At 44.5% G+C, this 69,415-nt stretch overlaps 5 protein-coding genes and 1 pseudogene across 26 annotated transcripts in view; 4 read left to right on the top strand and 2 right to left on the bottom strand.

The window, feature by feature from the left end:
• MLF2 (myeloid leukemia factor 2) overlaps positions 1-1,306 on the top strand; it is a 4,629-nt gene extending 3,323 nt beyond the window's left edge. For both annotated transcript variants that reach the window (XM_081061162.1, XM_081061163.1), the window contains exons 8-9: positions 286-498; positions 750-1,306. In XM_081061162.1, coding sequence (XP_080917288.1) covers positions 286-473 — 188 coding nt within the window. In that variant the 3' untranslated portion in view covers positions 474-498; positions 750-1,306. The remainder of the gene's footprint in view (positions 1-285; positions 499-749) is intronic.
• Positions 1,307-10,590: 9,284 nt separating this feature from the next.
• On the bottom strand, positions 10,591-19,899 carry COPS7A (COP9 signalosome subunit 7A; the record flags this gene model as incomplete). Of its 9 annotated transcripts, none has more annotated exons than XM_081061140.1 (8): positions 19,730-19,899; positions 19,070-19,274; positions 17,326-17,401; positions 17,002-17,090; positions 15,817-16,019; positions 15,054-15,159; positions 14,739-14,890; positions 10,591-14,580 (listed from the first exon to the last, which is right to left on the bottom strand). In XM_081061140.1, exons 2-8 carry the CDS (start codon positions 19,229-19,231, stop codon positions 14,541-14,543), a joined length of 828 nt encoding a protein of 275 aa, XP_080917266.1. In that variant the 5' UTR covers positions 19,232-19,274; positions 19,730-19,899. The 9 variants fall into 9 exon arrangements, with proteins under 9 accessions (XP_080917266.1, XP_080917263.1, XP_080917267.1 ...); XM_081061137.1 differs by having other exon boundaries at positions 15,817-16,040; positions 19,730-19,897; XM_081061141.1 differs by having other exon boundaries at positions 19,757-19,893.
• A 795-nt stretch (positions 19,900-20,694) lies between these two features.
• LOC308501831 (small ribosomal subunit protein eS21-like) lies at positions 20,695-36,108 on the bottom strand (annotated as a pseudogene). The gene is made up of 3 exons: positions 35,985-36,108; positions 35,745-35,832; positions 20,695-20,957 (listed from the first exon to the last, which is right to left on the bottom strand). The product of its transcript is annotated as a small ribosomal subunit protein eS21-like (transcript).
• PIANP (PILR alpha associated neural protein) lies at positions 35,871-42,683 on the top strand. Of its 2 annotated transcripts, none has more exons than XM_081061145.1 (6): positions 35,871-36,112; positions 38,376-38,435; positions 38,695-39,209; positions 39,948-40,029; positions 40,850-41,071; positions 41,418-42,683. In XM_081061145.1, the coding sequence occupies exons 2-6, from the start codon at positions 38,419-38,421 to the stop codon at positions 41,437-41,439; spliced, it is 858 nt and encodes a 285-aa protein (XP_080917271.1). In that variant the 5' UTR covers positions 35,871-36,112; positions 38,376-38,418; the 3' UTR covers positions 41,440-42,683. The 2 variants fall into 2 exon arrangements, with proteins under 2 accessions (XP_080917271.1, XP_080917272.1); XM_081061146.1 differs by lacking the exon at positions 35,871-36,112 and adding an exon at positions 36,476-36,589.
• A 4,594-nt stretch (positions 42,684-47,277) lies between these two features.
• ZNF384 (zinc finger protein 384) lies at positions 47,278-66,171 on the top strand. Of its 9 annotated transcripts, none has more exons than XM_081061111.1 (12): positions 47,278-47,404; positions 48,530-48,589; positions 54,092-54,162; positions 54,750-54,987; positions 55,223-55,270; positions 55,472-55,805; positions 56,655-56,747; positions 60,622-60,846; positions 61,540-61,722; positions 63,250-63,328; positions 64,445-64,603; positions 65,270-66,171. In XM_081061111.1, the coding sequence occupies exons 3-12, from the start codon at positions 54,097-54,099 to the stop codon at positions 65,687-65,689; spliced, it is 1,845 nt and encodes a 614-aa protein (XP_080917237.1). In that variant the 5' UTR covers positions 47,278-47,404; positions 48,530-48,589; positions 54,092-54,096; the 3' UTR covers positions 65,690-66,171. The 9 variants fall into 9 exon arrangements, with proteins under 9 accessions (XP_080917237.1, XP_080917244.1, XP_080917241.1 ...); XM_081061112.1 differs by lacking the exon at positions 47,278-47,404 and adding an exon at positions 47,407-47,662; XM_081061118.1 differs by lacking the exons at positions 56,655-56,747; positions 61,540-61,722 and having other exon boundaries at positions 65,270-66,170.
• Positions 66,172-69,036: 2,865 nt separating this feature from the next.
• The window catches only part of ING4 (inhibitor of growth family member 4), a 6,744-nt gene continuing 6,365 nt past the window's right edge, over positions 69,037-69,415 (top strand). Inside the window, exon 1 of one of the 3 annotated variants that reach the window (XM_081061158.1) lies at positions 69,037-69,108. In XM_081061158.1, coding sequence (XP_080917284.1) covers positions 69,072-69,108 — 37 coding nt within the window. In that variant the 5' untranslated portion in view covers positions 69,037-69,071. The remainder of the gene's footprint in view (positions 69,109-69,415) is intronic. The other 2 variants (XM_081061159.1, XM_081061157.1) reach the window with 2 other exon arrangements.

Raw genomic sequence — 69,415 nt, 5'->3', positions numbered from 1 at the left:
TTAACTACTTATTGTGTGCTTGGGATTACGCTGTTTAAGTAATTATCCCATTCCTGATTTCTTTATCCAGTAGTCATGCCTTAGGCCTGCTAGGGGCTTCCAGGAACGATGTTGAGCTCCAAATTGCTAAATAAAGAAGTTGCCCTCCCCCACACATCCCCATGCACCTACTTGCAGCCTTTTTTGCTGTTTTTCAGTCTTAGAAGCTTGTGGCTCACTCTTGCATCTGCCTCCAGAAGCCAGGTTGTCCATAGATGTCATGTCTGGTCTCTGTGTCCTCTTCAGGTGAGGCCGCAGCATTTGATGATGAGTGGCGGAGGGAGACATCTCGATTCCGGCAGCAGCGTCCTCTGGAATTTCGACGGCATGAGGCTTCAGGGGGTGGGGGACGAAGGGCTGAGGGGCCTCCTCGCCTGGCCATACAGGGACCTGAGGATTCCCCCTCCCGACAGTCCCGCCGCTATGACTGGTGAGGGCCCTGGGCCCTCAGCCTCTCTTGTAAGTATCAGAGGGGGAGGAATTGTAAGGTGTCAAACACTGGAGGGTGGTTGGGGAGTGGGCCTGTGCACATTCCTGTGCCATGAGGCAGAAGCAGTCTAGGTGCCCAGCAAATACTGCCTTTCGTAGTAGAAGTTTTAGTTGGTATGGGAAAAGAGAAGAATGCTCTCACTGGAATAGGGGTTAAGCCCCAACTCCTGGCTTTATATTTTCTTCCTTTTGACTTGTGCTCATCTCTCTTCCCCTTGTAGGTACAGGCTGAGCGGCTGAGAAATCATCCCCTGAAATAACTTTTTCCTCTCCAACTCCCACTCCCACTTTAATATTAAATTAACAGGCAAGCTGGCCCCCACCTCTCCCTGGGGGTCTCAGGGAGAACCTTTCACTGCCCCCTTTACCTACTTTTTCCTTCTTTAATCCCCGTGCCATGATGACTCCACTTCTCCTGTATCCGCTAACTTGATTTTTCATTTTGCTGCTCCATCTTTGAACCTCTTCACCTTCCCCATTCTTCCCCTGACGTGCATTGAAGGCTTTTGTGGGGAGCTCTGGGTTTAGGGGCCTCCTCCATCCCTTAGTTACCCTGGATGTTTGCCCACCTCCTCCTCAAATCCCCCGCTGCAGGGGCCATAGCCCTCATCCAGGGCTGTGTATGGGGGGAGAGGACTGGTTCCCAACCTTTTCTCCCTTCCCACCCCTTACACATCACAAAAATCTTCCCTATGCCCTTCTCTGCCTTTATTTTTGATTTGTGCAACTTGTAACTAGGTGTTTATGGAATAAAGGAGAATGGAAAAAAAAGACCAAATAGGGTTCTGGCTTTACTTTTGATCTTTTCTCTGTTCAATTTCAACCCTCCTGTCTCCTTCTAGTCACCTTACCTTCCCTCTGTCTCCACACGTAGCCTTCATGACTTGAGTTCAAGCCCAGTGCCTCAATGGTAATAACACTGGCAGCAGTGGAGCTCAGGTGGGCTAGGCTAGGAGGATGAAACATAAGGAGTTATCTTACTGGCTCTCTCCCTTGCTTTTGCTGTAACTTCATTTGTTGGGGAATATAGGGCATATCTCATAGGTATTTGAGGAATTTGCTGCCCTTTGTCCCTTGGGCATGGTCTCTTCCCTGGACTCTGGGTGGGAACACTTGTGGTACAGAGCAGGAAGGAGCCCAAATAACCCTATGCAGGCCTTCAGGGGGGAGGAACTCTGGGGTCAGCAACATTCTATCACATGTTCTTCAGACCCTTTATCCCCAATAATTGAGAATTTGAGCCCAGGGAAGGAGACCAGAGAAGAAAACTAACCTGGAACCTGAGCAGTACTAGAAGGGCATGAAGTGCTCAAATTTCTCAAGACATTCACGCTTGCTTGATCTGGCTCAGCCAAATGGGTCACTCTGCTCCTCTTGTGAACTTATTAACGATGGTAAACGCTTGTGAGAGTCTGATGATGGTTTCCTCTATAAAAATCTTTAGTTCTTTTCAGTTGGTAAATCAAAGGCAAAAAAATAAAATCAAATAAAAATCAAGGCTCTGGGTCCTCTCAGTGAAGGGAGGTTTTCCCCCATGTCATTGATGGACAAATAGATTCAAGAGGGTTTGTCTAGCTCAATGAGCTGAGGGATGAAGTTGAGTTCAACAATCAGGCAGACTTCCTAGTCCAAGGCAAGTTTTAAATCTCATTAAATAGGGCTGGTGAAGATACGTGACGAGGGTCAAGTGAACCAACCCAGTGGCTAAAGGATCCAGAAATCCCAGAAGTCAAATGAGTATAGATAATCCATCTCCACCTGGGTGCTGCATTGTGGATGATGGGACTCAAAAGTGTCCACAACCCTCAGTTTCAAGTGTAATCTGTGCTCTGCGTAGATAGACATACTTACTTCCTCTGGGAATGGGAGTTGCCTTCATCAGTCTCCTGAGGCAGCAGGGAAAAGAGCACTGGAGTTATCGATGGAGCCCACAAGTTGGGTCCTGGTCTGCCACCAGCCTAGCCATGTGGTCTGGGTCAGGTCATTCATTTCCCCAGACCTCAGCTATGTAGGTCCCTTCTAGCTACAAAATCTAAGGCTACAATTTGTGCCCAGCATCAACCTGGATTTCAGTTCCAGTGCCCACACTCATGGGTGTAGTTCTGAATGGAGGCTGGAGCAAGACAAGGGTTACCCTTATTTCCATCTAGGTGAGTTGCTAGTGTTTCACAAGCCCTTTTGGGTTCTGGCTTTCAGACACATGAACTAATTTTCACCCCTGCCCCCTGTTGTTGGGTGAGGACTACCCTTCAACCCACCACTTATTGCTGGGGTTTGTGACAGTGATATGTTGTGGGAAATTGTTGTTAGCAGCAGCCACTAAGTGAGCACCAAGAACCAGCTCCCTGGCACTTCCTGACCTGTCTGCCATTATGGTTTGAGGGCCAGGAAGCAGAGACAGGAAAGGAACTCTCAGGAGGGACTCTGACATTTTATTTCTGGTCAGTTCTCCAACGGCTCAGACTCATTCACAAGGGCCACCCGCTCAGCTCTTGGTTCAACAGATGTTCAGAGGACATGGTCAGACTCACTTAGGTTATTTCCTCCACCCCAGAAAATTATAGGTTGGAAGAGGCTGATACTTGGTGAGAGACTGAATTATGTAGAGGAGTGAAATTATGAATACAGACTGACATGAACGAGACCTGGGTCCACCATTTAGCTCTGACTGCAGAAGATTCTTAATCTCTTAATCTCCTGTTTGTAAAATAGGACTTTCTAGTCACTGGTGGCAGTAGGGACATGGATTCATACCTTAGAATTGTGAAAATTAAGTGAGCTAGTACAGAGAAAGCATTTGACACAGTGCATGGGATAAAAAGGACTAATTTCTCCCCAGTTTTTCCTGTCTTACTCTGTCAGTGTTTTCTGCGGTCCTTATCCCTGGGTCCATCCTCAGGACTCCTAAATACTTCCAGACTTCCAGACACAACCTAGAAATCATCTTACTGGTCTTGAATCAACTAGCTCCACTTGCTGGTGTTTTCCCTCCCCCCACCCAGTGGTAACAAAGGGCTTTGGGTCCCATTAACACTCTTTACGCAATGCCCAAGTCAGAAACAGGTTCCTGGGAGAACCAAGATCTGATCCACAGAACACAGTAGCCTGGTCTCCCAGCCCTCATATTCCAGTCCTTTTAACTCCACATACCTATCTCCCCGTAAGCTCTCAGTCCTGGAATGGGGCTGACGGAACCGCAAGGCTCAAGGATTGCTTCTCTCAGGCCATTCCAGTTGGGCTAGGGGTAAGAAAACAGCCTTAACCTCTCTTCCCCTTTTACATCACTGGGGTCTTCAGATGGAAACGGTGAGAGCCAGGTGAGGCTGCACTAGAGGAGGGAGATGAAGATAGGGACAGTTAGGCATAGGAGGTGCTGGGAGGTGAGAGAAATAACCAAGGAGACTAGGGGCACTGAGAAGCCTTTGTATAGCTGGTTCCCCTAAGGAGCCTCCCAACTAGCTTCCATCCCTGGGGAGAAACGTGGTAAGGGCACGGAGCTATTGTGACTTGCGGGGAGAGCACCTGAGGGGCTGGGGTGCAGAAGACAGGCAGAGCTGCTAGAGAAGGTGAGCCTGAAGCCCCACGCGGAGTGTGACAGCTCGGAGCCTTCCCAGCTTGTGTCTGGCCTTGAATGATACCTCGGGGGATCAGAGAGGCAGGTAGTTCTTCCCGCTCTGGTCTCAGACAGCGCCCCCCCTGCCCCTCCCCACCCGCCTTCCATCTCCGACTTGACTGTCCCAGGGATGAGATGATCTGGGCTGGCATTCAGAGTTCCTTGGCCTTATCTGCTCTTTATGATTCTTTTCTTCTTATTATTTTTTGGATAGGAATCGGGTGCTGCCCCTGGTTTCTCCCACCATCCATTCCATCCTCTTTATCTTCTCTGTCACCTGTCACCTGGAGAGCTTGCAAGTTCTGGACAATTATTCCCAAGATGTCAATGTCCTCTAGCCAGAGGGCGAGCCACGTGTCTGAGGGGTCTGAGGCTATGACATTTGGACACATGAAGCTGGAGGATGGGTCAGAAGGGGGCATGGGAAAGGTCTGTAGAGGTGGGACTGCATCTCTAAAAGAGGGAGCAAAAATACCTTTGGAAAGGTCAAGGTGACACTGAGGTGGGAAATGGTTTGATGAAAGTAAACAAAACTATGTTCTTAGAAAACTACTGGTGAACTTCAAGACATCCTGGACTAGGTGGGGAGGAGTTCCCAATTCACAGCGAATGTGGCAGGGAAGGACAGAAGCTGATTCCCAATACAATAGCCCTTGACTTAAGCAAACCAAAGATATGATGTAATTTTAGAGTTGAAGGAAACCTTAGCGATCACCTCTGGACATTCCCAAATATGGCAGCAGATCAGAATCAGCATCCCAGACCTACTAAAGCAGAATCTCAAGGTTGAAGAGGATTCCAAGGTATCTTAGCAACAATCACAGATACCATCCAAACCGGCTCCTATGTTACTGCAGAAGAAACAGGTGAATGGTGAACATCATACAGCTACCTAGGAGCACTGCAAGAGCCACGACTCAAAATCCAGTTGACATAAATGATATTAATATGGAATGATTCCATACTAATGATGGGGGTCCTTTACATAGAAAGTTCCTTGGTGAGTTAAAATTTTTAAAACAATTTATATTAAAATTTACCCAAGTAATAGTGTTTAAAATGATGGACTGCCAGTAGCCCAGTATGTCTGTTTTTTTTAATCTTGTGTTTTTAAATATACAGTAAAACTGCTCTGTGTACAGTTTCTATGAGTTCTAACACATAGAGATTTGTGTTAAGCTCCACCACAATCAGGATCAAAACAGGTCCATCACCCTCAAGCCCTCTCCTGCTGCTCTTTGTAGTCACACCCTTCCTCTAATCCTAACCTTTGGCAACCACTGGTTTGTTCTCCTATGCTATCGTTTGGCTGTTTCCGGAATGTCACATAATGAAATCATATAGTGTGTAACCTTTTGAGAGTGACTCTTTCACTCAGCTTAATGCCTTTCAGATTCACTTATGTTGTTGTGTGTGTTAATAGTTCACTCCTTTTTATTGCCGCGTAGTATTCTACTATGTGTTTATAATATGTTTATCCATTCACTTGTTAAAAGACCATCCCACTTTTTGGCAATTATGAACAGAGCTGCTACAAATTTTCGTATGCATGTTTTTACATGAACATGTCTTAGTTTCTTTAGGAATGAAATGAAGTGGGATTGTTAGGTGATTTGGTAAGTGTATATTTAAGTTTATAAGAAAATGCCAAACTGTTTTCCACAGTGGCTGCACCATTTTGCATTCCCACCAACAATGTAAGAGAGTTCCAGTTGCTTTGCATCATTGCCAGCAGTTGATATTGTCAGTTTTTATTTTATTTCGCCTATTCTATTAGGTGTATAGGTATTCTTCTATTTATTCTAATAGATCGCTCATTGTGATTTTAATTTGTATTTCTGTAATGTCTAATGATGTTGAGCACCTTTTCATGTGCTTATTTGCCATCATTACAGCCTCTTTGATGAAGTGTCTGTTTAAGTCTTTCGGCCATTTCTCAAAATTGGGTTGTTTTTTCTTACTGTTGTTTTGAGAGCTCTTTGTATGTTCTGGTTAGATGTCCTTTGTTAGATAGGAATTTGCAAATATTTCTTCCCATTCTGTAGCTTGTCTTTTCCTCATCTTGATGTTGTCTTTTTCAAATCTGAATTTCAAATCTTAATTTTGATGATGTTAAACTTAACACTTTTTTCTTTTGTGAATCATATTTTTGGTGTTATATCTAAGAATGTTTGCCTAACTCTGGGTAACTAAGATTTTCTCCTGTTCTTAAAGTTTTATACTTGTACATCTTATATTTACATCTCTTCTTGAGTGAGCTTTGATAGCTTGCTGCTTTCAAGGAGTTGGTGAATCTAAATCATTCAATTTATGTGTGTAGAATTGTTTGTTGTATTCCCTTACTAACCTTTTCTTGTCTGTGGAGTATGTATGTCGTGATCTCTCCTGGGTTATTCCTGATATTGGTAATTTGTGTCTTCTCTCTCTCTGTCTCTCGTCAGTATGGCTAGAGGTTTATCAATTTTATTGATCATTTCAAAGAATCAACTTTTGGTTTCATTTGACTTCTTCTATTTTTCGTTTTTAATTTCATTAATTTCTGCTCTTATGTTTATCTTCTGCTTTGATTATTTTTGCTCTTCTTTATGTACCTTCTCAAGGTAGAAGTGTAGATTGTTGACTTTAGACCTTTCTTGTTTTCTATTATGCTTATGTGATGCTATAATTTTTCCTCTAATCACTGCTTTTTGCATCCCACATATTTTGTATTTTCCTTTTTGTTAAGTGCACAATATTTTCTAATTTCTCTTTGAGCCATGGGTTATTTAGAAATGCGTTGTGTAGTTTCCAAGTGTTTAGAGAGTGCCCTGTTAGCCTTCTGTTATTAGTTTCTAGTTATAATTCCATTATGGTCAGAAAACATACTTTGTATGACCTCAATTCTTTTAAATTTGTTGAGGTTGGTTTTATGACCCAGAACATAGCATATCTTGATAAATGTTTCATGTGCACTTGAAAATAAAAAGTATATTCTTCTGTGTTGGCAAGTGTTCTATAAATTTCAATAAGATCCTATTGGTTGATGGGCATCATTCAGTTTTGTATACTTCTATACATTTGCTGATTTTCTGTTTATTTGTTCTGTTGATTACTGGGTGAGGAATTTTGAAATTTTCAACTCTAATTGTGGATCTATCCACTTTTTCCTTTGATAGCTATAAGTTTTTGCTCCATGTATTTATTTTTTTTTTAAAGATTTTATTGGGGAAGGGGAACAGGACTTTATTGGGGAACAGTGTGTACTTCCAGGACTTTTTTCCAAGTCAAGTTGTTGTCTTTTCAATCTCAGTTGTGGAGGGTGCCGTTCAGCTTCAAGTTGTTGTCGTTTCAGTCTTAGTTGTGGAGGGCGCAGCTCAGCTCCTGGTCCAGTTTCTGTTGCTAGTTGCAGGGGGCGCAGCCCACCATCCCTTGCGGGAGTTGAACCGGCAACCTTGTGGTTGAGAGGACGCGCTTCAACTGAGCCATCCACGTTGCTCCATGTATTTTGAAGCTCTGTAGTTAGATGCAGAGACACTTGGAAATTTTGATATGAAGTTAATTTGTTAATATGTGCATATCCACTTCCGCTTTCTTTTAATGATAGTGTTTGTATGGTATATCTTTTCCCATTCTTTTACTTTTAACCCACCTACATCATACTTTAAAAATGTGTTTTTTGAAGGCAGCATATAGTTGGATCTTTTAAAATCTATTTTAATAATTAATATTTTAATTGTTGCATTTAGTCTATTTACATTGAATCTAATTATTAATGTTTGGATTTATTTCTATAACTTTTTATTTCTGTTTGGTCCTCTGTTTATAATTCCACTATTTCTACTTTCCAGTCTTCTTTTGGGTGATGTGGATATTATTTAGTATTCCACTTTATTGATTTTTTTTCACTAAATTTTTTCCTTTTTCTTTGAAAATCACCTTATGTTTTCAATCCTGCTCTAAGGCAGGATTGGCAAGTGTTTTTTTTTTTCTGTAAAGTGCCAAACAGTAAATATGTTGATTTTGTAGGCCCACAAATCTGTTGCAACACTTTGAATGCCATAGCATTAAAGCAGTCATAGACAATATGTAAATGAATGAAGTGTAACTATGTTTCAATACAATTTTATGTACAAAACCAGGTAGTGGGCTGGATTTGGCCTGTGGAATATGGTTTATTAGCCTTTTCTCTAGCTTAGAAAATGTACTTTTCATAGTCCATTTGGAATTTGTATTTTACCACTTCAAGTTAAATGTAGAAACTTTACTACTGTGTAGGTCCCTTTCCTTTCTTACCTTTATGTTGTAGTTGTCATATGTATTACATTTACAGATACTGAAAACCCCATCAGGCAATCTTATAATTTTCATTTTCAACTGCTATAAACATTTTAAAGAACTTAAGAGAAGAATAATCTATGTTTACCATTTCTGTTGCTCTTTCTTTCTTGATGTCCCAAGTTATCATTTCTCTTCTGTCTGAAGAACTTCCTTTAGCATTTCTTTTACAGAAGATCTGCTGGTAAAAATTCTCATACATTTCCTTCACCTAAGAATGTCTTTTATTTCACATTCATTCCTGAATGATATTTTCATTGTGTATAGAATTTTGAGTTGACAGTTTTCTTGCAGCACTTTAAGTGTTGTTCCAGTTCCTTCTGGCTTCCATAGTTTCTCATGAGAAATCTGCAGTAGTGAGTCATTGTTACCTTATATGAAATGCATTATTTTTTTCTGGATGCTTTTAGAATATTTGCCTTTAATTTTCAGCAATTTGATTATGGTGTGTCTAGTCACAGATTTCTTTTGATTATATCCTGTTTGCGGTTCACTAAGCTTGTTTAATTTGTATGCTTGTCTTTTGCCAAATTTGGGACTTTTTGAGTAGCCATTATTTCTTCTAATAATTTATCTGTTCCATAGTTTTTCTCCTCACTTTCTGGGACTCTGGTGACAAGAATGTTAGACCTTTTTGTATTATCTCACAGGTCCCTGAGACTCTAGTGTGGTTTTTAAAAATATATATATATATATTTGTCTGTTGTTTAGAGTGCATAATTTATATTGATCTGTCTTCAAACTCACTTCTCTGTCATCTCCTTTCTGCTATTAAACCTATCCAATGAATATTTTATTTTGGTTATTACTATTTGTCAGTTCTAAAATTTCCATTTGGTTCTTCTTTATATTTTCTATTTCTTTGCTGAAGCTTTCAATGTTTCCATTTGTTTCAAGAGCATTTCCCCTTTCTTCTTCCAGTATGGTTACAGTGCTTTGAAGTCGTTGCTTTAAATTCCAATACCTCTGTCATCTTGGGGTTGTCTTTTCCCTGGAGAGTATTTTGTATGCTGAGTAATTTTATATTTTATATTGTATCTTGATATTTTGAATATCGTCTTGAGACTCTGGATCTTGTTAAAATCTTAAAGAGAATGTTTTTTGTTTTAACAGGCAATCGAGTACATTAGGTTCAGGCAGAAACCTGCCTTCTTTGTACCGTGGTTCCAATGTCAGTTTTTCAGTTTGTGGTGCTATTTGAATCAGTCCTGCACATGTGCCACCCGGTAGCCAGTCAGACCTGAACAGTGGTCCACCCCGGAGCTCAGTTCACAAAGCTTTGGTAAGCTGTTTAGGGTCAGGACCTATGCTTGTGCAACTCACAGGTGAGCCCAGGAGATGACACACAACTCGAGGGGACTGTTCTCGTGATTTCCTTTGCCTCTGCAATCTCCCTGACACTTTCTGGTTCTCTGGGTCTTCCCTTCCCAATCCTCTGGCCAAAAATTTGGGGTTTTAGTTTCTCTACTCTGTTGGGCATTTTCCACTACGTGTCTGGGCCAAGCATCAAGAGAAAATAAAAAGCAGAGGGAATTTTCCTCACACTCATAGGACAACTCCTGTGGTCAGAGATAAGAGTACTCCTCCCTCATAATTTTAAGTGCCTGCCCAGCCACTATTGCTGTCATTGTGCTGCTGTAGCTACCTGGGGCTGGAGGTGGAAGAGAAGGAAAAAAGAAAACAACAGGGACTTCCCCCACTCTGACCCTTAGGAGTCCCTTCCTGCTCCTCAGACCTGCAATAGAGGGCTCCAAGAGCAGCTCTGAAAGAGCTCCTGATGTACATTGCTAGGTTTGGGGCTGAGTCCACTCTGGGCAATACTGGAAGAGGACAAATGGTGAACTCACCAATGGTTTAGTGGAACTCTGAATTCTGTTTTTTCCCTCTCTGCTACCATTTATTTCTCTGAGATCTCAGATAGCTGTTCCATGCATTCTGTCCAGGAACATGGGAGAGACACGGTGTGTTGTGCCTTCTCCACTTATAATTTGTGTGACACTGGGCAACTTACATACCAAATTTAATATACCTCTTTTGTCATCTTTATAAGAGAATAATAGTTGTATCAATCTCAGAAGGTATATAAATTAAATGAATTTATATACATAAAGCAGTGAGAATAGTGCTTGAACATAGAAAGTACTAATACTAGCTTTTATTATTAGCAATTATCGTAGAAAGATTAGAAAACAGATAGGCAAAGACAAAAATCACCCCAAACCCCATAGCATATATGAGTACATTATGGTTTACATTATTTCAGCTTTTTTTCTTCTTCAATTTTTTAAAAATTGGGGAACAGTGTGTTTCTCCAGGGCCCATCAGCTCCAAGTCATTCTTTCAATCTAGTTATGAAGGGTGCAGCTCAGTTCCACGTCCAGTCGCTGTTTTCAATCTTGGTTGCAGGGGGCAGTCCACCATCCCATGTGGGAATTGAACCGGCAACCTTGTTGTTGAGAGCTCGCGCTCTAACCAACTGAGCCATCTGGCCGCCCTATTTCAGCTTTTTAATTCAAGATATATTTACCAATTGTTTGGTCAAATGAGTAAGTTAAAGTTTAGGATTATATCCCCTAAATTATGCCCTTCACATTAGGGGAGAGATCACAGAATGAAACCTTTCTGTCTCCAGGCCTTCCTCCCCACTATTTCTCCCACCCTAAGTGCTCATCCTCCCTTCCTTTTATTAGGCCAACTGCTACTTGCACTTCTAGTTTCAGTTTAAAGGTCACATCCTTGGCTTTCCTGACACCAGGCAAGATATAGATGCCCGTTAAATGCTTTCATGTCACCCCATAGTTTTTCGCACTTATCACTTTTAATTTTATAACCATATACTTAAGAACCTCAAAGGACAGGACAAGTCCTCTCTCTTGTCCTATACTTAAAGTTTTGCATGTTCTCATCCTTCTCTCCCAGATGATGACCCTGGGCCTCCTTACCTGTTCTCCAAGGCCCTGCAGTAGAAGCCTTTTCAGCACTAATCTGGGGAAGTCTGCTTATGTAAGTGGGACTTCACAGCTCAGAACTGAGTTGATAAAGGCAATGAAGGCACACTTTCATTCTATATCCTGGAGATTCTAATTCAATAGAACTGGGGTAAGAGTGGGGTCCAGGAATATGCATTTTCAAAAGCTCCCCTGATGATTCTGATGCTGGTGGCTCAAAGAAACACTGCCTGTAATAGGAAATTTCTGACATGGCTTCCAATGATCCCTGCCTTCTGAGTCACTAGACTGGACCTGGTGATTGGTAAAGGTGATGGGATGTCTCTTCTGTGGTGAGGTTACAAAAGGTTATTTCACCTTGCCAATGTGGCATCTTGCTCTGAAAGAGAGGGCTACGTGGATACCCTCTGACCAACACTCAGCCAGGAAATGAGGTCTTCAGTTCTATCACCTATGGGGTAGTGAACTCTGCTGACAATCACTGAGTATGCTTGGAAGCAGGTCCTTCCCACGGGGACCTTGAGATAATATGGCTCTAGTTAACACTTTGATCATAGCCTGTAAGAGACCCTGAAGCAGAAAAGTTAGCTCAGTTGTGCCCAGAGCCCTAAACCACAGAAACTGAGTTAATGTGTATTGTTTTAAGCCACGACATGTTAGAGTAATCTGTACACAGCAGATTACTAATACACTGCCTAGACTTGCCTCTCTAAACCCCCTTTGGGCCATCCATGTTGGAAGACACACCTAAGTGGAATCTCTGATCTCTCTTTAACAGGATTTCATGAAATACTGACTGTAGACATTGTCTCTGCTCTTCTTGTGCATAAAGATGTGCACCAATCCAACTGCCATTTTTAGCATCAGAGACTTGGCTTAACCTTTTAAATGTTATCTGTTTCACGTGCAAGCACTCTGAATGCTCATGCAGGTAAGTTATCTTCCTCTTCCTCTTACCATAGTGGTCCAGACCTAAGACCATCTAAATTCCTGTATAGTATGGATCAGCGTGTGAGTGCAAATAATGCTAAGGTTCTTGGCTGGGAAGATTTTCCTGGTGCCCTGGGCTTGGTTATACATGGAATTTCTAAAACCTGAACCAAATTTCATGGTAAAAAACTGAGCCCACAAATAATTTGCTCCCCTTCCCCCATTGCCTTGGTAGCCAGGAGCCCATCTTTATAATTCAAAGACAAATTACATTTCCATGTCCTTGGGGTTGTGAACAGTCCCCCCCGCCCCACTTGGGGTGTTGAGCTAGATAGTCCCAGCCCAGCCCACACTACACTTGACAACCATCCACTAAAGCCTGGAAACTAGAGAGATCAGGGAAGTTATGGAACCATCAGCTGGAATTAGCTTACAGGAAAATGGGATACTAAGTTCAAGAGAAAAACTGGGGCATGGGCAGAGGGATGGGGTACAGGTTCAAAGCCAGGACTTCTACACATTGGAAGGTGTGGGAGGAAGAAAGGATTTATTGCAGAGGTAGAGACTGAGAATCAAGGTGCAACAGGCTCACCAAGCTTATCTAGGGAAAAGCTAAAATGAGAAGCCAAGCGTGTCAACTCCTGAAACAGGGCTCAGTGGACTGGTCCCATTAAGTTTCCATTGCCTCTCAAGACAATACACTCAACCAGCCCACTTTTAATTGAAAACTCAGGATCTTTCTAGTTCTATGACTGAATACCTTTAGGACCAGTGAAGAGTGTGTCCTAAATCTCCACCTACAGAATAGCACAAACTCTGGAGAGCAACTCAGTCAACACTGGGACCCTTAGGAAGCAACTGCTTCCCATGCAAGTGGGGTGCTCAACAGTCCCTTACACTAGAGCTTCCCAATTCTAGGGAGTGCACAGCAACCCATGAGGCCAAGGAGACCAATCATCTCAGGACACTGCGAGGGAAGCTCTGCCTTGGACAAAAGACAGTATCCTGACTGCTGCTTCTTACTGTAGACCTGAGAGTTCTGTGTAATTGTGAAGTAAAACCTCAAGTTTACTGGCAACTCTTCCCCCTTATAATTCTATAAGGTGAAAGGAAATAGGCTGAATTCAAGCTCCTTGAGAGCAGGGAGTGACCATCATTTTGCATCTCCAGTGCCTACTACATGTTGGTGTCAGTAAGTATCCACTACTTCTAAATGAAATGTTGAGATACTGAGCATTTTGTCCAAAGTCATGTAGCCCAGGACTCAGCACACAGTATCTGATTCTCTTCTTTCTCCAGAATTTTGCTTTAGAGTGGATCAGGAATGAACCTTCTTCCCATCCACAAATATCAAAGACAGAAGATACCCAGTTCAGGGCATGTTTATAGATAGACTTCTCATAGATTTATTTCTGTGTTATGTTATATATAGATTTATGTATATATATATTTTTTTATACAATCTATATCCCTTTCCCTTCCCCACCAAATTCACAAAAGGAAGTATAAATCCTTCCAGGACTGCCATCAGGCTTTCCAAGATAGCCAGCGCCAAGAAAAAAGCATCTCTCAACATCTCAAGAAACAGCTACCCTTCTTAGGCTCTGGGGTCATTGAAGCAGCAGCATTCCCAGGACCCAAGGGGAGGTGCGAGGAAAGGAAACAACTGTCGTGTGACAGAATTCTAGGATGAAAGTGTCCAGTGACTCCTACAAAGGCAGACTGGCTCCTAGAATTCTCAGAGTGGGAATAAAAGTGGTTCTGCAGATGCTGCCCAAATAGGCTGGGCGTAGGGAACAGAACTGGGGATTAGGCATGCAGGGGTGAGGTGGTAGGACAAGGAACATATGTGGGTTATACTGGAGGCATCGCAGCCCCACCTACTCAATGACATGTAATAAACAAGGACACATGCTGGCTCTTAAAAATATACGGGAGAGAACATGGCAGCGAGGATAGTAGGACAATGGGACACATAAGAAAGTCACATAAAACAAAAAGTACCAACAAAAACATGACTTGTACTTGCCTCCTCCCTAGAGAAGGGGTGATCTATGCTTGGGGTTGGGGGAGAGAAGAAGGGAGGTGAAAGGTCATGAACCTAGGATTATCAGCTGGCCAGGGGCACAGGAAGGCTCTTTGAGGACTCCTAAGGGGCAGGCAGGCAGCTGGGATCCCGTATCCCCAGTGAAGAAACGACAGTCCCTTCAGTTCGACTTGGACCAAATCTTGGCACTCCCTCGGAGCCTGGCAAGGGAAGACAGACAGAGAGGCTGCAGGAATCCCCTAACGCCTAAAGACCCCCCATCCTCTACCCCCATAACTAAAGGGAGTAAGGGCAGCCAGGTCTCTGAAGGAAAAGCAGGGCACCTTGGAAGCAAGCAGTTCCTGCCACATTGGCTTACCCTTTGCCTTTTGAGGCTTTCTTGCTTGGCTGACGCTGGTTGGTGCCAGCAGCTGGTTCCCTCAGTTCAGTCAAGTGTTGCTCAGGGTCCTGAGATGTGGCTGCAGCTGCTGCTGCTGTTGTAACTTTAATGGTTTTTTTAAGGTTGGCGACCTGCCAGGACGAAAGGAGTGGAGGATAACAAGGAAGGTTCCAGAACCTGACAGTCCCTGCCCACCTTGCCTGTCTCCTCCAGCCCCTGTCCAAACCCCTTTGCACTGGACAACTGACCCAGGCTGGAGGAGCCTGGGTCTGTCTTGATGCCCTGCCAGCTCACCTCACTCTCAATCTGCTGCTTCAGGCCCAGCTGCTGCTCCTTGTGCTGGTTGGCACGGCTCACCTGCTCCTCGATGCCTGACAGCACTACCTCACAGCCCACACACCTGCAGGAATCGGGAGTGAGAAGCAGCAGGAGAACCGTGATCACAGACTCACTAAAAACAGACTCAGAAAGGACCCTAGATCCTGGTATCCAAACCCTTTTCTGAGTTAGGAACCCTCACCAGAGCACCTGGAAACCACCTGCAACAATATTCCCAGGAGCCAGAAGGACACTCAGGGACAAGAGAGCTATAAGGAAGTACCTGGAGTGATGTACAAGATGGGAGTAGGAACTGAAAACAAAATGGGACAGGAGAAGCTAAAGAGAAAAAAAAGGTGTATGAATTAACTAAGGTTAGGGAAGGACACAAGGAGAAAAGCCAAAGTGGAAGAGGTCCAGGGCCTATGGACAATCAATGCAGATCAGTGGGTTGAATCCAGCCTAAGAGGTGACCAACATCCCAGTGAGGATCCTCTAAGAGTACCACTCCCCTTTCTCTGCCCCAATTACTATACCAAGGACACCATCTCCTGCCTCTTGCCTCCCAACCCCTCATCCACTCCTTTCCTCTCTGAGAAGCCTTTGGAGGAACAAGCTCATTTCCCTTCATCCACCTGGATTCCACTTCTGCAGCCCAGTCCAGCCCTCACCCCTCCAAAGCATCTCTCCCTTTCTTGGGGTGAAAAGAGAAGGGACGATGCCAGGACACAGGTCTCACCACTCCTGCAGGGTTCGGGCAATGGCACTGAGGTCCTGGCGCTGGATGTCCCGCCCGATGCTGTAGTCAACCTCCAGCCGCTGATTGCGCTGGTCCAGGGACCCTCGCAGCACATCGGCGTACACAGCCTCAATGACAAGGTCTTCCAGCTGCCTCACGTTACGCAGGGCAAGGGCCTCCAGCAACACTGCATATGGGATACACTGGGGCCCAGGGAGGTGGGGCTGGGATTTGTGAGGTTCTGCTGCAGAGAGAGGCTTCCAACATTCTCCTTCCTTCCTTTCCCCAGCCTAGGCTCACCTGCCTCCCCTCCCCTCCTACTCCAAATATGTCTTCTAAAAGGTTGGTTCTAAAGCAAAATAAATAAAAGTATTCCCACCTGAAAAATAATAGCATGAGAAGGACAATCTTAAAATGGAAGATTTATGATCTCCTCCCACCCTTACCTCCCACACCACAGAGGAAGAAAGTGACCTCTGCTTGGGTGTCAATCCTCTGGCCACAGCTCAGGGTAGCACTCAGACCTTGGTCAAGATCAGCTTGACATAATGGGAGGGTGTGGTGTGGGAGAGGTCTGGAGTTACTGTTCACCATTTACACACTGCATACTTCCAAAGAGGCTTCTCACAATAGACAGCCTGATTTAAGTAAAATCATGAAAACAATGGGAGAGTCTAGTAACAATTGGGAAAGTGCAGATGGGCAGGAGGGGGATATTTAACGAAAAACCAAACCTAACAGGAAATACAGAGACACTTCCAGGTTACATTATTTCTTATTCTAGGAAATAAAAGCCTAGCATTTCACCAGAAGACAGAACCTTGTTCCCAGCTCTGAGCGCAGAGGCTGTTTGAATGGGAATTTCTATAATGGGGAGGAGGGTGATTGTTGAACAACAGTGAATGGCATCCTAGTTGGTATTTGGACCCAAAACGCTAAAGATGTTTAGAATTTGATTAAAAAATTAAAAGAACAGAAAATTAAGAGAATATTTAGCCTAAAAGGCTGCAGGTAATGGAGTTCAAATACAGACCTTGAAGGGACATGGGGGCAGGGGGGAAGGCAGAAAGAAGCAACAGTGTGGTCAATGGCTATCCGAGTACAAATTCTCTTCAGACGGGCCCTTGAGAAGGGCTTATACAAAAGGATGGTCTTTGGCGCAGGACTGGGGAAACTACCACTCACCTTGACTTTGGCAGCCAGGGTGACCACGGACAGGTGTCGAAGCTTATTCTTCTGAGCCTCTGTGAGCGGGGGAAGATTCCGGGCTTCAGCTAGGAAAAAAGGACAAAGTATATCCCTTCTTGTGGGAAGGCCTAGCCTCCTTCCACTGATTTTTTTTCTCTTTTTTTCTTTTTTTTTTAGTTGTCCATGCCAATTCAGGCTTGACCCAAGACTCTGTGTACCTAAGGGATCTAAGTAGGGTACCCCAGGAACTTCTTCTAAGTCCCTCCAGAAATTGCCCTTCTCCCACCTCCACTACTCTGGAGCTCCAGCCCCTCTGGTTACCTAGGTAGTCAGCATATGTCCCATAAGCAAACACCGTGAGCAGGCGGAACGTTGAAGCAAAGTCACTCTCAGCCAGCTGCAAGAATATGAGGGAAGAGATGACAGGAAGAAGGGCCTCTCTGTTCACCCTCCTCCCAGCCTTTCCCTGTTTCAAACCCCACTTTCTGGCCCCATCATTCATCTCCATTAACTCTCCGAGCTCACTGAAAGGAACTGTCTGCATCTTTCATCACTCTCCCCATAGGAAGGCCTCATTTCCACCTTTAGGCCTTTGCTTACACTACTCCCCCAAACCTACAATGCCCTCTTCCTCCATATGCCTCCAATTCCTACCCTAAATTCAGAGTTTAAAACATTCATAGTGTTCAGTATCTAACACACACACACACCCGACATTGCAAATGGCGATGTTTGGTCCTCAGAGTGTGTGTAACATTTGTGAATTTGATTATCTTTAGGCAGTTTGTTATACTCCCCTATTCACCAGACTCCTGCCTCAGCCTCACTCATCTCTGACAGCTACACGGCCTAGGCAGTCATTGGAATTTGTGGCCTCTGCTTCAGACCTGCCTCACCCAGGGGGCTTTCCTCATCCAGGGCAGCCCACCCAGATCTCCTTTTCTATCACTGATCACTCATTCTGGCACTTACTCAATCAAACCCCACCTAAGGTTGTTACCTAAGAATATATTTCTTTCCAACAGGATTACAGACCTAGTCTCTGGTATCCCACTTAGGTCTAGCAGAGTTAAGCATGTAGTTGGCTCTATCAATAAATACTTGCTAAATAAATGATATGTTCATGTATATCCATTCGTCTGATTTCTGCAATCGGGAAGTAAGTTTCAGAAGGATAAGCTCTATTGTCTCTTACTTTTCCGGCATTCACAGACAACTAGCTGAGTGCTACATATGCATAAAATATATGCTTTTTCTTCACCTTGACTGAGTATCTTTAGTTCCACTGCAGAGGAAAGCAGGGAAAGAAGGCAGCCAGTTTTCTCCGTACCACAGTGATCCCAGAAGGCTAAATCCGCTGCCTCAATCACTGGCCCTCAACAATTTAGCTCCTAGTTTGCGCACATACCACTGTCATAGCATCTCAGGACTTGGGCTGGTGTATATCTTGGCAACTCACCCACCCTGGATTTTAAACTCTTAACACTGCCACATCTGTGTGACCAGTTCTCTCTGCTGTGTTCCTAGCATCTTGCCACATGTCTTTATGAAAAAGGACAGCTTCTACCTGATCTAATTTAAGTGAATTAGCATATAGTGCAAAGAGGGGAGTACAGGGCATGCCAATTTCATGTTACATTCCTTCCATTTATACCCGACTTCACACTTTCTCATAATTTTACCTGATTTTTACAGTAACGGTGAGGGGCATTATCAGCTCCATTTTTAAAAGAGAAAACTGAGCCCCTAACATAAAAGTGTCCTGATCAAGGTGACATGATTATTAAGGGCTATTACATTGGTGGAGACAGGCTGGAATCAGGTCTCCTATTCTGAATCACAGGCTCTTTTGCTTGAAAATATCCGGTTTCACAGCTCACTTATCCTCAAAGGGAAACTAAGAGGCTCACTTGTGTACTGAGTACTCTTGCAAGATGCCAGTTAATCATCATCCTATTCTTGTTCAACTGAATGTTATGGGGTTACAAAACGAGGCCTGCCCCCCATTCTCCAATTCAGACTTTAGCCCCAAGCTTCCCTGTGGGCTATCCAGGTCAGGACCCACCTCTCTAACATTAGGCATATCCAGCAGTTCCCCAAACACGTAGACACCAGGGGCCTCCAGCACCTGGTGGATGAGTGTGGCCAGTGCTGCCCCCTTGGCCGACTTGGCCAGGAGCAGAAATTGCTCCTGGTTCTGCCCTGTCACCTTCACCTCGGCACTCATGGCTGCACTGAGCTGGGGGTACTTGGGCTCAGGATGTCTGGACCTGAAAGGAAAGAGGATGTGAAAATGAAGGTCCCTAAACAGCGGGGGAGTGGGAAGGACAGGGCTAGGGGCTGGTTGCAGAGGCACCGAGTCACTTCTGTAATGAGGAATCAGAGATGGAGCAGCCTAAGGCTCGGACCTCGGAATCCTAACACGGGGCCACCTTGAAGGAAGCCTGGCTGATACAAGGTTGCCACGCCCACCCTCCTCCCTTACGTGGGCCTAACCCCAAGCCCCACCACATGCACCCAACTGTACCCCAAAGCACAAGATGCAGTGGGGGAATGGGTGTCACATGGTGTCCATCCCAGTGACGACGCTACCTCATATCTCCACTTGTGTTCCGCAGGTGCCCCCAACCACGTGACCTCACCCGCACGATCTTTCCACGTGGCTCCGCCCCCTCCCTTAAAGAGGCCGCCCCGGGACCGTGGGCTCCCGCCGACTGCTGCGTACCCTGGAATAGACTCTGCGGGCCGCTACCTGGAGGCTTCGTCTTCCAGAGCACGGGGCGGGACCGTCGCTCCGTCACCTCCGGCAGCTGTTCCGAGCCTTTCCTGCCACCTCCATGCAGGGTCGCTCTGGCCACTAAACTCTATGGATGACTTCCGGCCGCACTTCCTCTCTAACTAGGCGGGTTCTGGGCGGGATATTCCTCGCTCCCGCCTTCCGACTGCTGAAGTAGCTGTGAGCGACACACGCATTCTACTCTCTGATTGACTGTTGAGGAAAGACTGACGGGCGCTTTTTTTCGTGCTTTGTTTCAATAAAACTTTATTGCTGGTCAGCGCTAGACGCTAACTGTAGAGAGAACCTCTGATCTCAGGCAGGTGCCAGGTGGTTCTGTGTCAGTTCCAAGCTGCCAGAAATCTGGAGACCTGGCTGCACGGGGGTGCCTGAGGCGAGAGGAAGGCTGTGATGGAAAGAGAGGAGGAAAAACAGGGGGGAGGGGCGGGAAGCGGGATTTGAGGAGGAGAGAAGGAGACCATGTCAATAATAGAAGTTTAGCAGCAGAGATCATCTGGGTAGTTCAACCAGTCATTTTTTTGAGGAGCAAGAGAAAAGAAGTGGAAAAGGTAAATAACAGCTTACATGTATTGAGTCAAGCATCTTTTAAAACTTTATCCCATTGAATCCTCATAACTACAGCGTCCCTAGCGTGACTCCTGTTCACCGTCTATCTTGATTACAACATGTACTTATAGAGTGATGCTTTCCTGAACATTGACTCTTTCAATTCCTGAGGAGGAAAAAAACCTAGGTGTAAGAAAGGCATGTATTATTATCGTTTTTCAGATGAGGAAATGGGTTCAAGTCTTTTCAAACCTGAAATCATCTTTCCACTTCACCATGACACTTTTTTTGGGGGGAGGGTCACTATTTATTTAGGACAAATACTCCACATCTGTGATTCTCTCCAGTCAGAAGTTCTTTGAGGGGATGCTGACAGCCTTGGCCAGTCGGAGAATGGAGTCATCTGACTCGCCCATCCTGTGAATGGCCCCACAGATAGCATAGGTTTTAAACACCTTTGAACCTGCCTGTCACCTTGTCAACCTCAGCCACATTCATCCGGATGGATGCGTGGTCCTTGGCGCCGATGATGTGGTTGCTGGCAGGGCATTTCTGCAGCACATACAGGTCCACGAACTCGCCTGCGTTGTTCTGCACGTCGGGGGTGCACCTGGTGCCACCACGACGAGTGTGAGCACAGAAAGCTCACCATGATACTTTAGGGGGGAAAATTAACTAACATTTCTATAGTGTTTTATATTTCATACCGGGTTTGCAGAAGTTCAGATGAGAATAAAAGTTAATGACATCTTGGAGGCTTTTGTGTTAAGCACTGAGCTAAGAACTTTACTTAATTCATTTGATGCTTATAACAACCTATTATTGTTTCCATTTTCCAGATTGAAAAACTGAGAGCCAAGGAAGTTAAGTAATTTATATGTAAATGAAAGAGGAGAACGTGGAAAAAGAGGACCTAAATAAGAGAAAATCATAAGACTGCTAGACTACTGCAGCTAAAGGGACTCTAAACTTAAAATTTATGGTCCACATGGCATGGTTTATGGAAGAAAATGGGAAGCAGAAATAGGAAAGGAGAGAAAGAGAAGAAAAAGAAGAAGGAGAAAGAGCTGGAAGAAGAGAAAGAAGAAATGAATGGAAGAGATGACACATAAAAGTGAGAAGAAATCAAAGACATAATAAAATATCCAAAGTTTGAAGGAACCAAAGAATTATGAGTTCAATCTTATCAATTTAAAGAGGGAAAGAAAAAAAATGAGGAAAGAACGAGAAAAGAGCCAACTATGGTCTATTATGTTCTATTAGGTCTTTATTTTTAAAACTTTTAAAAAAGACTTTATTTTTTAGAGTAGTTTTAGGTTTACAATAAAATTGAGAGGAAGGAACAGAGGTTTCCCATATAACCCCTGCTCCTACACATGCATAACTTCCCCCATTATCAACATCATTCACCAGAATGGTACTTTTTTTCCCCCAAGGATGAACTTATATTGACACATTATAATCATCCAAAATCCATGGTTAACCGAAGGATTCACTCTTGGTGGTGTACAATAAGTGGGTTTGTATGACATACATCCATCATTTAATATCACACAGAGTATTTTCACTGTCCTAAAATTTCTCTGTTCTCTGCCTATTCATCTCTCCCCACCCCCTACTCCTGATACCTACTAATTTTTTTTTTCTTTTCTTACTAATCTTTTTATTGTCTCCATAGTTTCACCTTTTCCAGGATGTCATAGTGTGGAAATCATACAATATGTAGCTTTCTCAGATTGGCTTCTTTCACTTTAAGTTTCCTCCATGTCTTTTCATGACTTGATAGCTAATTTCTTGTTAGCACCAAATAGTGTTCCACTGTCTGGATGTACCACAGTTTATTTATCCATTCACCTACTGAAGGACATATTGGTTGCTTCCAAGTTTTGACAATTATGAATAAAGCTGCTATAAACATGCATGTCCAGTTGTGTGTGTGTGTGTACATAGGTTTTTACTCCTTTGGGTAAATACCAAGTAACGTGATTGCTGGGTCATGAGTAAGTATGTTTAATTTTGTAAGAAACCACCAAACTGTCTTCCAAAGTAGCTGTACCATTTTGCATTCCCACCAACAATGTATAATTCCTATTGCTCCACATCCTGGCCACCTTTTAGTGTTGTTAGTATTCCAGCATTTGGTCATGCTAATAGGTGTGTAGTGATATCTTGTTTTAATTTGTATTTCCCTGATGACATAAGATGTAGAGCATTTTTTCATATACCTACTTGCTGTCTGTATGTCTTCTTTGGTGAAATCGTTGTTTGGGTCAAATTGTTTTTTTTATTGAGTTTTAAGAGTTCTTTGCATATTTTTATTAACAGTATCAGATTTGCCTTTTGCAAATATTTTCTTCCAGTCTGTGGCTTGTCTTCTAATTCTCTTGATATTGCCTATCTCAGAGCAGAAGTTTTAAATTTTAGTTAAGTCCAGCTTATCAATGATTTCTTTCATCAATCATGTCTTTGGTGTTGTATCTAAAAAAGGCATCACTATACTCAAGGTCATCTAGGTTTGTACTTATGTTATCTTCTTGGAGTTTTATAGTTTTGCATTTTACATGTCCCAGTCTATGTAGGTCTGTGATCCACTTTAATTTTTGTGAAAGTTGTGTGTGTATTCAAAGTCTGTGACTAGATTCATTGTTTTTGCATGAGAATGTCCAGTTATTCCAGCACCATTTGTTGAAGAGACTATCTTTGATCCATTGTATTGCCTTTGCTTCTTTGTTAATGATTAGTTGACTATATTTATGGGGGTCTATTTCTGGGCTCTCTATTCTGTTTCATTGATCTATTTGTCTATTTTTTTTTTTTTTTAGCAATACTACACTAGCTTTATCACTATAGCTTTATAGTAAGTCTTAAAGTCAGGTAGTGTCAGTCTTCCAACTTTGTTCTTCTCTTTTAATATTGTATTGGCTATTCTGGGTCTTTGTCTCTTCATATAAACTTTAGAATCAATTTGTTGATATCCATAAAATAACTTCCTGGGTTTGTGATTGGGATTCCATTGAATCTGTAGGTCAAGTTAGGAAGAACCTGACAATATTGAGTCTTCTTATCCATGAACATGGATTATTTCTCCATTTTTAAAGTTTCTTCTTTAATTTTGTTCATCAGAGTTTTGTAGTTTTCCTCATATAGACTTTATATATTTTTTTATTAGATTTCTACTTAAGTATTTCAGTTTTGGGGTGCTAAGGTAGATGGTATTGTGTTTTTAATTTCAAATTCCACTTGTTCATTGTTAGCATATAAGAAAGTAATTTTTGTATATTAATCTTGCATCCTTCAATCTTGTTATAATTGCTTATTATTTAGTTCCAAAAGGATTTTTTTTTGGTTGATTCTTTTGGATTTTCTATATAAATTATTACATCATATGCAAAGACAGTTTTATGTCTTCCTTCTTAGTCTATATACCTTTTATTTCCTTTTCTTGCTTTATTGCATTGGCAAAAATTTCCAGTATAATGTCAAAAACGAATGGTGAGATGGGAAAGCCTTGCCTTGTACCTGATCTTAGTGAGAAAGTTTTGAGTTTCTCACCATTAATTATGATATTAGGGGTATAGGGTTTTTGTTATTGTTGTTGTTCAACTTTTTATAAGTTTTAATGACAACCCTTTGAGGTGCATATTAATATCTCAGTTAACCTGTAAAAATACCAGGGATCACAGAAGTTAATTTGTTGTGGCGGCCAGATGGTTCAGTTGGTTAGAGCATGAGCTCTTAACAACAAGGTTGCTGGTTCAATTCCCACATGGGCCAGTGAACTGCGCCCTCCACAACTAGATTGAAAACAATGACTTTACTTGGAGCTGATGGGTCCTGAAAAAATACACTGTTCGCCAATATTCCCCAATAAAATTAATAATAATAATAATAATAATAATAACAATAATAATTTGAAGGTCACCAGTATAAGTGGTGGAACTGAGATCCAAATGCAAGTTTGTCAGATTCCGACACCATGTTAAGAGAAGAAACAAAAAAAAAGAGAGGAGGAAGAAAGAGATAATTTGAGATTTAGTCTTGATTCAGCCATGAACTAGCTGTGACCTTAAAGCAAATTGTGTCATCTGTGGTATCTCCTCTTCCATGTTTGCAAAGTGAGAGATAAATAAAGTCCCCAAGTCCAATTCTGATTCTGATGTTTTATGGTTCTGTGAGAAAAAGAGGAGTAAAAGGAGAAAATGAGAAAACAGGTGGAAAAGGAGAATTTGGAGAAAGAGAGGAGAGGGATAGACAAAAGAAGTGAGATTAGAAAGAGCAGAGAGAGAAGAGGAGGAAGAACAGATGTAAGAAAGAAGTAGAAATGGGAAAAGTGGGAAGAAAAGTAAAGATCTCCAAGAGGAGGATCTAAGCTAATAAAACTTAAATATAACCTAGGATGTAATGTTCATTCATTTGTTACTAAGTGACAGTTGTGTACAAGGCATGTGCCAGGTGCTATGTTTTTTTTTGTTGTTTGTTTGTTTTTAATTCTTTTATTGGGGAATATCAGGGAACAGTGTGTTTCTCCAGGGCCCATCAACTCCTTGTTGTCATTGTCCTTCAATCTAGTTGTGGAGAAGGCAGCTCAGCTCCAAGTCCAGTTGCCATTTTCAATCTTAGTTACAGGGAGCACAACCCACAATCCTATGCGGGAATTGAACCAGCAACCCTGTTGTTCAGAACTTGTGCTCTAACCAACTGAGCCATTGGCTGCTCCAGGTGCTGTGTTTTTAATGCTAAGGATAGAATACAAGATGCACTTAAATAAAGCCAGAGAGGCTGACTGACATTCAAGGGGTCAGACACATAATAAATAAAATATTCATCATGGATTCAAAAGGTATATATTGAGCACCTCTTATTGCCAGTCATTGTTCTATCTACTAGAGATATAGACACAGTTCCTGCTCTTTTGGTATTTACATTCTTTTGGTGAGACTCAGGCAATAAATACATACATATACATATATGTGAATAAATATTATATAGAAAAACAAGAGGGAGATGGAGACATTTTCTGTTTTATATATGGTAATAAGGAAAAGCCTTTCTAAAAAGGTAACAATGGAGCAGAGACCTTAAAAAAAAAAAGAGCAAGTCATGTGGATTTCTGAGGACAGTGTTCTAGGCAGAGCAAACTACAAGTACAAAGATGAGAACATATTTAATGTGTATGAAGAACAGCAAGGGGACCTGTATGGCTAGAGCAGAGTGAGCAATGAGAGAAGTAGTGGGAGAGACCAGAGAGAGAACAAGCCAGATCATATCAGACCCTGTGGGCCATTGTAAGGATACTGGTTCTTCCTCTGAGTGAGATGGGCAGCCAAGGGAGGATTTGAGAGAGGAGTAACGGGATATAACCACCCATATGTTTAAAATATGATGGCTGCACGGACAGAAGTAACAAGTCCAATTAGGAAACTACTGCAATTATCCAGGCAAGAGATGGTGGTGGTAGCAATGGAAGTGAGAAGTGGTTGGGTTCTGAATTTGATTTAAAGCTAGAGTGAACAGAATTTGCAAATGGATTAGATGTGAGGTGTGAGAGAAGAAAGGGCTAAGAATAAGATCGTACAGGCAACCTGCACCAAATTTCAAAATGCAGATCATTTTAACCTTATGAAAAGTTTTAACAAACTTTTCCTGAAAAAATAGGAAAGTAAAGGACACTCCTCAACTCATTCTATGGGACCAGAATTACTTTGATAACCCAACCAGAAAAGGCAATACTAGAAAGGAAAATTACGGGTCAATCTCATTTATTAAAAAAGACGTAAAAATCTTCAATAAAACACTAGCAAACTGAATCCAGCAAAGTGCAAAAAAGATCAAAATTCAAGACTAACTTGAATTTATATCAGGAATTTCAAGGTAGCTTAATATTAGAAAATACATTCATTTTATTCATCATATTAAGAGACTAAAGGAATAAATCACAGAATCATCTCAATAAATACAAAAAAGCACGTGATGAAATCAACAAACATTTGTGATCAAAAAATCTTTTAGAAAGCTAGAAGGGAACTTGTTAATCTGATAAAGAAATGCCTGGTATCACCAATTCTATTCAGTCTTGTAATGGGGATCCCAGCCAGAGTCAGAAAAAGGGAAAAGAAAAGTTGAAGGATTACATAAAAACAGAAACAAAGCTGTTACCATCTATAGAAAGTATCAAAACGTGATAGCATATGTAGAAAATTCAAAAGAATCTACAGATAAATTATTAGAATAAGAGCTTAACAAAATTTCTTGACAAAAATGTACAAAATCAATTATATATCTCTATATAAACAACAATGAGATGATGAATAATTTTAAGTTACCACTTGCAATAGAATGAAAAATATCAAATACCAAGGTATAAATGTAAGAAAATATGTGCAAGACCTATACGCAGCAAATTATAATTTGTTGTGAGACATTGAAGAGGGCCTAACATACGTGGAGAAATATTATCATGTTCATAGATTAAAAGTCTCAATATCAGGAGGAAGTCAATTCTCCCCACAGTGATTTATCGATTCAGTACAATCCTGATCAAAATCCCAACAGCCTTCTTTGTGATTGAATGGAACTGACAAACTGATTCTAAAATTTACATGGAAATGCAAAAGGACAAGAATGGACTCTTGAAGATGAATAAGATGGAAAGACTTGCTTTACCAAATACTAGAATATAATTACAAAATCATAAAAATTGAGATAGTATTGGCACAAGATAGATAAATTGATTACTGGAACATAATACAGAGCCAAAGAATAGACTCACATATATATATAGACACTTGATTTATGAGAGTTTGCACTTTTGAGCAACACATTTCAATGTTGCTGTGACCAATGAGTATCTATACGAAAAGAAATAAAACCAAAGCCCTACCTTAAACCATATACAAACATCATTACCTACTATACAATAGACTAAATGTAAAAGACAAATTAAAAGCCTTTTAGAAGATAATATAGAAAAATATATACATGAGTTTGGGGTAAGGAAATATTTCTTAAGACTCAAATACACTAACCATAACAGAAAAGATTGATAAATTTGACTACATTAAAATCAAGAACATCTGTTCGTCAAAAGATAAGCCACAGAATAGAAGGAAGCATTTGTAACATATATAACTGACCAAAGATATGTCCAAAATGTATAAAGAACTTCTACAAATGAATAAGAAAACCCTAACAACAAAAATTATTAATATAAACTAAAGATCTGAACTAGCACTTTACAAGAGGAAATCCACAAGGTCAACAAACATATGACAAGATGCTGGACGTCTTTCATGATCAGAGACATGCAAATTGAATCCATAATAAAATACCATGGTATGCACCAGAATAGTTAAAATTATAGTCTGAAAAATGTTAAGTGCTGACAAGAATATGGAACAAGAGAAATTCTCATATATAATTAATGAGAGTACAAGTAGTTAAACCACTTTGGAAAAGAGTTTAGCATTATCTAACAAAATGTAAGATACCCCATGATACAGCAATTCCACTCCTACATATATAACAAATATCTATAGTATTATTACATATATATCTTCAAAAGCAGACAGAAGAAACTATATTGTTAAGTAATGCACACATATATGGGGAAACTGTTAAGAAAAGCAAGGAAGTGATTGCCATAAAAGTCAGAATACTACTTACCTTTGGTGAGGAAGAAATGATGTATGACTGATTCAAGAAACACAGTCCTTTTTGAATACTAGCCAGGTTCTTTTAGTTAACCTGGATGGTGGTTACATGAGTATTCCCTCTATAAGTATTCCCTTTGTAAGTGTTCAATATACTTTATATTCAGCTCTCGTTTTATTTATCTTTGTGTGTTATATTTCACAAAATTAGAAATGGGCTTTTAAAAAGCATTTAATTCAACACCTACACATGACAAAATCCTTAGCAAACTAGGAATAGAAGTGGTCATATGTAACTTGATAAAAGTTATTTTTTAATAAGCTATAGCAAACATCACTCTTACTGGAAAAGCTTTGGAAGTGTTTTTAAAACCAGAACAAAAGAAAGATACCAGCTATCACTACTCGTATTTAACATTGCACTAATGGTCCTGGCCAGCACAAGACAAGGAAGTTAAAGCCATGGTATGGGAAAAGAAAAAGCAAATTGTCATCATTTGCAGATGACATGATTGTCTTTGCAGAAAATTCAAAAAATCTATAGCAATATTATTATACAGAAGAGAGAGTTTATCAAGGTGGTTGGGTCTAAAATCAGTATTACAAATCAACTGCATTTCCATATAGCAGCAAAAACAATTTGAAATGTAATCTTAAAAAATATCATTTACCATAAGAGAAAAGCAATAAACTACCTAGGGAGAGGTAAGAAAAGATGTGCATTATCTGCATGCAGAAAATTATTCAAATTCATTGAAGGACATTAAAGACGTAAATAAATGGAGAGATAGCCCAAATCCATGGTAGGAAGTTTCAATACCAAAAAGATGTCAGTTTGTCTTGAATTGGACTTTGGAGTCAATGCAACTCCATTTAAAATCCTATGGAACTTGACAGGCTGCTTCTAAAATAAAGCAATGGCCAAGAAATGTACAATATTCCTGAAGAAGAGTTTATTGCCAAGGCGGTGTTTGCTCTGGGAGATATCTACATTTATTTTAAAGCTATAGGATTTAAGAAAGTATATTATTGCTGCAGGTTTTTAAAAGCTGACCAGTGGAACAGAATAGTGTCCAGACCAGATTCATGTATATGTGCAACTTTGATATATAACAGAATTAGCACAGTAGAAAGGAGGGACTGTTTAATAAATGAGGCTGAGATAACTGATTTTTTATATTAAAAACGAAAAAATAGATCTTTATAATACACCATATAGAAAAATCAATTTTAGGTAGACTTAAGACTTCAGAATAAAGAACAAAGGTTTAAAATCTTTTGGAGAATATGTAAGAAAATATTTTTCTGATCAGAAAGGTAGAGAGTGATTTTTTACACAAGATACAAAAAGCATAATCATAAAATAAAGGGTTGACAAATATGCTGTAGTGCAGGGCGGCCTGCAGGGTCTCAGCTCCCGTTCCCCACACAAGAACACAGGATATGGCTAAGACAAAAAGGAACACCCACGGAGCCATAGGTTGGGGAGTCATACCACTATAGTCTCACTGGAGGCTGGATTCACACCACGTGCGATGTGCTGTCCGCTTTTCTGCCAACAGACCGACTCCCCATTTGCTAGCTGCAATCTGCCTCTCTGTAATCCACAATCCACACTCTGCTGCTTGCTAGCTCAGCCACCAGCTTCTTGCTAGCCCCCATTTGCTTCTAGCGTAGCCACAGCAATTATATTAGTGGCCAATGGCTCACTGGTTACAGCTCATGGCCAACTAGCCACAGCTGATGGCCATCCAATCACAGTTGATGGCCATCTACTACCCGAGCCAGCACCTTTCCACGTGAGGCTGAGAGCCTGGAAACTGCACTCCTGGCTCTGTCCCCACATATGCCTATACTGAAATTAAGAACTTCTTATAATCAAAATACGGACAGTCCCCGCCTTATGATGGTTCAACTTATGATTTTTTCCATTTTAGGATGGTGCAAAAGTGATACGCATTCAGTATAAACAGTACTTTGAGTGTTAAATGTTGATTTTTTTCCAGGCCAACCATATGCAGCTCGTTATTCTCATGATGCTGGGCAGCGGCAGTGACTTGCAGCTCCCAGGCAGCCACACAATCATGAGGGTAAACAACTGATATTGTACAGTGTACTGTGTTGCCAGCATGTTTTTGGATCTTGTGTTTTGTGTTTTTGCATCCCATCATGTGCACAAAACATCCATCTGTGTCTCCCGCTTCTGGTGAGAAGAGGAAAGCAATTACTCTTTTTTTTTTTTTTAATTAAATTTATTGGGGTGACAATTGTTAGTAAATTTACATAGATTTCAGGTGTACAATTCTGTATTACATCGTCTATAAATCCCATTGTGTGTTCACAACCCAGAGTCAGTTCTCCTTCCATCACCATATATTTGATCCCCTTTACCCTCATCACCCACCCGCAATTACTCTTGAGATGAAACTCAAGCTCATTGCCCAACTGTAGGCTAATATAAGTGTTCTGAGCATGTTTAAAGTAGGCTAAGCTACTTTAAACCTTTAGTAGGCTAAGCGGTGATGTTCGTCAGGTGAGGTGTATTAAATGCATTTTCGACTTACGATATTTTCAAATTAGGATAGGTTCATCAGGACGTAACCCCATCGAAAGTTGAGAAGCATCTGTACATCATGAAGAAAGTGAAAGGACAGATCACAAGTATCTTCACAAAGGAGAAAATATTTGCAATGTGTAAAACAAAAGATGAGTGTCCAGAATACATAAAGAACTCCTACAAATCAATAAGAAAAACACAAACAACCCAAATGATCAGGCATTTCCAAGAACAGGAAATTAAAAAGGCTATTAAGCATATGTAAAGATGCTCAACTGCATTAGTAATTAGAGAAATGCCAAATAAAACCACAAGGAGATACTACCATACACTTTCTGGGTTGGCAAAAATTAAGAAGTCTAAAACTACAAGTGCTGGAGACAATGTAGATCAATGGGAACTCAAATATTGCTGGTAGGAGTGTAAATTGAGAAAAACAATTTGGCATTCTTTCTCAGAGATAATTATTCTTAGACCTCCCAACCTAGCAATCTCACTGCGAGATACAAGCCCCAGGGAAACACTTGCACATATACTGGAAACAAATACAATAATGTCCATAGCAACAGTGTTTATAATAGCAAAAAAACAAAAAAAGGAAACAAATCACAAATCCATCAACAGAATAAATTATGTGCACACAATGGTGCATTGTATGTATTCCATTGAAAGTGTATGAACTCCAGATATATGCAACAATATGGATAAATCTTGGCAATGTCAAATTGAGTGAGAAAACAAACATGTACAAGGAGATATAATTTTTATAGAGCTGAAAAATAAGCAAGACTAAACAACATATTGTTTAAGCTTATACCCATTTGTGAGAAAACTATATTTAAAAAACAACAGAATAATAAAATAAAATTGGAAGATAGCGATTATAAGGAGGGGGCAGTGCAATGGGAGGATGGGGGACAAGTTATTGCAAGTTATAAATGCAAGTTATTGGTAGATTTCTAGTCCTTGAGTTGGGTGGTGGGTTCACAAATATTCATTTTATTTTTCCACTTTATAACTAACATATATATTAGCATCTTGTGCGTCAAATTTTTATATGTAGAAAATTATATTTATATATAATATAAATACATATTATATTTGTATATGTATATTTAAAGATAATAAAGTCAAATAAAATGCTAGCCAGCTATAAAGACATTAAAAAAAAAAAGGGTGACTCCAGGTTTTTTGTCCTGATCAACTAGAAGAATGGAAATGCCATTTCTTAAAAGAGGAAGTGTTAAAGGAGGGGCAGGTTTACAAGCCTGAGAGAAGGGAAGGGGCTGGGCTGGAGATAAAAGTTAGGGGACATCAGTAAAAATTATATTTAAAGCCCAGAAACTGAATGAGATCCCCTGGGGTGTGACTATAGATAGAGAAGATAGCCAAGATGCGGCAATAAGAAAGATGAAGAGGACCTGATAAAGGAGAAGGAGAAACCAGTGCGGGACGACAAAAATCAGGACAGTATAGCATCATAAAAGTCAGGTCAGAAAGCGTTTCCAGAATGGGACCTGATCACCTGTATCAAAGACCATTGACCAGCAAGTAAAATGACACTGACCATTGACCTTTGGACTTGGAAACATGGAGGTCACAGGTAGCCTTGACAAGAGGAATTTCAGCAGGGTAGTTTGGCAGAAGTCTGAAGGGGTGGGTTCAAGAAAGATTGGGAGCACATCCATAAGTCAGAATACTATGAGGATGTATGAAAGGATGACAAAGCCCTCTCTTCATTGATATGGGAAAATAGCAAAGATACACTGCTAAGTCACAAAGGAAAGATGTAGAACAGTGTATATGGTATGCCAACTTTTATGTAAAATACATGGGGGAATAACAATGTATACTACTCTTTGCTTGTGTATGCATAAAGAAATTCTGGAAGAATACATAGAAATTAGTCACAATGAGGGCAAGGATGGGAACTAGAAAGATGGTGGACAGGGCAAGAGTAAAAACTTTCATTATATAACTTTTTATATATTGAAAGCTTTTTGTACATATGAATGTATTACCCATTCAAAATAATGAATTACAAATATTAAATAGTTTAAGTTATTAAAAGAGAAAGAGAAGGAATAAGAGAAGTGGAAGAGATGGTGAATGGAGACAATCTCCTGAGATGCTTTGCTTTAGAAGGGAAACAGAAGGGCAGACACTGGATGGGGACATGGAGCTAAGGAGGGTTTGTTTTAAGCTGTGAGAAATTACATCATGTTACATGCTGCTAGGAATAATCAGGTAGAGAGGAGGAGAGACACGCAGGAGATGGAGGGACAGTCATTGGAGTAAAGTATTTGAAAAGGGATTCCCCCCAAGCCCCAAGGAGAGGTGGGGCTGGAATACGGTGGTGCAAGTGGGAAAGTTCTTTTCTGTCTGCTTCTATTTTCTCAGAAAAGCAGAAAGTAAGATCAACTGAGAGTGAGAAGCGTGCAGAAGTATGCTGAACATTGACGGACAGGAAACAGAAATTTATCCTGACAAATACTGGGACCCCCCCCCCCCCCACCACACACGTACACACCAGAAAATGAGCCCAGAGATAATGATAAAGAGACCAACAGAGCCAGACACAGGGAGAGAATTTACAGGCTGTGGAGTGTGGGAAGGTCCTCAAATTATCTGAAGACACATTTATCTATCACTCTGTATTTCATTGTCTCCCTAACTAGATCCCACGTTCCAGGAAGAAAGTGATGGCTTTGTTCTTGCTCTCCACTGTATCCCCGCCCATAGCACACTACCCAACATGTAGTAAGTGTTCGAAAAAGAGTCTTTGAAAGAATGAATGAATCAAGAATACTAGAAATACACGATGATGATTTGAAGTCCTCAGAGGAAAAGGCACTTACACTGGAAGTGAATCACTTGATAAATCTGACCCACACGCTTCATATAATGAGTCCTCTTACAGCACATCCTCAGGACGCACGGGGGTTCACTGGGGCCCAGGATATGGTATGATTTGTGCAGCCTGCCTCACATGGCCCGGTTCATATCCAATGTGCACTGTCTTTCCCCTGCCACTGGGAGACACTAAGAGGACAGCTCACGCACAGCTGTTCTGACCTCAGAATGAAGAACTCTCAGGGAAAGGAAAGCAGGAGGGCAGCCACTGCAGATGCTGGTTAGAACAGCAGGCTTCCTTCCGGGAGGCAGGAGTGCCAGGCTAATGATAGTAATAGCACAGGGGATGAAGGGCGATTGTCTGGAGGGGCGTGGGTGTAAGCAGAGACTCAGCCGAAAGCACTGTGCACAGATCACAGGGCAGAGATCAGGGAAAGCAGGCAGATAGAAAGGAAAGGCAAGTGGGGGGCAGAGGAGAGAATGAATTTCAAGTGGGCAGAGATCTCAGGTGAAGTTCAGTAAGCAATAAGTATTAAGCATCTGTTATGTGCCAAGCACTGACATAGGTTACAGGGGGAACAGGACAAATGAGATCTTTGTTTTCTAGAGTCTGTGGGGATGGGGGGCAGACAATAAGCAGTAAATAAGTATAAGATCATTTCAGAGTGATGAGTTAGAAAGACAATGAAATATATTGACGAAATAAGAGTGGGCGGCTGAATGGCAAGAAGGAGTCAACCGGGTGAAGGGCGGCACAGAGGATTCCAGGAAGAAGGAATCCAAAGTGCAGGGGAGCTAAGAGAATGACTCTGGATGTTCTGAGACATCAAGAAATCCAATCTGGCAGGAACAGGGTTTGAACATTGAGGAGGGGTACAAGTTGGAGGGCCCCTCCTAACAAGTCAGATTTATTCCAATTCTAAAAGCCACTCAAATATTTTAAGCAGGGAAGAGCATAATATGATTACGATTTAAAAAAAAAAAAAAATATATATATATATATATATATATATATATATATATATATATATATATTACTAGATATTGTGAAGACTAGTTTGTAAAGGGCAAGGGCAGAAGTGAGGGACCAGCTAGGAAGCTATTGCACTATTTCAGATGAGAGATGACTGCTTGGACCAGGGTGCTAGTAACAAAGACGGAGAGAAGTACATGGATTCAGGATGTATTTTAGATGCAGAGCTCACAGAACTTCCTGGTGAATTAGACACAGGGTGAGAATTAATGAGAAAAGGGAAAGGGAAGGAAGGATGTTTCCTAGGTTTTTAGCCTGAACAAGTAGGATGGGGAACACTGGGAGAAAAATGGATTGGCCAGGAGAGAATTCAAGACATGTATTTTAGCTGCATTAGCTCCACATGGCTATTAGACATCCAAGTGGAGATGTCAAGTAGGTTGTTGGATAAATGAGTCTGGAGCTATGGATATAAATTTAGGACTTGCTGACATTTACATAGTATTTAAGTCCTGGGACTGGATGACATCACTGGACAGAGAATGTGGAAATAGAAGAGGGCCAAGGACTAAGCCCTACGAAGCTCTAACATTTAGAGGTTGAGCAGAAGAAGACTCAGAAGGAAAAGCCAGGGAGGCTGGAGGGAAACTAGGGAGTATGGTGTCCTAGAAGTGCAACCAGAATAAGACAGGGTAATGTGATAGAGATGAATGGGATAGGATGGGGTGAGAGTGGGGGCAGAGGAAGCTACTTTTGATAAGAGAGGTTAGGGAAAGCCTCCCAGAAGAGGTAACATCGGATCTAAGTGAAATATTAATGAAGAGTCACTGTGAAATGCCAGGGGGTGGGGGGAAGGGGAATGTTATAGGCAGCGGCAACAGCACGTGCAAAGGTCCTGTGGCCAGTTAAGCTTCTCCAGTTCTAGGAACATAGGTCAGGTCCAGTGTAGCTGGGCATAAAATGTTAGGAGGAAATCAGAGAGCTACACAGAGGCTAAGTCACAGAGGGCCTTGTCAGTCACAGTAAGGAATTTGGATATTCTGAGTGCTAGAAAAGCTGAGTAATGCAGCTTGGTTTACTTGTTTTAAAGATCATGTGGGTTGCTTTGTTGAGAACGCATTGTAGCAGGGCCAGGGTGGAATCTGGGGGATACAAGGATGGTGAGATGTCTTCACTGCCACCCCCACCTTGATCCCTGGCACTCGGCACTCTCCACCAGGGACGAAACAGAGTTGAGGACGCAGAGCATTGGGTGATTCAGAATCTCAGAAACTGACTAAGGTGACCATGGGTGTCCAAGGAGTTGGGGATGAAAGGGCTGCAGAAGCCCGCCGTTAGGACCCGGGGAATCATACGGTCGCTCACCTGCGCTGTCCTCTCCAACCCTCCACCTGGAACACAGCTGGGCGCGACTCCCGTGGCGCGGCAGCGGGAGGGTTAAACCGTGCGTGGCCTACAGGCGGGAGGGGGAGAGGCGGAGACCCAGTGCTCGCAGCTACCGCGCCGAGCCCAGCCGAGCCGAGCGCAGCCCGAGCCTTGCCGAGTAGAGCCGAGACCAGCATCTCCCGCCGCCGCCGCCCCGCGCCCGGGGCGCTAGCCCCCCACCCTCTCCGGCGCCCCGCTGCTGGCCAGCCCCCCCGACGATGCCCCAGGTCCCACCCGCCCCCGCGACCCCCCAGCCCAGCTCAGCCCTGAGCGCCCGCAGCTGTTGCGCCGTCGCGCCAGGCATGCAGGTGAGTGAGAGGGACCCCCACTCCCCCAGCCGAGGGAGCCCGGCCCAGCCCTCCCCGACTCCGCGCCTTTAGCCCGCGTCCCTCTCCGCGCGGTCGGTCGCCGGGGCTCCAGCCTCCAGCCTCGAAGCGCTGCTTTCCCGCCGTGCTCTCCGTCCCTCCTCGGCTTCTGGCTCCATCTGCCCTCCAGGCGCCGCGGCCGCGGTCCCCGCAGCTGCCTCCATCCTGCCTTTGGCTCAGGCTCTTTGCATCCTCCAGCTTCGGGTTCCCTGCCTGCTCTCGGCGTTCCCTCCCTCGGAGTCCCTTTGCCGACCTCCTGGTCCTCGTTCCTCCCACCCCTCTTTCTGGCCGCTTTCCGGCCCAGTACCTGGTGCGCGTGCCTGTGGGAGGGGTGGGCTCTGGGCAACGCTAGTGATGGGGCCGGGATCCCCCACCCCAAGGCTCCCGCCCCACCCCCAGCTCGTCTCTTGCGCACAACAGGTCGGTGAGGCGCGAGGAGAGGGTGGGGGTGGCGCGCCAGCCTGGGGACTGCGGGCTTCGTGGAAGGGATGGCTAAAGGGGGTGCGGGTCCAGGGACCGGAGTTGACGTCGGTGGGAGGGGGAGAATGCACGAGGCGGAGAGGCAAGTGAGTCCAGGAGTCAGCTGGTCACAGTGCCCCTGTGAGCCCTTCTCCACTTCACTGGTTCGCTCCTACACTTCTTACTCCCTCCCTGCAGCTTCCTTCGCTTGTCCCTTTCTCCCTTCTTCCCACCAAGCCCCCATCCCTATCTCTTCCCACAGCTCCATATCCCTTTACATTGGAAGAAACAATTTCCAGCTCCTCCATCTTTGCAGTTCCCATCTTTGGTCCCCATCCCTTCCTCTTCTCATTTTGTCCTCAGTATTCTGCTCTGTCCTTTCTCATTTCCTTTCTCCCCTACCCTTCTCTTCTGGACCCCTTTCTCCCTTCCCCTTTTCTGTCTCCACTTCCTTTCTGCCTGGACCACTTCCCTTCCTTCCTTCTCCTCCTGCCATTCCCCCTCCTTCCCCTGCTCCTGTGATCCCTTCGCCTCAGTTTCCCTCCCTGACCTTTAACTTACTCTGTTCCCCGTTCAGCATCCTCCAAGCTCCCAGTCTTCTGTACCCGCGCCCCTTGCCAGGCCTTTCTTTTTCAGGACTGACTCCTGTGCCTCACCCTATGCGTTCTGCCTGCTTCCTCTTCATCCTTCTCCTCCTCCAGGTTCACTCTTAACCCACCTTCCCTTTCAGGGCCCTCCACCCCTTCACATCTCTCCCCACTGTCCTCTTCCCTGTTCCCTTCCCCAGATTTTCCCATCTTATTCCCATTATTCTCTGAGAGTACTTAATGTACAGATTTGGAACCCAGAAACCAGAGGACACAGGGTGTCATATCTTCATTCACTCTGGGGAGCCTGGTCCCCCTGGATCCACCACCCTCAACCCTGAGAACATGTCCTTCCTCTTTCAAAGCCAATCATCCCAGTTCTCCCGGGACTTTTTACCCAAGGGAGCTATTAGGTTGGTGCAAAAGTAATTGCTGTTTAAAAGGTTAAAAATAATTGTGAAAACCGCAATTACTTTTGCACCGACCTAATACATGTGAGTGGGTGGCCTGTCTCCAACTCCACCTCCCTTCAGAAGGCACCTATGTCTTTGGATGATTAAACATTGAGCAAAAATGATATTCTGTAGTTTTTCTCCCAGCCACCTCTCTCTTTCACCAGCTCTTTTCTTTCATCTCTCCATCTCCTCTTCCCTTTCTCCTGAAGATGTAGATTCCTGGGGCCAATCATAAGAGAAATGCCTGGGACTACAAGTGAGGTGGACAGGCTGGGATCCTCCCCTCTGCACACGCCACACACACATTCACACACTCACTCAGATTGATTTCCTCTTCCCTCCCCCTCTGTCAGGCTCCCTCCCTAGCTGTAGGTGCTCAAGGAATCACAAGGTTCTTGGCTCTAAATTAAGATCCAAGAAAAGCTTGGAGCTGTGGACCAAGGAAGTGAGAAGGAAGCCAGCTTTAGAAGTAAGAGTAGACCCTGGGGTGGCGAGGTAACAGGGACCTGGAGAGTTGTAGAGAGGGGCTGAGGTCCAGACTGGGAGCCACTCCGGGAGTTTTTCCCCCAAAGGATGTTCAGCAGCAGTGCATCCATAGCTGGCAGTCAGCAGCCTGGGAGGGGAGATGGGGGTAGAATTTGTGGAAAAATGAGCTGGGGAAGTACCCAGGGCAGGGTGGGGATGACGACACCCTCTCTCCCCCAGTAAAGGCTAAAAATCTGGGTCACAGCTGAGGAAGATCTCCGACATGGAGTCCAGGATGTGGTAAGTTTGGCACAGCAGAGGGAGCTTGGAGGGCACTTTCCCTGAGGTCTTGGCCCTTTCTCCCCAGGCCCACCCAGGGCCTCCCATCCTCAGGGCTAGACCCTAGGAAGATAGGAAATGATGCTGAGTCTTCCCAAGGCCCACCTGCTTTTGGAACACCTGGAGGGAGGTAGCTGGGGATTTCCAGTATGAGCCTGTCTTCCCCACACATAGCCCCCAAATGGGCTTCTGTCTCATCCTTTTTTCTCCCTTCTTGCAGGCCTGCACTGCTGCTGTCCCACCTTATCCCTCTCTGGCCACTGTTGTTGCTGCCCCTCCCGCCACCTGCTCAAGGCTCCTCCTCCTCTTCCCCTCGAACCCCACCGGCCCCTGCCCGTCCCCCATGTGCCAGGGGAGGCCCTTCGGCCCCACGTCATGTGTGCGTGTGGGAACGGGCACCCCCACCAAGCCGATCCCCTCGGGTCCCAAGATCAAGGCGGCAAGTCCTGCCTGGCACTGCACCCCCTGCCACCCCATCAGGCTTTGAGGAGGGGCCACCCTCATCCCAGTACCCCTGGGCTATTGTATGGGGCCCTACAGTGTCTCGAGAGGATGGGGGGGACCCCAACTCTGCCAATCCTGGATTCCTGCCCCTGGACTATGGTTTTGCAGCCCCTCATGGGCTGGCTACCCCACACCCCAACTCAGACTCCATGCGGGGTGATGGAGATGGGATCATCCTTAGAGAAGCACCTGCCACCCTGCGGCCATTCTTGTTTGGGGGCCGTGGGGAAGGTGAGTGGGAATGGAAGAGGCTGGTAGGGATATGAGGGTGGGGAGGCTGGTTGAAGACTCAAAGGGCAGCAACAGAGGGCTTGTCTCTTAGCTCCCTCCGCAAATGTGTCGGGCACTAGCTGGCACAGGAGGCAGAGATGAAGACGTGTCTGAGTCCTTGAGGAGCTCAGGTCCACTGGAGAAGACAGATGTGTAAACACTTGGGGATGTATGTCAGTGCAATAAGTGCTTAACCAGAGGCGCACACAGCATGGTTTTAAGAAAAGGGAGAGACTATTTCTGCCTAGGGGTCAGGACATCTGCCAAGAATTGACACATGAGCTGGACCTTGAAAACTGAGTGGGTGTATTCCGTGCAGAGGAACACCATGGATGAAAGACCTCCAGGGTGACATCTAGGCTCAGGGACGGCAGAGACAGGGCTAGTGGTTTGGGGGCAAGACCAGGACAGAGATGGACATTTCCACCCCCTGGTTACAGAGGGGATGTCTCTCACCTTGGAGCCCCCTCCTCATCACATGTATACAGAAGGTGTGAGAAAGTGGACAAGGATTCTGGAGAAGAGCTGAAAAGTCTGGGGGAAGCTGATGAATAGAATAAAGGGTGGGGCCTCCAAAAAGAACTGGGCAATGTGGATTCAAATGGCAGCCCTCCTCAAGCTTACAGACCCTGCAGCCTAGCCCTACTCTGGTTACTTCCACCTCAAGCCTCCCTAAAACTTTCTTCCCAACCCAATCAGGTGTGGACCCCCAGCTCTATGTCACAATTACCATCTCCATCATTATTGTTCTCGTCGCCACTGGCATCATCTTCAAGTTCTGGTAAGCTGGGGGCAGGAGGGTGCTGGCAGATGGGGACTGAATTAAATGTTTGGCTGGAAGGAGGGAAGGAGCAAAGGCAGCAATTTTGCTGGGGGTGGGATAGGAAATGTTGGAGTAAAGCAAGACCATAGAGAAAGGTGGTAAGGATTTGGGTGGGGGGAAAGTGGAAAATCCTTCTCCCAGGGAAACACGAGGAAAATTGGAGAGGTAGGGAATTATTTATGTGCACTGAGGGCTTTGGTGGGCATCCCTTGTTTCCATTTCCTCCAAGACACAGAAAACTGACCCAGTCTTCATAGCCCCTTCTTAGGTTTGCCTGGGGAGGAAGGAGCAAATCTGGAGCTTTCTTTGCACGCATTTAATAATGGGTCAGAGATGACGATACATTAGTCCTTCACACATTAGTCTGATGAGAGAATCACCAGACTAAGGTGTCCAGGTCATTAGCTGACTTTGAACTAGAACTAAACTTGCCAAAGCACCTACTGAGGAGAGAGATGGCTCTTCTGGGTACGCATGGGAGAGTAGGCCATTCTGAGTGACTCTGCCTGTTGGTGGGGAGGAGGAACTAATTCTGTGGATCGCAACTAGGATGGGAAGATGGTTTAGATCCTGGAGCCCCAGTGGGGTGGGGCAGGTGAAGTAAGTGGCTTTAATGACACACAGTCTCAGGAGATTTAGTGTAGGGAACTGTTAGAGGCCAGTTTCTCTACTGTAGGATGTTAGGGGTTCCTCAGGGAGGCTAGGGGTGACCAGCCCTGCAGGCCCAGGATGGTGGCTTCTGAAGTGTGTGAGAGAACCTCTCTCCTTCTTTCACCAGCTGGGATCGCAGCCAGAAGCGGCGCAGGCCCTCAGGACAGCAAGGTGCCCTGAGGCAGGAGGAGAGCCAGCAGCCACTGACAGACCTGTCCCCAGCTGGGGTCACTGTGCTGGGGGCCTTTGGGGACTCACCTAGCCCCACCCCTGACCATGAGGAGCCCCGAGGGGGACCCCGGCCTGGGATGCCCCAGCCCAAGGGGGCTCCAGCCTTCCAGTTGAACCGGTGAGGGCCCAGGGCAAAAGGATGGGGGGGCGGTTGGCCATTTAGTAGTCTGGAGCTGTGGTTGGGGGTACTTCCTCCTGGGTGGGTGGGGAAAAGGTAGGCCTGGCCCTTCCAGAGCCCCTGGCTCTCCTTCCCAGCTTGGTCCCTGGCCCTATAAAAGGGCCTGTACTCCTCCTCTCTGGGGGGACCCTTCCTTTTCCTGCTCTCTGTGGATCTATGTCCTGTTCTCATGCTGCCATTTAACTCCAACTCTGCCCTCTTAACCTTGATTCCCTTTCTTTGTCTTCCCTTTTGATTCTGGCTTACCCCTTGGTTCCTGACTGTGCCCTTTCCCTCTTCCTCTCAGGATTCCCCTGGTGAATCTGTGATGCTCCCCCAATGTTGGGGTGCCGCCAAGCAGGAGGCCAAGGGGCCAGCACAGCCCCCATCCCACTGAGGGTGGGGCAGCTGTGGGAGCTGGAGCTGCAGGCGCTCCTGGCTCCTGCCTTTGCACACCAACCTGGAACACTCACTGGCCCCATAGGCAATCCTACCTGCTCACCCTCCTTTAAGTGGGGACCTCACATATTTGTGACTCTGGTCCCCCATCCCCACCCTTGCACACTCACATGAAAGCCTTGCACACTCACCTCCACCCTCACGGGTCATTGCACACATTCATGCTCTTGTGCAGCCAGTCTTATGTCTCCTCTCCCCGTCCACCTTTCTCCCCTCGCTGATCCCTCATATTCTCCTTTTTGTTTCACTTTTCACTTTCTCTTCTTCCCACATTCCAAGCTCAGCTCAGTCACTCAATGGTCTGTGGGTGACTTTACCATTTCCTCTCATGCATTTGCTGGCCCCATGTCGTGGTGTTGCCTGTCGTGCCCACAATCTCCCTCATGAACACCCACTGATCTAGTTACTGTGGCTCCTGCATGCTGCCCCAGAGGTGGGTGGGAGGTGAGCTGGGGGCTCCTGGTGCCCCCTCTATCACGGTCCCATCCTGTTCCATGTCATGTGTTTCACAGTGTCCCCGATCCACGGGCACTCTCATTACCCTGAGGGCTACTCCATAGGAATGAGGGTAGTGAGGCCCCACACTTTTCCCCTCCCCCACTGCTCGTGTTGTCTGGGAGATGGGTTTTGGGGAAGTCACCTGCTGCACTACCTGGGAAAGGGGCTCCCATTGTCCCTTCCCTTTCTCCGAAGTTTTTTGTCTTGTCTGTCCTGCCTGTCTCTGTGTGTCACTCTCTGGAATTCAGAGTCCCCCGAGCCAGTTTTCCCAGCCTCCCTGAGGGCCTCCCTAATTCCAGAGGCTGCCAGGGACTGGAGCCAGCTGGTTCAAGGCCATGGGGAGCTCTACCTTCCAATCTACCCCTTCCCTTCCTGGGCTCCCTCTCATCCCTCTCACCTTCCCTCCTTTGTTCTTCCACTCTCCCTCCTTTTGCCTCCCCACCCCAAGTTTGTCTCTACTTCTCATCGTTTCTCCCACCTTCCTTCTTTCTTTCTCTTACCTGGCTCCAATGCTGTGATATATATTTTTGTATTATCTCTTTCTTCTTGTGGTGATAATCTTGAATTCTTGTGGGATGTAAGTTTCAAAATTTTCAAATAAAGCCTTTGCAAGATACCCGAGTCCCTGGTTCTGCCTTGTGAGCCCTGGAGAGGACTGGAGGAGGGGTGATGGGCAACCAAGAGGGAGGAAGAGAAGGATGAGCAGGGAGAATCCCTCCAGACCCGATGTGAGTTGGGATTCTGTGGGTGTTACTTGGGACCAAATGGAAGGAAGAGAAACTAAGGGAGCAGCTGGAGCAAGAGAAACTGGAAGAGTGGCTTGCTTGCTACTTGCCAGTGAAGGTCAAGAGAGACCATGCTAAAGGAGACAGAAATAAAATTACATAGAAGGACGGGCAGTGGAGCAAGCAAGAAAAGGAGAAGAGAGAGCTGATAAGATAGATGGAAGGTGAAGGGTGAAAGAGGAGGAAAACGGAGCAATAGGAAAGAGATGAGAGAGAGCCACAGGAAAGAGTCTGCTCTGCTTGGTTTATTTTCAGCCACACTCCCTAACCTGCCCCCACCCACAGCTGCCCCCGCCAAAGCTATGCAGCATTAGAAGCCCTGTGGTTAACTCTCATTAGCTTTCCCCACTCTGCCCTCTCTGACAAGGTGTGGGGGTGGAATCAAGGGGTGCATTTGGGGCAGGAACAGTCACCTCTGAGCCCCCAATTCTAGGTTTGGATCTTGTAACAGCCCTGCAAAAGCCTACACATCAACCTCTCAGCTGTTGCTAGGCTCTGTTGCCATGGTAACGGCCCGGGTCCCATTTCTGCCCCCACCCCCATCTATGCCCCACTTGCTCCGTTGAAATGGGGAGCTCCGGGAGGAGAGGGGACTGTAATGTGCAAGAAGGCAGTCTAGGCTGCCCTGGGCTGTATATGCCTCCATTTGTTTATCTTTGCAGCTTGAATTAGGAATGTACATGGATTGGTAGGTATGTTTTAGGTGTTGGGGAGCTTGCCTATATACTCAGGGAAGCGTGGCTGAGTCCATGCAGCATAATGGTGAGTGGGGTGGAAGGAGAGGATTTCTCAGGACCAGAGCAGTGTGTGCATTCCTGGTATCAGACTCCCTAAGAAAAAGACTGCTACAGAGGAAAGCAGAGCTGGGCCAAGGAGTGATGAACCAACTAAAAGCAGAGGTGCAAGGCAAACAAGCTGCTGAGGAAGGCTCAGAGGAAACCAGGGGGCCTGAAGAGACCCTAGCCTGCCGATGAGGAAGGAAGGCCTGGGTGGAACCTGAGGGTGTAGGAAGGGGTACTGCTGGGAGGGGCTAGGGGTAGTGAGGGGGGGATCCAGAAGGATGGGAGAAGCAGCCTCATTAATCTTCCTTCCCCACTGGAATCTAGTCCTTGACAGGTGGGGGTGGGGGAGAGGAGCTCTGGTAAGAAGGGGGAAAGAGCTCAAGTGCCTGGAGAGCACAATCGGCTCTCACCTTCCATAACTGTCTCTCTTCAGAGGGACAGTGTGACCCTGAGGCTCATCCATATGTAAAAGGTACACATGAAGTTCCCTAATGGAAGAGGGAATTAATTATTGCCTGATTAGACTGCTGTTTCTCTAAATTTAAATAAATTAAAATACACCAGCAAGACACTGGAAATCCTCACCTGTTCCCTCTCCCTAAATGCCCTCCTTCCCCATGGAAAGTCAGATAGGAGAGATGGAGAAGGAGGAGGCACGCTAGTCTTCTGAGTTGTCCTAAAGGAACTAACCCAAATTAAATCACATTGTCACTCTAACCAGGAAGTCTTGAGGCTACGGGGAACAGATCCTAACCTTGATCTCTCATGGGGTTGAAACTGAAACTACGGGGCTTTGGGAGGTCCTCAGAAGGCTGCAAGTGGTACAGCAGAGAGTCACTGCATAGTGACACACCAATACGTAAGTAACGGCCATATACCCTTTTGGTTCTTGGAGGCCACACATCACAGGCACTACTGGGACCAGTATGTCTTATCACTATGCTTTCTTCACTTCCTGAGCTGTGCATCAAGTGACTCAGCCAGGCTCCTCTTAAGCATTTTTTTCTGGAATGCTTACCATTGTGGCTCAGACCAAACCAGGGAATGGGGAAGCCCCCAGGAGGAGGGATCTCCCAGGCAGAGCTCAGGGTGTGGAAATGATTCAAGATGGTAACAGTGTGCCAGCTGGAAAACCCCAGGCTAAAATTAACAGCCCCACATTTATCTCTCTGAAGCTTTTCTCTAAAGAGTTCAAGGAACTTAAAACTTGCTTCTTACAGCAAGGGCAGGAGCAGAGTTGATAGTTGGAGACACTGAGGCCCAGGGAGTGCCGGTTAATGTAAATATGAAAAGAACAAGAGGAGAACTAGAACTTATAGTGATTATCACTATTTTGCTCCCACTGTTCTATCTCAGCCCCCAAAGTCAAGGTTTCTCGAATCCTCGAATCCTCAATCTCTAATTCATGCAGCAAGTAGATCTGGTCACATGTGAGCCCTTAAGATCCTTACCCTGGCAACTGTTGCTACTGAGTTAACAAAGACTGAGTGCAGAGCCCAAAAATGTGATAAAATGAGTAGATACTTTAAAAAACATGAATAAAAAAAAAGATACAATTACAAGCCAAAGATACATATCTTCTATTTAAACATTTAATTTATATGTTTATTTTTAGGTGTTCTTTGCTACTTTCTTACTGTGACCTTGGGAAAAATCATGTAAATCTTCAGCCTTATATTCATTATCTGTAAAATGGGCATTATAGTTATTTCTGTTAAGGTTATTTTGCTCTCTAAGCAAGGGGCTGTTATTGTTAATAGGACGGACTTCACGTAGCCAGTACAAAGCTGAGTCCAGAGGCATTCTGGCTAGTGGCAGCATTTATTTACTCAAATAAAATACAGTATAGTCCCCCTTACCCATAGGGAATATGTTCTAAGACCCCCAAAGGATGCTTGAAACCTCAGATAGTACTGAACCTTATGTATACTGTTTTTTCCTACACATACATACCTTTTCACTTAAAAGAAGTACTTCATGGCTTTTGAAGTGCCATATCTGAATTGCCAGCATCACTATTCTTGTGCTTTGGGGCCATCAAGTGTAAGGGTTACTTGCATACAAGCACTGTGATTCTTAGACAATCAATCTGATAAGAGATGGCTACTAAGTAACTAATGGGCAGGGAGCACATATATCTTGGAGATGCTGAACAAAGGGGTGAGTCACATCCCAGGCAGAGCAAGATGGTGTGAGATTTCATCATGCTACTCAGAACAGAACATAATTTAAAATTTATGAATAGTTTATTTCTGGAATTTTTCCATTTAATATTTTTGGACCATGGTTGACCAAGGGTAACAGAAACCACAGAAAGCAAAACTACGGTTAAGAGGGTATTACTGTATAGTCAGTTATTCAGCATCTACTACCATGTTTCCCCGAAAATAAGACCTAACCAGACCATCAGCTCAAATACGTCCTTTGGAGCAAAAATCAATATTATTATATTATACACAGTCTTACATTATATTAAATTGTATAAGACCCGGTCTTATATAATATTAAAATAGGACCGGGTCTTATATTAATTTTCGCTCCAAAAGACGCATTAGAGCTGATGGTCCGGCTAGGTCTTATTTTCCGGGATACACGGCATGTACTGAGCAAAGCAGTGGGAAGGACACTATGTATGAGACAGTTTCTTCCCTGAAGAACTGACAACCTTACTGAAGAGTCACACACATGAACTAGTTAAAACAACAAAAGGTGCAGACTAAACGCTGTGGGAATTCAGAGAAAGGGGCCATTATGGGTTGGAGCAATCAGGGAAGGCTTCCTGAAAGAATTCATATTAAGTGCTCATTTATGCAACACTTACCCACCACTTGCTAAGTGCCTGGCTGAGGATACAGTAGCAAACAATTCAAAGTCCTTGTCTTCATGGAGCCGACACTCTAGTGGGAAGAGGTGGTCAGCAAACTATAGTATCGGGTAGTGATGAGTGCCGTATTTAAATTAAGTGAAGCAGGGTAAGGAGACAGAGATGTGGACAAGGGCAATAAAAGCTTAGTGACCAAAAAGCAAAAAGAATAAAGGGGAGTGGTCAGGGAAGGGTTGGATATTGATGGCCAGGAGAGATTAGTTACTCTTTGGACCTAAGCAGGGACCTGAGAAAACTAGGGACACATCCTGTACTTTTCCGCATATGCAAAGCATTGAGACATTCTTGAGAGTACAGCATAAGGAAAAAGAACGGTTAACTTCCAACATCAGCCTATTCCTCCCGCCAGTCCGCCCCGCTCCCCGCCGCCGGGAAGGGAGCCGGAACCTTAGTCTTTAAAATCCATACCTCCGCATGTACCTTGATACATAATTCATGAACCTGTCACGTTGCCACCCTCCCACTTCCCCAAAAGTCCCTTCCGGAAGCCTGGGGCCATAGTTCCAAAGGTTCAGCGTCTGCCCTTAGCAGAACCTGCCTTCACTTCCGTTGTGGCGTCACATCCACAGAGGGTTCTACAGCGTCCCTGGGCAGAAGCCACTTCCGCCCCTCCCTGGCGTAACTTCTGCCCTGAGTATCCTGGAGCGCTAGCGGCACCGGATGTGCTCTATCGCTCCCGGAAGTGACTCGACCTTTGCATTTCCCCCCCATCCTCACTGCCGCTCCCCCTACATTGCTATTTCCCTCCCTCCCCCCCTTTTCGTTTCCGGCGCTCCCGCCTTCTCTCCGCGGCGGCTCAACTCGGAGGCAGTGGGGGGAGGGAGGGAGGGAGGGGGCGTGGAGGACTTGGGGTTCTCGGGAGCACAAGCGGCAGCACCACTTCCGGGTGAGTGTTAGGGGAGGTAGGGCGGGAGGGAGGGGGCCACCCACTGCCTGGCGCCCCCGCCCTGCGGGTGTCTCGCGCGCATTCCGTGAGTGTGAGTGTGTAGGTCTGTCTCGCGCCTAAAGTGCGTGCCCGCGCGCTCCGCCGCGCGCTCCTCCTCCCCTCGCCCCCTCTGGGTCCTCCCTCCCCACTCGGCTGCCTCCTTGCCCAGCCAACGCCGCCCCTCCCGCGCTCTGGCGCCGCCGCAGCCGTCGCCGCCGGGTGAGTCTCGCGCCGCTGCAGCCGGCGCGCTCCAAGTTCTCTGCTCCTCCCCCCTCCCCTTTTCCCTGGGGGGGCGGGGAAAGGGGGGTCCACGATGTGACTGTGTGTGTGTCCGTCCCGGAACCGGAAGTGGTTGAGGAGCGGGCGATGAGGAGGAATGGGGGGGCTTAGGGGGCGGGTGTCTGTCTGGTGGGTGGCAGAGTTCAGCTCCCTGGAGGAGGAGGAGGGACGTCCCAAAGAAGGGGCTTTGAGGAAGGGGTTGGGGGAGACATCAGGGGAAGGCTCTCAGGGGCTGACTCAGGGGAGCGAGGGTTTTTTGGGGACAGCTGGGGTCTCCAGTAGATAAACCACTGTGCAGGCTGAGGGAGGTACTTGTTGGCCTAAGGCCTTGGGTAGGCAGGGGCGAAGTCCTCGCAGAAGTGTGGGGGGGAGACCGGAGGAAGTGGCTGGGCCTGAACTGGCACTGTGCCTGACACAGGGGCTTGTGCATCCCCCCAGTTCTTAGCTTTGCCTTTTGTGCCAATCCTCGGGGCAGGGACCCTTCCCTTGCAACTCTTGTGTTCTCTGACCCCTGGTTACCTGTGGCCCTGGGGAAGGAAGAAGAACCAGTGTCCGAGCCCAGGAGTGGAACCCAAACCCTGGTGATAGAGTTCATCTTAGTTTCTGGGAATTGGATTTATTTCCCTTGTATCCACGTAGGGGGTGGCGCTGCACTCCTGTTATATATTTGCACCTTTGGATTATTGGCTGGGGGTCTGCCTGCCTTCCCGACTGACTGCTGACAGTCAGAGAATTCCTGAGGTCCTCCACAGTTCTCTGGTGGCTGCGCCCTCACTGGTCCCTGTAACCCAGACAATTTGTTTACAGAAAGTTCAGGAGCCCTGGAAAGGAGAAAGAATAAAACGACAGGAGGAAGAGAGAGAGAGGGTAAGAAAATTTGGGGTTAATGGCTTTTTTGGTTTTGGGGGACAAAGGGGTCATAATAAAATGGGTTTTTATGGGGACAAGATGACAATTCTTCAAGTAATAGCAATTGCTGTGGGAGAAAAATCAGCCTTTTCCTAGTATTTCTTGTGGGTGCCTTCTTGTGTAAAAAAGGTGGCTCTGTACCCCATCACCTTTCATTTCCACCAATACGCATCAGGAATGAGTTGTGAAATGCTCAAGTGAAATCACTAAGTAGTGTTGCATTGTGTCCAGATGAGAAATTCTACTTTGGGGACAAATGTCAGTATAGTCCTCTCGGCATAGCTTAGGGAATTGCTTTCCTGTATTTGGAACAAGTAGAGTTGAGTTTAGAGTGGGGTTCATATCCTTACTACTACCGCGGAGTGTTTGGAGTGTTATCTGTTGAGCAATTAGAATCTCACAGGGTTATCTGAATTTGGTGTGGCAGGTGAAGTTTTCTGGTTCATAAGTGGTTTGAAGTAAAGTGGATAAAACTGTATGGTGTAGACTCCAGAAGTAGGTCTGGAAGAATTCAAAATATGAGGCTTGATGGTGATAAGAGTTTTAGGTAGCCTGAAAAAGCCAATGTATGATCCAAAAGATTTTGAGTTCAGAGCTTATAATCCTAGAGGTATCTCCTAAGACCCAGTTCCAGGCAACTTTATAAAATGTATTCCCCATAGGTTTTTCAGCCAAGTTGATGATTAAATATTAGTTGCATATCACCTCTTCTCCAGCCCTTTTTTTTTTCTGCCGCACATTGCCCAGATCCATCATTTGTAGTGGAATGGGCAGGGCAAGGGGAACTACTGTATTCTTCCCACAGGGTACAGGGTGTGATGGTCCAGTGGTGCCCAGGAAAGAGGTTCTGGCCCAGATTGCCAGCTGTGTGGTGGTAGTGGTCCTGTTGTTCTGTTTGGCATGGCGTGATGATCTTTCTCGGTAGAATTGGGATAAACCTGTTCTGAGTTATTTTGTTCTTGGGAAAGTTTACAGGTAGTAGGAAGGCCCCAAATCCTATTGGGATGGCCCTTTTTGAATGTCCTTCTTGAACCAGGACCTGAGAAAAATTTGTTTCCTTACTGAGAAGAAAAAAACAGTTTTCTGTTTCTTCACTTCAAGTCCTTAACTAATATTGCAACCTTTCTGTAGTGGTGCATTTTGGGACAGTTTTGCTCAATAGAGTGTCTGAGGTCCATGGATCAAGTTCTTTCTGTAGTTGAATTTGAATTGATTGTTCTTTGCGTCTCTGTTTCTTGTAAGTGCTTCTAGTTGGTGATTACTAAGCTGGAGGCTGTAGAACTGATACTTTTGGGTAGGTCCTTTGTAATTATGTGGTCTTCATGTAATTGTCACTAATAGTCCTCATCACATGGAAGTATTTCTCTTCCTTTGAGGAGCACTTTGAGCATTTTATTCTTTGCTGCTTTCATCCCATTACAATATGCCTTATGAATTTGTTTTAAGGGGATTATTCTCCATCCTTTACCCAAATAGACACTTAGTAGAGTGGTAAGTTATTCACTTATCCACTGATGTAGGACCTAGAATTGGATTCCATAAGTCTTGATTCTTAGGTCCATTTCCTAGCTACTGAACTTGGTTGGTTGCAAGTATTTTGTGATTTTCTAAAGGTTGGTTGTGTTAAGAGAATGTCATTTTCCTGAGAACAGAAAACAATGGTTTATTTGAAAAACAACAATAAAACAATTACAGTATCAGGAAAGCGGTGGTGGTCTTCACCATGTCTACCAAAACCACATGCTGGGGGGCAGTGCCATTTTTATTCCTGGATGGCTGGTAGTACTGTGGAAAGATGGGCAAAAGGACAAAGCTCTGGTAAAAGAGTTCAGGTTTTACTGTGTGTTTCATGCATGTTACCTAATATTGTCTTTTTTCTTCATCTTCTCGCTGTTTCCAAGATTTCTTTTGAGATTGGAAAGAAATATATGTAGTTCCTTGAACTTCTTGAAAGAAAAGTACTGTCCAACGTAATTATAGTAAACCTCCCTTTTTATTAACAGAACAGTGGAGGCTCAGTACAGTAGTAAAGTTGAAATTAGAACCCAGATTTTCGATCTGCTAGTATACTTCTTTCCATTTATTATGTTTCTTCTTTTTCTGTTCTTTGGGGAAATGATAGAAGCCTTCCACTTCATTCCCAGTTGAGGGTAAACCAGTTTGTTGTTTTTAATATATTGGCATAATCATCAAAACTGGTACTCTGTGTAGAGATGAAATTTCCCTGGAATATCATTGGGTTCTTCTGGTTTAGGAATGTTGATACATGTCTGCTTGGACATGTCAGGATGGTTTGGTGAGAGTTCCTCCACGAAGGATAGTTAAAAGGATAAATGGTAAAATGGACAGTATTTGAGTGACCTGGTCCCAGGGGCATCCTGTTACACAACTCCACGGACACCATTTATATGTCTTCTGGCAAGAGCCTGCTTTCTTAGTTCTCAGTCTGATTTCATTTCAGGGATACAGAGATTTAAGTTAGCCTCATCAGAACAGTGGTATAGCATTTCTCAGGTATCATTTTGCACGCAAACATTGCTTCTAGTTGTCCAAGCAGTAGTCTTTCTCCACGTACCCCCATTTGGGCTGACATATTTGTCAGAAGCCCACAAAGCACATTTACCATTTCGTCTTAGGACCAGCTGTGGTTCTGATCTTCAGTTGATTTTCTTAAGAACCAAAACAGAGTGATAGACTGGGTATCCATGGAAGTGGCCTTTTATTGAGTTTACCCGCTCTGGACAGTCTGGCCTTTTTACTTAGATTCCATCATTCAAAAATCAGTTATCTTGGTGGCCAAGAAAGGTTTCACAGGATGTGGACAGAGAATATAATCTTTAACTGCATTTTGCTGTCATCAGAACTTCATTTCTGAAAACAGTATTGAGAACTATCTGAAAAATGTATAGTCCACTCCTGGAAATATTCTAAATTTTAATTCATGAATTAAGCCACCAGAAAGTACATACCAGAAAGTATATCAGAAAGTACATACTTCAGTTGTATGGTTTTGGTCTCTTATAGAACCCCTTCCCTAACTTGCTCTGCTATTTACTGTTGGCCTCCGATTTCTTCTTTTGAAAAATGGGGATTACAGTACCCTACTTCGTAGAATCGTGGTGGTGATTAAATGATGTGATAGTTGTAAAGTGCTTAGAACAGTATATCGAATACAGTAAGGACTTAATAAATGTTAATGGTGATATTGTCCACCCATTATTTTGTACGCTTTTTATAGGAACCTATAGGCCATATTTTCCTCAGAAACTGCTTCACCTGAACCACTTGAATAGGACAATATGAATAGATACAATCTTTTTTGGGAGGGAGGGGCCTCGTCACAGGAATCCTATCTGAGGACATTCTTATTTTCAGGCTCTCAGTTCCTCCTAAATTTTCACATCCGTAATGTGTTTACTTCCTTGACTGTTTAGGAGGAAATTATATATTAAACACTCCTTTCTTTTACTCTCTAGCCTAATTCTTTACTTCATTTCTACCATACATCACCACTCTTACCTGTTTCATTTCTCTAGGCTAAAACTGAGGTCATGGGATAAGGTCATGGGATAAGGTTTGAGCCCCTAGCAATATTTTCAAAATCATTATGTGTGGAGTCCACTGTTGTTCATTTCATTAAATATGGAGTTGCTTACTGGGTGACGAGTCTTATATTAGAGACTGTGGGGACGATCCCTGCTTCCTGAAAAGCTTGGAAAGATTGGATCCTCTTAAACTGTGATCTGATTTTTCTTGATTTCTCTTGCCCTGAGTAAGACCTGAGGCCCCTTTATAAAGCTAATGGTGGAAGGGAAAGGTTAGCACTTATTTCGGAGACTGTCTGGTGTTTTATAAGTTGGGGGTAGGATTTGCCTGTGGTCAATCCTTTGTCATTTAATATTGAGCCTTATTTGTGTGAAGCAGTTGTAGTAAGATTTGGTACATTATTTTCCTTTCCTTTGCTACTTGTTAGGAAAAAGTAGGCTGAAATTCAGTTCTGCTTCCCTTATAGGATCTATGAAAATTGAAGGTGCTGTTTAATCGAGCATAAAAGGTGGTGAGAGTTTTGGAGAAGGATGATAAGAAACAGGGTTATGTTTAGAGGGATGTCCTTTCTGCTGTTCTTTGTTGAAGATCTTTCCTAGTTTTCTTAGTCACTACTTGAAACCTAGTTTCTGTGCCCAGTCTACCCTCCAGCTTTTAGTATCCCTGGTATCTGCCACCAGCATATTGCCAGTGGGACCTGTGGCTGTAAGTCACAGGTCCTTCTTCCTAACCCGCCCCCGCGAATTGGTTGCTCTTGGCTGAGAGTAGCAGCATGGTGATAATGTTTATTTCCTGCTGTTCTTCATTTCCCCATTCCACCAGTCTCATACTCCCTCTTCACCTGCTTTCTGCTGGGCTGGATCTTACTTGGTCCAGCATTTTGGGAAGCTACTCTTGACCAACATATTGCCAGTTAAGCATTTTTAGGAGAAGTGATCGGAGTGTGAAAATGAGTGTGAGTGGGTGGGATGCCCAGATTCTGTACCCATCTGTGACTTGCAGTGTGATTGAGGGATTACTTTTCTTGCTTATTCTTCACTCTCAAAGTTTTAAGCTTAATTATCATCTACAGAGCAGAACTTGACCTCTTAGAAGCCTAGTGTTTGAGAACTACAAAGCAGGAGTCTAGTAATGTATATGTATTCTGGCCCACTATTGTCTCTATTCTGAATCCCTTTAGGTGGCAATCTGGGGTGCTTGGGCTACAACCCTTTTTTAAACTAGTAACCTCTAGGTTCTCACTGCTCAGCCCAGAGTGGGTGGTACCCAGCACAGTACTATGGATGTTCTTAGACCTTGGTGGGATCAGTAGGGCGTGGCCCCAGATATCATCTGGTACTCAAAAAATATCTTTATTTCGATTCCTGCCAATTTCATTCTTTAATTTTCCTAGGCAGTTTGTGTTCTGGCTTAGAACCTGTTCGAGCTACATAGAACGATAGATGTCTCCATTGGAACTCTTGAAATTTTTTATTTCAAGGAAGGTGGATTTGAGGGATAAAGGAAAAGAGGAACACTGATAGGTACCCTGCTGTTTGAAGCCAATTAGTAGTTTGCTTTGTGAGACTGCTTTGTGGGACATCCCTTCCTCTCTCATAACTTCAATTTCTCTCTGTCCACAAAGGAAAGTAATACTCATTCTGTTTCTTTGGGATATGGGAGACATTCTGTGGGTAAATGAGATATGTACGAGTAAGTTCTTTCACCAGCATCTTAACTAGGATGGCCTCTGAGTGGGTCTGACCAATGGGACTAATAATACGCTAGATCCTAAGGTCTTCACCGCAAGCTAGTTCCCAGCCATGTGCTTAGGAGCCAAATAAGAGACCAGGATCTCCTTAACTCTTCTTCTCCATTGCTAAGTTTCTTCCGATTGATTCCTGAGTGTAATGTGATCTCTCTTTCTTTCTTCAGGTAGAATGGAAGAATCTCACTTCAATTCTAACCCATACTTCTGGCCTTCTATCCCCACAGTCTCAGGACAGGTAGGTGGGGTTTGTTTTCTCTGGTCCTCCATTGTGTGCTTTTTTCAATTCAGTCAGTTCTATTACTGTGGAGACTGAAGCAAGATAAAGCATGCGCTTTCTCCCTGGGTCCCCATCACTGAGAATTATATAGTGTTTCTGTCTTGGCTTCTCTCTGAAAGCACAAAGATATTAACTGCTCGTTTGTGATCTCCAAGGAGGAGGACAGACAATGCAAAGTGCTTAGGGAGCAGACAAAACCAGACTCTCCCTGAAGAAGCCACTCCCCTCCCCCTTCCTTTACATTTATTTATTTATTTATTGTTGGCAAAGAATATTATACCAGTTTCAGGTGTGCATCATAGAGATGAGACACATATATACGATATAAAATGAACATCATGATGAGTCTCATGCCCATCTGGAATCATACATAGTTATTACGATGTCATTGACTATCTTCCCTATGCTGTACTCTACATCCTCGTGACTATTTTTATAACTGGCAGTTTGTACTTGTTAGTCCCGCTCACCTTCTTCGCCCATCCCCTCACCCCCTCCCATCTAGCCACCATCAGTTTGTTGTCTGCCTCTTCCATTTCTTTTAGATTGAGAACACGATGTTCATCAACAAGATGAAGGATCAGCTGCTGCCAGAGAAGGGCTGTGGGCTGGCTCCACCCCACTACCCCACCTTGCTGACAGTGCCTGCCTCAGTGTCCCTGCCCTCGGGCATCAGTATGGACACAGAGTCCAAGTCAGACCAGCTGACCCCACATAGCCAAGCGTCCGTTACCCAGAATATCACAGTGGTCCCTGTGCCATCTACAGGACTGATGACTGCTGGTGAGCAACTCTGCTCTTCTCCAATCTGAGGTGTTGATCTCCCATGATCAGTACCCCAGGCTGGAGGGCTTCAGGGACATGGGGAGTGGGAAATGTGTTTGATTACTCAATTGGATTTTTATTAAGTGCCTACTGTATGCCTAGCAATGCACTAGGCATTGTGGGGGATACAAAGAAGTAGAAGATGCGGTCCCTGCCTTTGAGGAGGTGACATTCTTTCCTTCTCTGAATCAAGGAGTCTCCTGTTCTCAGAGGTGGAGAAGAGAAGGGAGTCAATCAAGGGGTAAATCTCACTGTTACCGGGGGTGGGGTGGGGACAGGGGTTAGGAGACCATTATTTTTCTACAGGGTTTGGGGTTTCCTACGTACTGTGGGCTGGGGGCGGTGGTGAGGGGTTAATTAGAGAATGATCTGGGGGAAATTAAATAGGATTAGGATCAGGACTGGACAACATGACACCATCTCCTTTTTCTCCCAATCCTAGGTCCTGGTTTGGTAATCACGTCCCCCTCAGGCTCCCTTGTGACCACAGCCTCATCCGCTCAGACCTTCCCCATTTCGGCTCCCATGATTGTCTCAGCTCTTCCCCCTGGCTCACAAGCCCTGCAGGTGGTCCCTGACCTCTCCAAGAAGGTATCAACAGCTCTAACGGAGGAAGGAGGCGGAGGTGGTGGTGGAGGTGGCAGTGTGGCTCCTAAGCCCCCCCGGGGGCGAAAGAAGAAAAGGATGCTGGAATCAGGGCTGCCTGAAATGAATGACCCTTATGTCCTGTCCCCTGAGGATGATGATGACCATCAGAAAGATGGAAAGACCTATAGGTATGAGTCAGAGTTGGGGCAGGATGGGGTGAGGATCCCTGTCTCAGCTTCCCTACCGTGTCTGTGTCCTGCCCCTAATCAGGCTGTCTGCTCCGCCAGCTTTCCACCTCAGATCCATGTGCATGTCAGGGGTTCTGTTGTGGGGCAGGAGGGGAGAGCTTCTGATACTTCTCTGGTGCCTCTTCCCCCAGGATACAGACCCATTTCACCCTTCCTTTTGGGGGTCCTCCGCACTGACTTATTTTTGAGTAGCATAATAGAGTTTCTAGTAATGAGGCTTTAGAGTGGGTTTGAGACTCTGTCTCTAGCTCCGTTCTGCTTTCTACATTTTCCATTCCTGTTTTCCCAAGAAACCTTTCTGGTAAGCCCCCCACCAGTGTACTATCCACTGGTTCTTGGACCATATTTGAGCATTGAGTCTGCCTGACCCTGCATGGTTGGGATGATGGGAGAGGTCTACATAAAAAAGTGGGAGGAATAGGATGCCTCCCTTACCCCGCCCTGGAATATATGCTTATAAAATGACTGTTTGCTCACTTTCTAATTTACGAAAATCATTTTGATTCTTCACTGCCTTTACGTGTCCATTGTCAAAAAGCATTATATTTGCATGTGGTGCTCTACAAAAATAATTACATAAGTAAACTTGCCTGCCCTTTGAAAGTTGGAAATCTTTTAATCCCCTTGAGAACTATCAAGGGCCTTAGTGGGTTTGGGGAGTTTGGACCCAGTGTACAGAGTGGGGTGACCACTGTTACAGCTTTGACGCAGACAGGGGCAGATGTGCATGGCTGGGAGACTGGGTCTGTCCTTAGTGTACCGAGATGGGCAATGTTGTTCCCATTTTAGGAGCGAAGGGAACTGCGGCACAGGAAATGGACAGAGCCTTGGGCTCATGGATTCAGTTCCCGGCTCCACCACGAACTTGCTGTGTGACCCTGGGCAAGTCCTTTCCCCCTCTCTGGGCCTCAGTTTCCTCATCTGTAAAATGGGGAGAATTCTGTTTCTGCCTCCCATTTGTTGGGAGTATATATCAGATAAGATGTGAAATGTTGGGAGCTTCGAAAGAGATAAGAAATAGTCATCATTTAGCATTTATTACTTGTGTTGTGCACTTCTACTGTAGCTACGACTACAGAGCATTTAAATCCCTCTTTGTAAGTGAGAAGGAGGGGAGTGTTGCTATGTAGAAAGTATTGGGCACTTCAGAATTCCAGTTTATAATCCAAAAGTTCATTGCAGCTTTATTATTACAGGTGTACCCCACTTTATACAATAAAAGTGTTCCTGGAAAATGTTTACATCATATCATATTATAAAGGTACCTGACAAGTTTGATTCATTTAAAGGCATTCTTTTATATATCGTTTCATAAAATGAAAATCCCTCTTAAATATATTTTATAGAAACCTGGATTTTTATGTATTTGGTTAAAGTGAGGTCATTGTGACGTAGAGAGACAAAGCTTGCTGTGGTAGGAGTAGTGGAAGCGCGTGCTGATGCCCTGCGGAGCCCTTCATGTGAATCAGTCCTCTGCTTCTGCCAAGGGTTTGTGCTTAGCTTGGCTTTTGGACCCACATTACAGCTATCTCTGGACTTCCCAAACTGTATATAGGAAGAAATGTGAATGTACAATTGAAAGGAAGCCCTGATGGGATTTTCCACACCTTCAGTGTTTTCGGAATTTTTGGCAGGCCCCATACCCAGGTGACTAAAGAGAACTCTGAAATTTAAGGGCGACTAATTATATTCTAGGTGAATGGAATTTCTTCAGAAACTCAGAACTCTGGAATTCCAGAGGAATCTTTTTTTTTTTTTTAAGTGTGTTTTTCCAGGACCCATCAGCTCCAAGTCAAGTAGTTGTTTCAATCTAGTTGCAGAGGGTGCAGCTCACAGTGGCCCATGTGGGGATGGAACCAGCAACCTTGTAACCTTGTTGTAACGAGCAGCACCGAGCACCGAGCAGCACCGAGCACCGTGCTCTAACCAACTGAGCTATCTGGCCGCCCCTTGAGGAATCTTTTTAATGACAAAGAATCCCTCTTTTGATGCATGTGTAGGTCAACCACATCCATTCCTGTGGCCAGTGGCATTTGACTGTGTATTGCGGGAACTAGGTTCTGTTACCTTGGGCAAGTCAACTTATTTCTAGCTCTTTGTTCCCATCTGTAAAATGGGAAGATCAATCGTGGCCCTCATCTATCTTGTGGAAATGTTTTGAGGGAAAAATCAGAGTAGTATTTGAAATTATTTTTGAGCATCTTAGAAAAAACTGGGATAATAATTTAAAATAGTCATTGTAAGCAAGACCATTACATTGCATGCCTCCAAAGAGGCACCGTGTTGGATGTGAATGGTACCCCCTGGAGTTGTGTACCCAGTGATATGTGGTGCTGGCTTTTCTATTCCCTGCTAATTGCCCACTGCCACAGCTCTCCTAAATCAGATTTCTTTCTGACCACTCAGTACCTTGTATTAAAAGACTTGTACTCTTTTATTTGCCTTCATAGGATTTCAGAGGTAGAAATACTTTAATGGTCTCCTAACGCAGTCCCTTCTCTATAGTTTTAGTCTTCTAAACATTCCTGGCAGATGATTGTCAAGCCTCTCTTTCAATATCGCTAGTGTGAAGAATCTTAAATTAGGCTAGAATGATGGCTTTGTAGTATATAACTGCCCTTTGGCCAATTACTTAACTTTTCTTAGCCTTTGTATTCCTTTCTGTAAAACGGATAATATTTGCCAGATTGTTGTGAGGGGTGGAAACTGTGTTTAAAGAGCCCAACGCTGGTGCTTGGCAGGCAGTATCAGGCACAACAGCAAATGGCAACTATTATTATTATCATTATCATTACATTATCATAATCATTATTCCTGGTACTTTCTGAGACCGGCTCATTTTGTTGCCTGTCCACTATCGATGAATATAATTTTTGCACAATCTTCCCTAGTTGAAAACATTAACAAAGAGGGTTATTTTTTCTTCTTAATTAATTGCATATTAAGAGTGCAGTTGTCTTTTCAACACTCACAAACTAAATGACATTCCTTTTGAATTAAAGTGAATGTGTTGTTCTATCTATCTGAGAAATTTTAGAAGAAATTATTTTGTAACTTGAGTACAGTTCCTGTCCAAGTGACACTATGTTGAGTTTCTAACCTTGGTCTTAGTGAAACATAGTAGCATGAGCTCATCCATCAGCACTAGTGCTGTTAATTTACATTAATACAATTTTATTATTAGAGAGCACTTGGCTTATCTTGACTGTCCTGGGTGTTTGCTGGCCTTTCTAGGGCCAGATATTTATCTCTCCATTTTACAGACCAGAAAATTGAGGTCTAGATTGATCAGCAAGCCTGTGACTGAACCCTGAGTAGAGCCCAGGTGTCTAGACTTCCACTGGCTGTCTTCCATTGTCTGTGTCTTTTGGACTGTAGTACCTATCAACAGAACCTCCCCACCTCCCATACGATGGTTGGGCAGCCAAGACAATAGTCAGGGATTGATAAACTGATAATTGGGTTTCCTTCAGTTGTTAGGTAAGTAGAGAAATAGAAATTGGCCTTAATGATTGGAATTTTAATAGAAGCTTTAATATAGGGACCACACCCCCAGCTAACAATGATGTATCTTTCTCTGAGGAACTCAGAGTTTATAGTTATTCTCTAAAAATTTTTCTGGGATCATAAAATAGCAGAAATAATCCCTTGTAACAAGCCCCTCTTACAAAGATAAGTTGGGAGGATCCAAAGAATAGGGATTTGCCCCATTTACTTGGCTTCCAGGCTATTGCCCTTTTACTAGCCCACGTTGTGTGCTGGTGGCGTGTTTAGGAATGCTAGGGTTCTACTTCACATATGTATGGGTAGCTTTTACCCAGTAAAGTCTGAATAGTTTGGGCTTGTCCTGCTCAGAGGCCTCATTTCATAGTGTCAGAGCAGGAAGAATTACCAACTCAGTTGATGAGTGAAAGTGTATTCTGATGCCACTGATGTCACCCAAAGTGCTGACGTTGGCTCCACGTGTGAGGAAAGAGGAAACGTTTAGTTAGCATGGAAGCTCAGTATTTTGTGAATCTTTTTCTCCCAAATATCTGAGGAATACAACCCACTCCCAGCAGTTACCTTGGCATTGCAAAAGTAGTTCTCCTTTGATTGCCAAGGAGCTGGGGTTGGGGGAGGCTGGTGGAACATGAGATACAGGGTGGAGGCCAGACATACATGGTTTAGAAAAGCCGCTCCAAATACTGTCATTCTGATACTTCCCCACCCCCATTCCTCTAGGAATCCCTGGCAAAAAGGAAATAAGAGAAAATCTGAGAGAAGGCAAATTGAGGAGACAGGAGAGAAGTCCTTCTGGGTAATCTAGTCAGTTTGTCCTCATTATCGTCTCAGGAGCGTGAGGAATACCTGAGGGATACACACAGGAAATTGGGAAAAGGAGCTCTTTAGAAGTTTGAAATTAAGTTATAGGCAAAAGGAAAACAGAAGGTAGCTAATAATCCTGGCCCAGTGAAATTCACATGGGCCCAGAGCCCATAATATTTTTCCTGTCTTACCTGGTTGAATTCTTCGTTTTTGTACACACTTAGGGAGTTCAGTTATTCAACAAACGTGTATTGAGTATATTGTGCTGGGCTGTGTTAGATGCTTCAGCTATAAAGATACATAAAATAGAGCTCCTTCTCTCACAGGCCTTACAATGTACTTGGAACAGGAGAGAGCAGAGAGGTTGGCTTCTTTGGCAGTGGAGGGGAGGGTTCAACAGCGCCCTCTTGGTGGGAAGGGTTCTAACCGCTGCCCTCGCTTGGCCCAGGTGCCGGATGTGCTCACTGACATTCTACTCAAAGTCGGAGATGCAGATCCACTCCAAGTCACACACCGAGACCAAGCCCCACAAGTGCCCACATTGTTCCAAGACCTTCGCCAACAGCTCCTACCTGGCCCAGCACATCCGTATCCACTCAGGGGCCAAGCCCTACAGTTGTAACTTCTGTGAGAAATCCTTTCGCCAGCTCTCTCATCTCCAGCAGCACACCCGGTAAGGCTGCTCTTGGTTTTCTCCTGCTACCTGGCTACGAACCCCTCACCCCAGGGCCACGTTGCCTGTGCCTACTCTTCTTGCCACATGTTTTCTTTTTCGACTTTGCCCTTTGGGAGCCTCAATTCTCTCTCATTACTGTCTATGAAAAATAAACTCTATGTCCTAGCACTTTGTGGGGGGTCTGGAAAATTGTGGTCTCCAATCCCAAAGTTTGGGACGATGTTTGTGGTTTCTCTCTGTGTCTGTGTTTGGAAATCCTCTGCAGAGCAGGCCCTGCTTTTACTATATGCTTCAGTTCAGAGCCAAGGTGTGCATTCAACTTCAGGTCCATGGGGAACAGGCGGTATTGGTCTTTGTTCAAATTACTGTTTGGAAGCAGGGTATCTGTGGTGAGTGTGTAACCTTAGAACGAAGCTGAGGGTTGACGAGACTGAAATTTTTAAAGTTACCAGGAGCCAGGGGTTGCAGCTCTTCATCATCTCACTGCCATTCTAGCCACCGACTTCAGATCAGCAACAACCTATATCTGGGTGTCCTCTTTATTAGCCAATCCAGGCCGGAGTATGTTTGGGAGGAGGGAGGAGGGGGTGCTCTCATCCGTCAAGCAACATCATTTCACCCAGCAGAGAGCTGAGCCCGTGGTGTCGAACTGCTTCCTCCTCCCCCCTTCCCTCCTCTCCTCTCCGGCAGGATCCACTCCAAGATGCATACGGAGACCATCAAGCCCCACAAGTGCCCGCACTGCTCCAAGACCTTCGCCAACACCTCCTACCTGGCCCAGCACCTCCGTATCCATTCGGGGGCCAAGCCCTACAACTGTTCCTACTGCCAGAAGGCCTTCCGCCAGCTCTCCCACCTCCAGCAGCACACACGGTAAGGGAGAGTGGCGGGCTACTGCCCCCGCCCCGCTGGCATGCCCTCCCCACCCCCGCCCCGGACACACACAACAACCCGCATGCGGGGGGCGGGGGAGAGACCTGGCTGGAGGAGAGACCTGGCTGGAGGAACACGACTGGCATCTGGAAGAAAGAACAAACGACAACACTGGAGAAACAAGTGGATCCTTAAGAGTCTTTCTGGGGCAAAAGCTACATTGGGGAGATGCAATGATTCATGTTCCTGTATGCATGGGAGGAAGAGACTTAACCTGGAACAGAGACAACTTCTTTTCCCCTCAATTTCCTCCCTGAAAACACCCACACACACGTCTTGAAAGATTTTCTCCTTGATGCCAAAGCCGGGGCATTTGATGGAAGAAGATGATACCTTTAGCCCGTAGGGCACACCACTTATGAACTGGAGATATAATCAGACTGCAGCTGGGTATCAACCTGGTGACACCTACGGCAACAAGCAAGACTCCAAAGGATGCCAGGAGTGGAGAACAAAACCAGACATCCTGAATCTTCGCAGAGAACCGCAAACAAATTGAAAAGGCTCATACTTCGTAAGGATTCCCACTGTTTGTGCCGTGAATCTGGAGTGACTAGGAGGAAGTGAATCTACTAACTAGAAGAAAAGATGTTTCTCCGTGGTATCTCAAGTTGAACTGGAGTCCAGACTCTTACTGGCCATGGGCCTCCTCACCCTACTGCTTCTGGATGTGGTGACCCCCTTAACGTGGTCAGACATTGTGCTTTGGGAAGAGGAGGAGTCGGGCTTTCCTCACAAGGAGACGTGTCCTGTGATGTTTTCAAGGTTTTATACTAGAGGTCCAGAACAGCACCCTGTCACACAGATGATTCTCAAGTCCCTGATGAGGCGCACGTGTCCACGCGCCCTCAAGTGCTTGGCTATCTCAGTGGAGGGCCCTGTAGTGTTTGGGAAAGAGGTTAAATTGGTAGTAATCCAGGCATTTCCTGCCGTTAGGGGGCTGCACTGGAAAAAGCTCCAAGGAGTTTCCTAAGTATTCATATCACTGCTACTTTCCACAATTAGCATCACTGCTTTTCTTTGACACTAGAACTTTCTCTGGGAGTGTTTTGCAAGGCTGAGGGGATAGTTTCTGGCCCTATGGTGGGGGCCAAGGAAGAAGGGTTATATGTGTTTTTTTTCTCTTTACCATTGTGTTTACATTATGTTTCTGAGCATTCATCAGGGACAGTTACGGTGGGAGCTGACTTGTATACCAAATTATAGTTTGCTTGTCCCTTGGCTGCTGAGCCACCAGTCCTTTTTCCCCCAGCAGCAAGGAGCCCAGCTTGAGCTGAGTGATGCAGGCAGTGCGCAGAAATCAGGCACTACAGCCTGATCTATGTCAGAGGAGCTGACGCCTGGAGACCCATCTCATACTCCTACTCCCGTGGGAAGGCAGGAGTGGCCTTGAGGAGGCTTGTTGAGCCAATCCCCAAGTGTCCATACTGACATCCTTTCCCTTTCTTGTTTTCTCATCCCGTACAGAATCCACACCGGTGATAGACCATACAAATGTGCACACCCCGGCTGTGAGAAAGCCTTCACACAGCTCTCCAATCTGCAGGTAAATGTTCCTCGGTCCATGTCAGGTGTTAACTCTAAGATGTGGGGTCAAAGTGCCATTTGTCGAGTACAATAATTCTCAGACTTTTTCAGGGCCCCTCACACTCTTAATAATTATTGAGGAACCCGAAGAGCTTTTGTTGATGTGGGTAACATCTACCGTGTTTCCCCGAAAATAAAACCTAGCAGGACAATCAGCTCTGATGTGTCTTGGAGCAAAAATTAATATATAAGACCCAGTCTTATTTTACTTTAAGACCGGGTATAATATAATATAAAATAATATAATATAATATAATATAATATAATATAATATAATATAATATAATACAATACAATACTGGGACAACAATTCACTTCCCCTATCTTTCTGGATAAAGATCTCTTGCAGTGAATCTGCTGCCTCCCTAGCACCAACTTACAGAGTCAGAAAGGAGAACATCTTATATTAATTTGTGCTCCAAAAGACGCATGGGAGCTGATTGTCCAGCTAGGTCTTATTTTCAGGGAAACATGGTATCTGTGTAGATATTATGAAACTAAAAAACTGGGGGAAATATTTAGTAATTTGTTTAACAATAAATCCATTTTGTGTTTATTTTCAGACACACACACACCCCAAAAATAGTGAGAAGGGTGGCATTGTTTTACATTTTTGCACGTTTCTTTAGTGCATGGCTTCCCAGAAGATGGCTAGATTCTGGTGTCTGTTGCGTTCAGTCTTTTGCAATATTATGCATCATGTAATCTCTGTACAATCATGAAAGAGTGAAAAGACAAAGATTGTCTTATTATGAAAATAGTTTTGACCCTGTGGGCCCCCTGAGAAGGTCTTAGTATTCCCTAGCGATCCCCATGCCTCACTTGGAGAACCACTGGACCAGTGGGACCAGGCATAGCCATCATTCTAACTTTCAGGATCCTGGTATGTGCTGCATGAGGTAGACTTCTTCCCTTAGCCTGTGGCTCCTGAAATGTCATTTGAAGCAGTTTATACTTCCTTCAGATGCAAAGAACCTAGGAGGCCTGACACTCATCTCAGGGCTTTCCATTAAGGTCAAGGAGGCAGGAGGGAAGAGTCCAATGCACTCATCTTGATTTCTCCCAATTTTCTTAGTCCCACAGACGGCAGCACAACAAAGATAAACCCTTCAAGTGCCACAACTGTCATCGGGCGTATACAGACGCAGCCTCACTAGAGGTGCACCTATCAACGCACACGGTGAAGCATGCCAAGGTGTACACCTGCACTATCTGTAGTCGGGCATATACGTCGGTGAGTGCTCAGTGCCTTCCCTCTCCTCCCCTCCGCTTCCCTCTTCCCTCCCTTTCCCTCCCCTCCATCTCTTCTCCCCTTTCCTTTCTTCCCCTCTCCTCCCCTCCCCTCTTCCCCATAGGCCAGTAGGACAACAATTCACTTCCCCCATCTTTCTGGATAAAGATCTGTTGCAGTGAATCTGCTGCCTCCCTAGCGCCAACGTACAGAATCAGAAAGGAGAACAGAACTAAATAGACCCATAGCTGAGGAATTTAGGCGATGCATGATCCCTTAAGCCTATGGAGATTGCTAAGCAATGATTCTTCATTTTGAAGATGAGGCAAAATAAAGCAACTTGCAAGTTTGGGAGGAAAAAGATTTCAGTTAGACATTTTCCATTAGACTCCAGAAAAAGGCTGTAAAGTTGTTCCATTCAAAGATCTTTGAGAAAATGACAACTTTCTCTGTGCCAATAGAATGCCCATGGTGACTCTAAAGGTCCCCAACTCCTTTGTATCCAACAGTGAGCCCGAAAAGTGGCTCACGGAGTAAACTTGCCCATGGCTCTAGAATATCTCTGTGTAAATATTGCTCTATTTAAAGCAAAGTTAGAGCCCAGGGTGCTAGTTACAGATAACCTCTTTCCTTCTCTTTCTTCCCTCAATTCCTTATCATCTCCCTCAGGAAACGTACCTTATGAAACATATGCGCAAACACAACCCTCCTGATCTCCAGCAACAAGTACAGGCAGCAGCAGCAGCAGCAGCGGCGGCCCAGGCCCAAGCTCAGGCGCAGGCCCAGGCGCAGGCCCAGGCCCAGGCCCAGGCGCAGGCCCAAGCTCAAGCTCAAGCTCAAGCTCAAGCCCAGGCCCAAGCCCAGGCTTCCCAGGCATCGCAGCAGCAGCAGCAGCAGCAGCCACAGCCACCACACTTCCAGTCCCCTGGGGCAGCCCCCCAGGGTGGAGGTGGTGGGGACAGTAACCCCAACCCTCCACCCCAATGTTCTTTTGACCTGACCCCGTATAAGACGGCGGAGCATCATAAGGACATCTGCCTCACTGTCACCACCAGCACCATCCAGGTGGAGCACCTAGCCAGCTCGTAGAAACCTGTGCTGCCACCCACTGGGAAGAGGGGAAAGAAGTTCTGGTCCCGTCTTTCTCCAGCTCCTCTTGGTGGGAAGAGTCCTCTTCTTCCTTGACAGGCCTTGGCTCCATCTCCTTGGGCCTCAGACACGGCCTGCCTTCACAGGATACCATCCTTATTTTCAACTCCTCTTCAAAAGGAACATCAGCCCTCCTGATTGGCAGAGGAATACTGAGCTGGTATTATAATCCAGCAGCCTCCCCTCCCAAGCATAGCTTAAAAATTGGGGGTTGGTGCTCAAGGGAGGGATTTGCTATGACCTCATAGAAACTTTTCCAGTGTGGGCACTTAACTCTCTCCTTACCCTCATAATCCTCAAAGTTCAGGCTGATAGAAGACTAGAGGCTAGCCCTCCCAGATACCGAGAGAAGGGAGCCCTAAATGCAACCAGCTTCCTGTTCTAATCTTGCCTGTGAAAGAACATGTTTCTCAATTGCCCCGATCCCTGGGAGCTGTTTTCTTTCCCTCGTGGTCTCACTTCAGTTCTTACATAATGCTGGAGGAAGGAGATGTGGGTGGGGTGGGGGTTAGACCCCCTTTATTTGTAAAGGGGCATGGGCTGAGATGTGGTCCCCAAGGGGCCAGTGATCCCCAAAATGGTCGAGGGTTGCTTAGAAGTGTGGGTTATGGTTTTCCTTGGAGCCTCCTCTTCTCTGCCAACCAAGGCCCTGTACTTTTTCCGTCTCCCCATCCGAAAATCTAAGGAGCTGTGGGAGCTTTGTTTTCTTTATAAAATCCCAAAGCAAGGGGTGTTGCAGAGAAGGGAGAGTTCAGGGCAAACATAAGGACTGGACTTAGCTCTCTAGGTGCCACGGTCAGTTGCCGGACACGGATTTATATATAAATATATATATATATATATATATAAATATATATATACCCACTCATCACGACCATCTTTGTTGTAACCATTTCTGCGTTTATAAATGCATTATCTCTGAGAATTTTCATATTTGATGTTTTATTTTTGTCCTTTTTTTTTCCCCACGCTGTCTTCTGGCCAATGACATTTTTATTTCCTTTTGTCTTTTTTTGTCCCCCCCCAAATCATGGCCGATTTCAGAGAAAAAAGAAAATGAAAAAAAAAATCAGGAAATCAGTTGTTATAAAGCAATTTAAAATGAAGAAAAAAACCTATGTACAAACCAAGGGGTGTTTTTAGAACCTTGTATAGAAATAAATTCGTGTAAAAGGATCAGAGGCAGTGGAGCTACTGATGTGAGTGAGCATGGGAAAAAGCTATTTGGGGACATGTTCAAGGCCAGTACTAAGGGTTTACACTAGAGTGTGTATATGTGAAGAACGAATGCTGTGTGACGAGATTCTGTGTGTATCCCCAGCCCTAGAAGGGTACAGCTTTGATATTTTCTAAAATGAAATCTTGATGAGAGTTTCTACATACAAATCTTGTCATGAAGACTGCATTGCCTAAATATGTGAGAGCAAGGTTTTAGTCATGTTAAAACTGCTAAGCTCCTTATCAAAGAAATGCAAGCATGGCTTCTTGAAAGGATCTGCAGTCCTGCCTGAGCATCAGTGTGCTCAGTGCTAATTCCAGTTGGCGTGTATGTACATACATAATTCATTATTCTGTGGCACTTCAAACCAGAGGTTTCCAGTGGTGGAAATCATAACCAGGATTGAATAACAATGCAGGACAGTTGTGCTGAGGAACAGAGCATGGTCAAAAAACCTGGACGTCAGCCCTGACCCTATCAACCAGTGTTGGCCAAGATGCTTCTTCAGTTGTTAAATGAAGGGATTGAGCTAGATCACCTCCAAGATTCCTTTTTGAGAATTAAAAGACCTTTAAGCACAGAAAAAGTGACAAAGCTCTCATATCTGATAACATGGCTATCTGTGGGACTGCTGGGCAACAATGTTCTTTACCCAGTAGAGTGTGGATAGTCAGTGAAATGCCCACTTAAGAGTTCATTCTCTTGTGTGGGTATCCAAGATAGTCTCCACCTGTGGTGCGACACTAATATGAATGTATTACACGACCAAATATGCCAACATTTGTTAACTTCTGAATACCACATTTTCCCCTCCTGCTCTAACCAACTGTTGAAAAGACCCTGACATCCCAGGCATTAAAACCAGAATCTACCTTTTTAAAGGATATTCTCAGTTATGGCAATGAAATAGGTACTGTTATTCTCATTTTACAGAGAATAGGCACAGAGCTTAAACTACCCAGGGGCATGATACTTGGAATGACGTCTTCCAGATTCTATTGCTGTATCTTACCACCTGCTCAGTAGTAAACTTGGGGTTTCACCTTACTCTTCTTCACATATTTGGTCTAAATTATATGGCTGAAAAATCATTAAAAAGTTACCATGTGCCATCAATAATTATTAAGAATGTCTGAGGAGTGACAATGATCTCCACTGTCTTGCTAACACCACTTTCAGGTTATGGGCTTGTGCTGGTACCCTGTCACGCACTTGATTGCTTTCCATCCTGATGAAAAGCAGTTTCATTGTATTGCAGCTGACCAGGGCAATAGCTAGCATCAAACTGGCTCAGTTGTGACTGAGATCCGTGCCCCATTTCTTTCAGTCATGATGCTAGTTAACATCACGTATAAATTCAAATAAAAAGGGAGACAAACGAGTGCCAGGCCCGAAGTACTATGTCATTTTGTGTGATAATGTATTCGAGTGTAAATGAACAGGAATCTTGACAAAAATAATTATAGCTTTATTGTGTGAGTAGTTCTTTGTGCTTATAAGCTGAGTTTATAAGTAATAACCTTTCTCCATGTTAAAAAGATAATCCTAGGGAGTTGGTATTCGTGTGCGTGAAAAATGCCAAGGGTTTAAATCTCAACACGGATTAGCCTCCGCAACTTCATTAACAAAATCTTGATTGAGGCAGGACCTGCTCTAGTCACCAGATTCATATTCTGCAAAAGGGAGATGCCCCAGTTACTGAACAGGGGTGTTTATGCAATACAATCCTAAAGAAACAAGGTGTTTTGGTTTTTTTTTTTTATTTCATTACAGCACTTTCCCGTTTTGGAGGGAAAAAAAGTTTGATAGAGAATGCAAAATGGCGATCTCCAGTGACGTCATGCCTGCCACGGTCGGTCGCGCATGGGTGGCTGAGTAAGGGCGGAAGCGGCTTCAAGGCGCTTCATTACGGGCGGTCCTGGCTACTTACGCAAAAGGACAAGTGTCAACAACGGGCGGATGTATCCCAGCGGATAATTTACTAAGGGCGGAAGTTCTCCTTTTAAGGGCGGAAAGGCGCTAACCCAAGAATAATAGCTTCAGTGCTTATCGTGTTTCAGTTACTTCCGGGGAGGATCGGAAGTTGCTTTGTTTTGCTTCAAGATGGCTGCGGGGATGTATTTGGAACATTATCTGGACAGTAAGAGCAGGCTGGAGGAGGGGGTCAGGGGTCAACAGAGTGGTGGCGGGGATCAGGGCTGAGAAGATCTATGGTCCCGAAGTCCCGGTGGTTAGACGGTCACAATTGTGAAGGGGTTCCGGGAGAGAAAATATTGGAGGATGTGAAGAAAGAGGGGGCGGGGCAACGGGGTCTAGGCTTCGATTTGGGGTGTAGATGAGGGAGGGGCTGCGCGGCGGGGCTGATGTCTCTTGAAGGGCTAATGTGCATAGCCGGAAAGGTTTTTGCTGTCCGCATCTTCAGGGTCTCCAGCCTCGGTATATTTTTT

Source organism: Rhinolophus hipposideros (genome assembly GCF_964194185.1).
Source record: "Rhinolophus hipposideros genome assembly, chromosome: 9".
NCBI lineage: Eukaryota > Metazoa > Chordata > Mammalia > Chiroptera > Rhinolophidae > Rhinolophus > Rhinolophus hipposideros.
The sequence above is the reverse complement of the archived record's forward strand: the minus strand, read 5'-3'. Positions and strand labels throughout refer to the sequence as shown.

Bases quoted from the DNA above. Each gene is read 5' to 3' on its own strand.
- ZNF384 (XM_081061111.1), top strand. From the start codon at position 54,097: ATGGAAGAATCTCACTTCAATTCTAACCCATACTTCTGGCCTTCTATC. The intron at 60,847-61,539 runs GTAAGGCTGCTC...CCTCTCCGGCAG, and splicing joins CATCTCCAGCAGCACACCCG to GATCCACTCCAAGATGCATA. The intron at 63,329-64,444 runs GTAAATGTTCCT...CAATTTTCTTAG, and splicing joins CACAGCTCTCCAATCTGCAG to TCCCACAGACGGCAGCACAA.
- PIANP (XM_081061145.1), top strand. The intron at 39,210-39,947 runs GTGAGTGGGAAT...CAACCCAATCAG, and splicing joins GTTTGGGGGCCGTGGGGAAG to GTGTGGACCCCCAGCTCTAT. The intron at 40,030-40,849 runs GTAAGCTGGGGG...TTCTTTCACCAG, and splicing joins GGCATCATCTTCAAGTTCTG to CTGGGATCGCAGCCAGAAGC.